Source organism: Mustela erminea, chromosome 13 (assembly GCF_009829155.1).
Source record: "Mustela erminea isolate mMusErm1 chromosome 13, mMusErm1.Pri, whole genome shotgun sequence".
Classification (NCBI taxonomy): Eukaryota; Metazoa; Chordata; class Mammalia; order Carnivora; family Mustelidae; genus Mustela; species Mustela erminea.
The window spans coordinates 79,716,509-79,788,597 of NC_045626.1; positions in this window are offsets into that span (position 1 = coordinate 79,716,509).

Genomic DNA, 72,089 nt, shown 5'->3' on the forward strand with positions numbered 1-72,089 from the left:
TCTGGGGCAAATACCTAAAAGCAGCTGTTTTGTATGATAGGTATATATTTACTTTCTAAGAAACTGCCAGGCCTTTTCCCAAAGTAGATGCACCATGTTTTCCTTCCCACCAACAGTAGTAAGTGTTCTAGTGGCCCCACACTCTGGCCAGCACTTCGTGGTGTCAGTCTTTTCATTTACTTACTAATTTTTAAAAATTTTATTTATTTGACAGAGAGAGAAAGAGCACAAGTGGGGGGAGGGGCAGAGAGAGGGGGAGACAAGCAGACTCCCCACTGAGCAGGGAGCCCAGTGCGGGGCTGGATCCCAGGACCCTGAGATCATGACCTGAGCCAGAATCAGGAGTTGAATGCTTAACTGACTGAGCCACCCAGGAGCCCCAGGTTGCTTTCTGAGTAAGTTGTAAGGGTTCTTTATAGATTCTGGCTACAAGTCCTTTGTCAAATATATGTATTTTCTTTTAGTTTGTTGCTCCCTACACCCCATTTTCTTAACTATATCTTTCATGGAGCAAAACTTTAATTTTGATAGATTCTGATTTATCAAATTTTTATGATCTGTGTTTCTTGTGTCTTATCTTAGAAATCTTTGCCTACTCTAAGTTCATATTTTCTTCTATATTTTACTCACTATGTTGTGCTTTTAGCTTTTACATTTATGTCTATGATCCTTTTTTGGTTAAATTTTGTGTATGTTGTGTAGTAAGGTTTGATGTTTATTTTTGCCATGTAGGAATTTGTCCCATCACCATTTGTTGCAAAATTTTTTTGTCCTTACCACAAATGACCTTTGTATCTTTATCAAAGATCCATCAGCCATATACCTGTGGGTGTATCTCTGAACTCTCTGTGCTGTTCCATTGATTTGTGTCTAGTTTTTCAATCAATGTCCCACGATCAGGTAAGTCTTCTAACTGTTCTTCTCTTTTAAAAAAATCCCTTTGTTCTAGGGCATTTGCATTTCCATGTACATTCTAGAATGAGCTTGTTTCTCCCTCGATACTCTGTTGGAATTACAGTTGGGGTCATGTGGAATCTATTGACCAACCTGGGGAGAATCAACAATTTAACGATTTGATTCTTCCCATCCATGAACATGGTACATTGTCCCATTTCTTTTAGTCTTTTAAAAATTTCTTTCAGCAGTGTTTTGTAGTTTACATTATTTAGTTTCTCTCTCTCTCTTTTTTTTTTTAAGATTTTAAAATTCATTTTAAGATTTTAAGATTCATTTGACAGACAAGGATCGCAAGTAGGCAGAGGGGCAGGCAGAGAGAGGGGGAAGCAGGCTCGAGCCTGACTTGGAGCTTGATCCCAGGACCCTGAGACCATGACCTGAGCTGAAGGCAGAGGCCTAACCCACTGAGCTACCCAGATGCCCTCATTATTTAGTTTTTATACACACTTTGAAAAACCGATTTCATGTGTTTTTAGTATCATAAATGTTATTGTATTTGATATCTTCTCAACATTGAATCTTTCTGTACTTACCACCACATTGATTGAAGTAATTACCCAATTGATTGTTCAAAATGAAGGGACTTTACATTACTTTTACATTAACTCTTTTATGCCTATATTCATTTCCTAGGGCTGCTCTAATAAGGTACCACAAACTGGGTAGACTCAACAACAGAAGTTTACTTCCTCACAGTTCTGGAGACTAATGATCTAAAATCACAGTATTAACAGGGGCCGTGTTCCCTCCACCTCCTGTAGGGAGACTCCTTCCTGGCTCATCCCACTCTGGTGGTTCTTAGCAATTCTTGGCATTTCTTGACTTATAACCTCATACCTCAATTTCTCCTTACATCCTCACATGGCATTCACATGGTGTGTGTCTGTGTTTCTTCTCTTCTTGTCAAGACACCAGTCATACTGGATTAAGGGCCCACATACTCCAGTATGACCTCATCTAAACTAACTACAGCTGCAGTGACCCTATTTCTAACTAAGGTCACATTCTCCAGTATTGGAGATTAGGACTTCAACATATCTTTGTGGGGGGACACAGTTCAAAACATAACAATGTCTTAGCTCTTTCTTTATCTTTAATATTCTTCCTCATTTTTTTTTTTCTCTTAAAAGAGTTACCTGCAGGACCCAATTCAAGATTCACCTTCTCAGTTATTTTTCCTGAATATCCCAGAAGAAGCGCATTTCTTCTTTTCCTGTCTTGATAGCATGTTTGCATTTCTTTTAGGCAGGCTGTCACACTGTGTGCAAGCTGAGAGCAGAAGTCACCTTATTCATCTGGAAATAGAGCTGAGGTCCCAGAATCCCATATAGACTTCCTCTATGATGTAACCATTCCCACCATGGGTGTTTCAGGCACATAGTCAAACAATCTCTAATCTGTAGATTTGTAGATTAATGAAAAAGATGAGAAATCTTTTGGGGATTCTGTGTTATTTAATTTTCTGTTTTAAGAATTTTATCATGAGGTAGTACGCTGGATAACATTTGGGGGTCCTATCTAAATGTCTTCTTATGTAAAATTACTTTTTCTGGTTGACTACCTTATGTTCAAAATATGAGATAAAAATATTCTTTTCACGTAAATATGGTATCACGAGCCCTGGCACTCTTGATATTGTGGGCTAGATTATTCTTTGTTGTAGGGGGCTGTCCTGTGTCTTGCAGGATGTCGAGCAGTGTCCCGACTTCTGTCTAATAGATGCCAGTAGCAATTGTGCCAAGCAAAAGTGTTGCATTGCCAAACATCCCCTGGGGGACAGTCACCCCCACAATCACAGTTGAGAGCCACCATAGACTCTCCTAAGGCAACTGAAAAATCTTAATGTAAAAGTTGTAGAAATCATCCAAATGTCTCTTTAGTTCGCTTTCTTGTTAACACTCTCCTTGGCTGAGGCCACTGTGCGCCGAGACCACTGGCTTGGTGACTAGATTGCACGGCTTGGCTTTTCCTCACTCCTGCCTCAATGCATCTGGAGCCTGTGGGTGGCCTCATTCACTCAGAGGGAAAAATGAAAATGAATGCCCCTGCTTATCACGAAGCCTCAAGGACTCAATGAGAGAGAAACCAAACCAGTGCTCAGGCACGCAGAGCCGTGTTCTCTTCATTCTCGACGCCCCAGAATCTTCCAAAGCCCTTGCTGAGTTCTTCCCGGAGTCATTGAACGAGAAGGAATAAGATTGTGGTTTTAGAAGAAAGACCAAAAAACCAGGGGTGGAAATCATCCGGAGGAAATTTAAAAACAGTACGTGGAAGGGAGGGCTGGGGAGGGCTGGGGAGGGCTGAGGCCGTGGCCAGGAGCTCTCCAGACCGGAGCGACTTCCTGCCATGGCTTCCAAATGTGGTCAGAGGGGAAGCAGCCCTCTCAGGGCTGGCCGACCAGGCGGGGACACTTGTCAGTGTGAGTTCAGGCCTGCGGCTGGAGGAAGGGGGCAGGCCAGGGTGAGTCTGCCTACTTTCCACACAAAGGCTTCTCTTAGAGTTTCAGTTTGAAAGCTGCAGTGCGTTGGGTGGGGCACAGTTCAAAGGTCCCCTCTTTTGATTGACTGGCAGCGGCCCCCATGGAATTGGGAGCAAATCACATCAGAGTGGAGACCCTGCCTTGGGCTTTGGGGTCTGCTCTGTGATGTAAAACCTTCCAGCTGTCGGACTGATAATATGCTGAACCAGGAGGCTGTTCCTCCCATCCTTTTTAGAAAATGAGGTAATGGTCACATAACATAAAATTAACCATTTTAGAGTATATAATGCGCTTGTATTTACTATACTTAGACGGTGTTCTGCAATGCCACCTAATCAATCTTAGAACATTTTCACCACCCCCAGAAGAACCCTGTACCCACTGTGTGGTCACTCCCCCTCTCTCCTCCCCCAGCCCCTGGCGACCAGAGTCTCCTTTCTGTCTCTGTGGATTTGCTTATTTTGGCCATTTCTTATAAACGGAGCGGTGCTGTCTGTGACTTGCTGTGCCTGGCTGTTTTACACTTAGTGTATGTTACGGAGGTTCATCCACGTTGGTAGCCGGTATCCCTACCTCGTTTCTTTTTACGGCCGAATAATAGTCCATTGTAGAGAGACCACATTTTGTTACTCACTCATCTGTTGATGGGCATTTGGGTCACTCCTGCCTCTGGCGATCGTGAAGAATGCTTCTGACAACATTTGTTTTTCTCATACTGAAAAAAAGTTTGTAAAGCATGCATATGTAAAAATATGCTGTCTTAACCATGTAAAATTGTACAATTCAGTGACACTAATCCCACTCGCGATGTTGTGCGACCATCACTACAGTATGCCTCCACATCTTTTCCATCACCCCCAAAGGAAATCCCATACCCGCTAAGCAACAATCCCTAAGCCCCCGGCCCTAGCCCCGTCACCTCTCACGTACTCCCTGACCATGAATTTACCTACGTGGGGGAATTCACGCAAGCGCAGCTGTACCGTCTGTGTTCCTGGGTCTTGCTGCTTTCCCTGAGCAGCACATCTTCAGGACCCATCCAGGGTATAGCGGGTGTCAGTCCTTCATTCCTTTTTATGTTTGGATACTATCCCGTTGTCAGGAGGCATCCTGTTTTGTTTGTGCATTTATCTGTCAACGAACACTGGGCTGCTTCCACCTTTGGGCTGTCACACCCAGAGCTGCTGTGAACGTTGGTGTCTCATGTGGGCAGTTGATCAGTGTCTGTAGTCCTCAGCATAATGTCCTAACTCCTCAGCGTGACGCTCCTCATGAGGGCTTCTGTCCACACCCCCGCCACCGCCCCGTCCATGGGGCATGACTACCTGGTGGCCTGGCCACGCAGAATGCCTTATACCTTCTGGTATTAGACTCCCCATCTTTCCACCCCGGTATCTTTGCCCAGGTGCCCCTCAGCTTGGAACACTGTCTTCTGTCCCTTCTTTGCCTGCCTACCTCTTTCGTGTCCTTCATGACTAGGATGAAGTGTCACCTTTGCCAGGCAGACTTCCCTAGCATGGCAGATCGCGTTTTTCCACCCAGCCCCAGGTTGGCTTAGGCAGCGTAGCAAGGTAGGGGGCGCAGGTAGATAAGGAAGGCGCCCTTGAGCCCAGGCGCTGGTGAGCTCCGGATGCATTCCACGGCTTCCTGTTGTGTTCCTGAAGCTCTTTCTGCTTCTCTCTGTCACAGCCCTTATCATATTACGGCATCACGGTCCATTAATCCGGCCATCTCCTCCAGCTGGCACAGAGCTCCTAGAGAGGAAGACCCTTGGAGGACCGTCTTCGTATCCCCAGCACCCAGCCAGTAAGATGAACCCCAGGGAGCAAGGAGGCGGGATTAAATTTCTAGGAGGTTTGAAATGAAACACAGTTCTTATTAATATCACTCATTAAATCACTAGGGTTCATTTACATTAAAATACATATATAGCCTTCTGGATTACCAAGAAAAGAAAATGCCTGCAGACCAGGTACACTTTTTAAGGAAACCAGGCCTAGTCCTATTTACTGAGTCTATTAGACTGTTAAAAAAAAAAATCTTTAGGGGTGCCTGGGTGGCTCAGTGGGTGAAAGCCTCTGCCTTCGGCTTGGGTCATGATCCCAGGGTCCTGGGATCGAGTCCCGCATCGGGCTCTCTGCTCAGCAGGGAGCCTGCTTCCTCCTCTCTCTCTGCCTGCCCTTCTGCCTACTTGTGATCTCCGTCTGTCAAATAAATAAATAAAATCTTTAAAATAAATCTTTATTCAGATATAACTTACCCATAAAAAGTATGCAGATTGGTGACGTTTAGAATACTCACGAAGTTGTGCCACCATCACCCGAAGAGCTGAATATCAATTACCAGTCACTTCCTGTTCTTGTCCCCGACCTGGTCCTGCCCTTGACCGCTGCTAGTCTGCTTTCTTAGTCTTCAATACTCGGAGCATTAGACACCCTCTCTCCCCTCCGCATGTCAGGTTTGAACATCTGTGTTAGTGAGCAGTTTGTTCCAGGCGGAGAAGGAGAGAAAGGAAAGGATGTCAGAGGAAGGAAGGAAGAGGGAGAGAGCGATGGACCCTTTGGGGCGAAGAGACAGCAGTTAAATATGAAATTGGGACCACCTGGCACAGAAGATTCTTAGAAGAAAAGAAAGTAGGAGATACAGAGAAGCAGAGAGTGGGCCCGAACGTATTCCTTTGGGGAAGTTTGCCGGGTTCTCTTCTATCAAAAGAAACCCTGATGTCATAGAAATGAGATGGCTGGGAACACTGTGGGGTGGGGGGAATGTTCCCGTTGGTTACCTGAGCTGCTGACAAGCAGCAGCAGGAATGTTGCTGGGTGATGGGTCTCCAGTCATCCCCTGACGTTTTAAAGGGAAGTCAGGAAGGCCGTCCCTTCGGCCAGCCCCCGTTGCTGTGTGTGGGAGGCGAGTGGTCTGCCTGTCAGATTCCAAGTGCCTTAATATTTTTAAAAAAATATTTTGTTTATTTATTTGACAGACAGAGATCACAAGTAGGCAGCGAGGAGGCAGAGAGAGAGGAAGGTAGGCAGGCTCCCTGCTGAGCAGAGAACCCAACCCAGGACCCTGAGATCATGACCTGAGCCGAAGGCAGAGGCTTAACCCACTGAGCCACCCAGGCGCCTCCCAAGTGCCTTAATTTAACAGGCTCTTCAGTGTGTACAGGTGACTGCTACGTTAAAAATATTGTATTTAAATGCAGAATTCTGTCTTTTTTGATTATGTTCAATTAAAGAAGTGGGGGGGTAGGTCCATTTGGAGGACTATTTCCCCTCTGATGGATGAAGCAGAGTAGTGAGATTTGTGCAGGAGGCAGAGTCATGATGCCCCAAAATGTCACAGCCTAATCCATGGAACCTGTGAATATGCTGACGGGGGGATTCACCAGGGGGGTTCAGGCTCGGTGTCACCACAAAGGTCTTCATAAGAGGGAGGCAGGAGGATCAGAGAAGGTAGGACCATAGAATTGAGGCTGGAATGATAGAAGACCAAGAGCCAAGGCACAGGGAGGTGGGGCGGGGGCGGGGGGTTGCTTCTAGAAGCTGGATAAGACAAGAAAGCGATTCTGCCCTGGAGCCTCCAGCAGCCCCGCCGAGACCCACGCCCCCACCCATAGGCTTTTGACTTCCACAACTGTGAGATAATAAACTTGGGTTGTTTTAAGCCATCCCGTTTGTGGTCATCGGCTAGTGTAGCCCTAGGAAACTCATCCAGATTTCTCCCTGAAGTCTGAGTTTTACTCTGAGACGTGGCTTTTCACCAGTGTAAAAATAGCTCGCAGTGACTGGGCGGTGACGGTGTGCCAGGACCTCTACCAGACCTGGGGCAGACGTCACCTCATGTAATTCTCTTGGCGGCTGAGTCAAGAGACACCATCACCACCCTCTGTGTGTGTGTGTGTGTGTCTGTGGTACGTTTGCGTGCCTGTGTGTACGTATGTGTGGGTCCTCTCTCTCCACATTGCTTTCTCTCCTCTCTGTGTTGGGTATCAGATCTCCCTGTGCCTTCCTCTTCTCCAGACACGTGATTGTATTCAGGGCCTGCTTGGATAATCCACGATGATCTTCCCATCTCAAGATCTTTAACATAATCACATCTTCTGCCAATGGTAAGGTAATAGGCAGAGATTGCAGGAATGAGGAAGTAGATACGTCTCTTCAGAGACGTACCCCCTTCTTACGAGGGGGGTAGGCACCCTACCCACCTTTCTCTCCCAGGTCGAGCCTGAGAGCCAGCTCTCACATCTGCACTGTCATAGGTGAGGAAGCAGGGGCTCAGAAAAGTTGACTACCTTGCTTGTATTTCTCACACTGCTGCTAGGTGGGACGGGCTCTTTCTGCTATCCACCCCCCCAAGAATGCTCGTGGAGAAATATGGGGCGTGCTCTACCACTCTACATGATTCCAGGGAGCTCTCTTAGTTTCTTGGATACTTCAGTGTTTTCATCTGCAAAACGGAATTGTAATACACCCTCCCTGATCTAGGTCAGAAGAAATTAGACAATTTTTGTGAACATTCTTTGAAAAATACTATGTTATATAGATGCGAAGAGTGATTATTTTCTGGAGCAGCTTCATAAAAAAGTCTTCATGTATGAGAAGAGATGAGTTGGCTGAGCATCGTGAAGGAAATGCCAAAATATTTATAGAAATCATCACCCTGGCTTGGAGTGCTGAGTCTTCACTTAAGAAAGTGAATCAAGTTCTGATGTAGAGACATTTAAAAATCTTCCCTGTTTGAAGAATTATACCTGGAAGCCACTTCCCAAAGGAAGGCAGCAGGAGAGGCTGAATTATCTCACGTTGAGAGGGGTTAGAAGGAAGGTGAGCTTGATGATGCTTACCCTACTTTCCAAGCATCTGGGTGTGCATAACTGGGATGTTAGAATTTGATTGCAATCACACCACGTGCTGTTTTTGTCTGTTACGTTTCTGCGGTCTCTGTCACCAGGGTAATAGAAAAAGGATGGTGGGAGAAGAGAATGGGTGTGTGGGGGTGGGGGAGGTTGCATAGGTAAGCACTAAAATGACACCAGGAAGAAAAAAGTCAGGCACGATGAAGAACATTTAGTAAGAACATCTTTTAGTAGATGTCTTTATCAAAAGTGATTTTTGACCTTTCAGGAAGACCTCTACTCTGCATTCCCGCTGTATTCATAATTCTAGATCCCATGGGGAAATCATGTCCATTCAGAAGAGACCACGTCCGGCACGGTGGCAGACATTGCTAATCGATCATAGAAACCCAGAACTCTAGATAGCCCCTCCCCACCCATGAACCCTATCTAACACCTCTGCTCTCGATGATAAGCCTAGGGCACAACTTTTACTGCTTTCATTAACTTAATTCAGAAGACTTCCTGACCAAGCTCAAAACTAATCATTTGCCATGTTAGTAATTTCTGGTTTATTGGCAACCCAATAATACCAGCTACGATCGCTGACTGTGTGCCAAGTACTCCACATTTAATCCTCACCAGTGTTAGTTTTCTAAGTAACTGAAGTTCATTTGAATAAGACAACCATCAGAGGAACGGTTCTGTGGCTTGCAAAGTGTTGGAAGATACTGCTCTGGAGACCAGCAAGACATTGCACCAGTATATAAATTGTTAGATGATTGGGGAATGCAGAAGAAGTTATTTGCCCTCAAACAATTTATACTTGTGGTGTGGTAGGACAAACACGCATGATTTAGTGAAGGGGAAAAACCAAACCATGTGTGTGCATTTGAACTTTGTTTTACAAAAAAGCTGGGGAGTGGAATAAAACACAGTGAATGGATGTATTTGGGGACAAAATTTATGAGTTCTTTGTCACTCCTGTTTTATTTTTAAAACTTTTTATTGAAACATCACTCACATGACATAAAATACACCCTTTTAAAGTGTACATTTCATTGGTTTTTAGGATTTCTGCTATGTTTTGCAAACATTTACCACCATCTAATTCCAGAACACTTCCATCACCCCAAAAGTAGCCCCATATTTATTAGCAATTAGTCTCTATTTCCCCCTTTCCCAGCCCCTGGTAACCACGAATCCATTTTCTGCCTCCACAGATTTGCTTGTTCTGGGCATTTCATATAAATTGATTTATTTATATGAATGAATTATATAGCTTTTGGCATCTGACTTCTTTCACTTGGGAAAGTGTTTGCAAGGTTCATCCACATTGTAGCATGTGTCAGGACTTCTCACCTTGAATAACATTCCATTGTTTGGGTTTGTCACTTTTTATTTACTCACCCACTGATGGATGTTTGGGTTGTTTCTATTTTGCTCTTAAGAATAATGCTGCTAAGAGATTCATGTCCAAGCTTCCGTGTGGACATATGTTCTAAATTCTCTTGGATATATATGTAGGAATAAGATTGCTGGGTCATATGGTAACTCTGTCTAACCTTTCAAGGACCCAACAGACTTCTTCCAAAGTGGCCGCACCATTTTACATTCCGACCAGCCATGTATAAGGATCCCAATTTCCCTACATCCTCACCCACCCTTGTTACTGTCCTTTACCTTGAATGCCATCCTGATGGGTATGAGGTGAAATCTCATTGTGATTTTTGACTCACATTTCTGCCCTTCTGTTTTTCATCTTCATTCTGATGGCCAACTGTGGACCAAGATGCTGGACCTAGAGAAGCATGACTTACTAGTTCACGATTCTTTAGGTTGGAGGACCTGCCCAGTGGAGCTGGGTTCTCTGCTCTGGTATCAGCAGGCTGAAACTGAAGTATCTTCTGAGTTGTCATCTAGATGCTCTGGGGGAAATTCTTGGTGGTGGTAGAATTCAGTGTCTTCAAGTGGCTATTAGAACCAAGGGGCGCACTCTCAGCTCCAAGAGGCTGCCCACATTCCAGGCCCCATGGCCTCCCTCCATCTTCAAGCCAGCAATACCATATTGAACCTCATTCTTCAAATTGCTGACTTTTCTGTCTCTGATGTGCAGCCTAAGCTTCACAGGGCTCATATGATTAGGTGAGGCCCACCCAGATAACCTCTGTCTCTTCAGGTCAACTGATTTGGGACCTTAATTCCTTCTGCAGAATCTTTTCTTAGCAGCACCTTGATTAGTGTTTGATTGTATACCTGGGAAAGGTGTGTGGATGGCAGAAGCTGGGAATCTCAGGTGGGTGGGGGTCATCTTAGAATTCTGCTTCTCGTAAGGCTTTTGACACAAACAGTAGAATAAGTCTTTTGCTGAGATGGATTAAAAATGTTTTAATGCACCAGCCATGCACAAAGTTCCAGCTTTATGGCTAATGTTGGCCAACAACTGTTGAAAGTATGACAGTATTCTACAAATTCACTGACATTGTACATACTGACTTTTGTCGCTGATGATTGAATCAATGGCTCCTGTTGGTTTCAGCTCTTAGCCTGTGGACCAGGACCTTGCTGAACCTTGACAAAGTGATAAATTGTACTTTGATGTCCTCGTTTGATTCTATGGCTCTTTTGAAAGGAATACCCTTCTGATGTGCCCAATAAAATCCTCTTTGATGTGCCAAATATGGAGAATTGAACTTTTAAGGAATTGAAGCACAGAAAGTGAGTGTCTGCCCAGATTGACGCAAGCACAATCTTTTGTTTGTTCCTTATGGTGGACATTAGGTTTCGGAAATGCTCCTTATTCTTGGCAATGTCCTTTTCCTCCTCCGCACAATCGTCTGGCTCTCATGTTCTGAAACAGGAATAAATTGCCCCTGGTTATATTAAGTAGAATAAACTAAAGTGAGGACACGTGAAAGCAGAAATGACTTCGAAAGAGAAAGCCAGTGGGAGCTAGTTCCCATTACAAAGGTCAAGTCAGAAGCAACTAGAAATTTCTATCTCTTTCTTTTAATATTGTTGAAATGTAGCAGGTTTCAACTGATCTAAAAACTGGTATTTCCAGTGTGTGTTATTGAGACACTAGTTTCACGAGAGGAACCGTAAGTGTTAAGCAGAAATAGGTTCTGTGGTCCATCAAATAAGTTTGCCATTAAGTGTATGAAAGTATCCTGGGAAAAAATGCAGCATGTTGTGATTTCCAAACCTGCAGGTTGAATTGAATGCTCTTTTGGTTTAGGAAATATTTGTGAGATTTGAACTTATGAAGCACACTTTGGGAAGATCTGTGTGGAACAAATTCTTTGACTTGGGAAAGTAGACATATGTCTCGTGGCATATATATATATATATCTTATTTTATATATGATATATAAAAATATATATATTTATATATATCTTATTTTATATATGATATATATAAATAAATATATATCTATATATATCTTTATTTATCTGAGAGAGCGAGTGAGCAAGGGGAGGGACACAGGCAGAAGGAGAGAAATCCTCAGACTCCCCGCTGAGTGTGGAGTCCAAAGTCAGGCTTGATCTCACGGCCCTGAGATCATGACCTGAACTGCAATCCTTAGTTAACAGACTGAGCCACCCTGGCACCCCTTTGGTGACACATTTGTTGCACAAATCCAGAAATGGACACATCTCCATTTGGGTCACAAGTACGTGCATGTTGGTCAGAGATGTACCTATTTTGGTCATAGAGGGGGATAGTAATTTTTCTGCCGCCAGTATATTTCCTGGTGGGATTATCTCCTAATCCCTTCATAGTCTATTAATACCATTCCCAATTTAGCCTTAGAAGTATCCTCAGACACTTCAGTAACAATTTCATGTCTAGTGACTGGAGAAGAGAAGGAAATTAATGCTTATTGATTATCCCCAACGGGGATGGATGCCCCGTGTGTTTTATCCTATTTAAACTTCATTGTAACCTTGCTGAAGCAAGTTTCAGTTATCCTTCAGTTCATAAATGAGGACACTGAAACTCAGAGAAGTTAAGCAGTTTGCCTAGGGTCACATAGCTCATTGATAGCAAAGGGCATTTGGATCCAGGACTCCAAAGCCCCTCCTCTTCTCAATACACCCCCTGCTTCTCTGCCCTTGTTGCTGATCTATTTTAATTTATGCTATAAATGAGTAGTTTACAAAAAGTTGGGTGTAGATCAGATATATGCAGTTGGGCTAGGCGCTCTCTCTGATCAACTTTGTGATTTCGGCCACACTTCATCTTCAGCCGACAGTGGTTTCAGACACTTGAGTTCTCGGTTTCCCTGTCCCTTCCCTACTCTCTCTCAAGCGATGAACGATCTGGAAAACAAGCTTTTACCATGCACCAGGGAAAATGAACTCTGATTTCTGATTTTATTTTCCATCTTTCTATGCTTCGTAAAGAGAAACGTATCATTTCATTCATTTGAACAGATGTGGGGAGCATTAGAGCCACACTGAATTGGGCTGAAATCATTGGACCTTTGGCAACTGACTTCATTTGGAGCCTGCTTCCTCAGTCTGTAAGATAGGAATGAGAATTCCCTCTCATAGGGTAGTTGAGGATGAAATCAGGTCAAGAAATTGGGCATGAATTCAAAGCACTTACATAGGAGTGCGTAGTGATTGTGAACTTTTTTTTCCTTCTTAATAATTGGAACTTGACATCAGTAATAAAGATAAAAAACAGGAAGAAGAAACACTGGGACACTTTTTAGGGGCTCTCAAAATAGATTTGAAGAAACGAGCACCTGTTCTCCCCTTCACTTACTGGTCTAACTACTACTCCTTCGTTTATGGCCAGTCAGTACCAATTCAGAGTATACTTGAAAATTTGAGTAAACATGAACATACATTAATATTAACCAAAGAACAAATATTTGCGCAACTCGCTTTGCCGTCTTGTTTACTTTCGCTCTAAGAAACATAGTTAGCAGAAGTGACATCAAAAAAACAAACAAAAAACCCTATTCCCGTCACCCAGGGCAAGTTATGTCCCCACTTGCCACCCTGGGCCTTTAGCTACTCCCTGTCCTAAATGGGGAAAGACAGTTGATGTTTAAAAAAGAGGTATTCTTTCTTAAACATACGTCATTTGAAAATGCTCTTGGGGCACCTGGGTGGCTCAGTGGGTTAAGCCGGGGCCTTCGGCTCAGGTCATGATCTCAGGGTCCTGGGATTGAGTCCTGCATTGGGCTCTCTGCTCAGTGGGGAGCCTGCTTTCCTCTCTCTGCCTGCTTCTCTGCCTTACTGTGATCTCTCTCTCTCTGTGTCAAATAAATAAATAAAATCTTAAAAAAAAAAGAAAAAGAAAAAGAAAAAGAAAATACACTTATCTTGCTATCCGCAGAGCTATCTAGCACAGTGCCTTGCCCGTGGTAGGATCATTTTGTTGAATTAATGAGTATTTACGGAAACATGCTAAACTCTCGTCTCCCCACATTTAACTCCCATGGAGATGAACAGGTTTTGTTTTGTGTCTGGAAATAGTTCGGCTCCTGGAAAATATTTTTCCAAGGAGCATGGTGGAAGATGAAATAGCCTGGATTTTGCTCAAAATAAAAGCTATGCCAATATTTGTTACCCAGACTCACCAGCTCTGACCTTCAGCTGTTTGAGACAGACTTTCTTGGCTTGGCAGATACAGCAGTGGGGAGTCTGACTTCTGCCTGAAATCTTAAGTTGACTCTAGACCCTTCCATGCACGTGCACACGCTCTCACACACGCGCACACACACACACACACACACACACACACACACACACAGGTGTCCCGTTCAGAACCATCAGCTGTCCAGTTCACTCGTAGCTCCTTCTATAGGATAAATAAAGAGGGCTGAGGCAATCTGGAAAGCTTGCTGCCTCTCCACCCTCTTAATTGATCCCACTGTGTACACACTTCATGACCCATTACACTCTGCCCCTCAAGGTTGCTCCGGAGTGTCTGCTAATCACTGGCCAGGGCCGGCTTCGGCGGGGGCATGCTGGAGCGGCAGGGCTTTCCAATCTTGCACTCTGTTGCTTTTACGAGCCCTTCGGTATTCATCTTCTGGATTGTAGAGTTTAACCCCATTTACAGCAAATTCCACCCAGAGCCCTGGCGAAGCCGGCCTGGCCACCGAACAGCACAGGCTCAGAGGGAGCACTTTACATAAAGCGCACTGAGAAGGTGGCAGGCGGGCCTCCCTCTAATAACTCACAGGGGCAGATCGGAACGAAGTGTGCTCAGGTTTTCATGTTTGGAGGAGGCCGTGGGTTGGGCTGGGCGGAGAGGGGAGGTTGCTGTCCATACGTAGTCTCCCTTTCTGCTAACCGGGGATTTAAAAATAGTGTCTTTTTTTTTTTTTTAAGATTTTCTTTATTTATTTGACAGAGAGAGACACAGCGAGAGAGGGAACACAAACAGGGGGAGGTGGGAGAGGGAGGAAGCCCGATGCGGGGCTCAATCCCAGGACCCTGGGATCAGGACCTGAGCCGAAGGCAGACACTTCACGACTGAGCCACCCGAGCGCCCCTAAAAATAGTGTCTTAAGAAAGAGACCACAGGGACCCTACACAGAACCACGCAAGGAGAACGTTGCTATTTCTTTTAGCTGCTTGGGTTAGGACGATGAGCGATTTTTTAAAAATGGGGCGGGAGGTCGGGGGGAGAGTGGTAGGATTTGAGGAATAGAGAACGCTATCCGAGGCTTTCGCGGGGAGGCGGGGCCTCTCGAGCCTGCGACAGGCGCAGCTGTGGGCACGTGTCCTCCTCCCTCCCGGCTGGACACGAATCCAAAAACCCAACCCCAGGACTTCTGCCGTGTCCCTGGCAGTTCCCTGTTGAACACAGTTCTAGTTCCTGTTTCACTGTTTTGGAGTCACTTCTATTATTCTTACTGACAGTAAACACGCATACATGAAATTTACCATTCTAACCTGTTTAAGCACACAGGTCAGGGGCATTAAGTACGTTCATATCGTGATGACACCATCACCACTGTCCACCACCAGAATGCTTTCCATCTTGCAAAACTGAAACCCCTCACCCATTAAATACCAGCCCCTCCTCCACCCCGCACGTCCCACCTGCTCCTGGTCACTAACCTCCATTCTACGTTCCGTCTCTATGGTTTTTGGCCACTCTGCATACTGCCCGCGAGTGGAATCCTGTAGTCTTTGCCCTTTTGTGTTCGGTTTGTTTCACTCAACATGTCTTCAAGGTTTATCCATGTTGTAGCAGGGGTCAGAATTCCCTTCCTTTTAACAGCCAAATAATATTCCTCCGTATGTACATACTTCCCTTTATTATCCATCCACCTGTCGATGGACACTTTGGTTGCTTCTACCTTTTGGTGATTGTCAGTAATGCTGCTGTGAACATGAGTTAGTCTGGATTTTTAATTAAAATTCTAGTGCTCGTCTATTTTCTTTAGCTCCCCTGGTGAACTCTTCCTCAAAGAATGATCTGATGAACCCAAATCAGGTGCGCCAAGCTGGAGACTTGAAGCTTGGATGTGCAGCTGGAAAGTATTTGTCAGACGGTAGACACAAAACAAGTGGTTCCTTCCCTTTATAAGAAGAGGCTAATGTTACGGTGACCATATGCCCCTATTTGACCAGGACAGTCTTGGTTTACACCTGCCATCCTAGGGTAATTATTAATGCCACACCCTTTCACTTTTGGTTTGCACAAGAAATTATGTGGGCACCTTGTTTCTGGAGAAAGTTCTAAATGGGTGTCATCTGAGGAGAGGACGAAACTGCAGGAGTGGATACATCCTGGAGAAACTTTTGGAGGATGACGTTAGGATCCAAATGTGTAGCTTTGGGGTCTGAGGAGAGCCAGAGGATAAGTAGCAGAGTCAGGTGTGAGTGTCCCCAGTATGCTGAATAGCAGCTTTCCGTGTTGCCGGTCCTTCTAAGACAGGGGTTCCCAGCTGGTGGAGCTTTTGCCTATCAGGGGGCATATGGCAATGTCTGGGAATGGGTTTGTTTGTCACAGCTCAGTCCGGGGGGGGGGGGGGTGTGCTCCTCGCATCTAGTGGGTAGAGGTGAGGGACACCGCTGAAAGTCCTGCCCGCACAGGGCAGCCCTCCTATGACAAGGAATTACCTGTGCTAAACGTCAATAGTGCTGTGATTGAGAAACCTGGTTTAAGGGGCGCAAGGAAGAAGAGAGGGAGGAAAGGCGAAGGGAGGAGTGAGGGCAGAGAGAAAAAGACCACAGGAGGGCGCCTGGTGGCTCAGTGGGTCAAAGCCGCTGCCTTCAGCTCAGGTCATGATCACAGGGTCCTGGGATCGAGCCCCACATCGGGCTCTCTGCTTAGCCAGGAGCCTGCTTCCTCCTCTCTCTGTCTCTGCCTGCCTCTCTGCCTATCATATAAATAAATAAAATCTTAAAAAAAAAAAAAAAAGACCACGTAGCCCCACGCCACAGGCAGCCGAAGGCAGAACTTCAGCCTCGAAGTCAGGCAATGACCTTGACCTTTCCTCTCTCCAGTAAGCCTGCCCCCTTCCCAAACCACGTAGTCCTTTTCACCCTCTGCCCAGTGCGGCAAGCACCAGACTCCTGTGCCAGACACACGGGCTCGGAGAGACTTCCTGAAGTGCTTGTAGAAGTTGGACTGGGACATGGGTCCTACCCTTCCCAGCCTGGCTGAAGGGTGGGAGGTAAGAGGGCAGGGAGGAAGCATGACCACGCCTCCAGGGCGGTTTCCAGGTGCATTCTTGCCCAGGACCAGCATCTCTTGCACAACACGTACTCCCGAGAAAGCCACTGTGTTTCAGATCATCGGCTGATATTCCCATAACACCGAGACGACACATGGCTTTTTCAAATCCTGTTTTCTGCATTTTAAGGCATTCTGGGTTGGTGACAGAATGCACAGGAGAGCTGGTCCCTGTCCCCTTGGGTCCTGTTTGTAATTTGATCTATTCTGTGTGGACATCGTAACACCGGATGACGTCATTGTCTTGCTTGCAAGTGATCACCTGTCTGGTCTGAGCTCAATCTGCAAATGCTCCCAACCAGCTCCCATAAATATTCATTCATGATGAGGTCAGACGATGAATGCAGCAAAGGATCATTAACACAAACCACAGCCTTTTCCCCTCCTGAAGGGATCGTGGGCCTCCCGACAGGAGGGAGGAAGGTGCAGGATCACCTTTCAAGAGTTTAAGAAGTCAGACTGAATTTCAGTGAAATCAGGAAGGGAGAAGGTGTGCGGGATGTTAATTACAGAGGAAAATACCTGCCAGGTAAGGAATGTGCTTGTTCCTTGAGGGCCTGGCTACTCTCATGTACTCTGTCATGGTAATTTCCCTAAGTGCAGGGGGACTAATGAAAAATCTTTATGCCAATAAAAATATTTGCAAGCCACTATTTTTTTTTTTTTAAATTTGGTAAGCCCACCTAGAAGGCTGGCTTACACGCTGATGAACTGTAAAATCAAAAGTGACTGCTAAACTCACCTTCCAGCAGGGGAAGGGTGCTGCGTCAACACTGAGACTTATTTTCGTTCATGCCCGGGTCACACTCAGTCTCTGCTGCTGGGGTCCGCCGGCCCTGGCACGGGTCTTCGGGTTCTGGGGAAGGGGCTGGGTGGGCTGCCTCAGTTGCAGACAAAATAGATGACGAGCCTGGTGCCAATGAACTTCCCTTTAATTGATAATTAATTTTAAGACCTATTTGCTCTCCCTGGAGCAGCTGAGACTTTAAAGAGCCCACTATGAAAACAAATGGAGAATCAGGTCCCTCTCAGGAAGTGAAGGGAACCTCTCGGGTACTGGGAGAGACCAGGCCCCTTGGAGAGCCATTTTACTAAAGTGTTCTGAAGGTCCACCAACGCCACAGGTCAAAGTCCTAGGGTGGCTACGGCTGTCTCTTAGGTTTGCTGTCTCTTTACGTCCCCGGTGGAGTAACCAGCTGTCCCCTCGTGCCCTGGACCAAGGGTTTCCCAGGACATGGGATTTTCAGAGCTACAGAGAGAAGGGCCTCAAGCCCCACCTGGGCCCCGAACCCCACCTAGGTTCATTCTTAGCTTTCCCTGGGTCCTTTGTTTTGCAGGCGTCTGCCGAGCCACACAACCCTGTTCAGCAATGCTCTGAGTGTTCCCATGCCACCTTTCAGCTTCAAGGCTCTGTAGAGCTCACGGAATGGTAAGATTGCCTCATCGATGGATGCCCAGTTGAGTTATTAAACCCTTTCCTTTGGTTACTTGTTCAAAAACAGGTTTATTATTATTATTTTTAAAAATGATTTTATTTATTTATTTGACAGAGAGAGAAAGCACAAGTAGGCAGAGCAGTAGGCAGAGGGAGAGGGAGAAGCAGGCTCTCCACTGAGCAGAGAGCCCGATGCGGGGCTCGATCCCAGGACCCTGAGATCATGACCTGAGCCGAAGGCAGAGGCTTTAACCCACTGAGCCACCCAGGCACCCCAAAAACAGGTTTATTATTATTTTTTTCTGACTATAAAAGCAACCAGAAACCTGCTCCCCAACAAAGAATACCAACAAACTTAGAAAATACAGAAAAATATAAAGGGGATATAAATATCCAGAGAGCTCATAAATACAAAGAGCAAAGCAGAGATGGCTTTGAGTCGCAGCTCTAATGGAAACCACCATCCATAACGCTGTCTCAGTCTTCAAAACCGTGAAGCTTCGAGTGTTTTGGCCTGTGTCCTATTCCATTCGTTTCCTTGTCAGTGGCCTGGAGAGAGCGTAACTGTGGTCTCCACCGTATCGCCACATGATGGTTCTAGAATCTCAGAAAAGACCCAGACATATGGCGAGTCTACTCTTCAGAATGTAATCTGATGAGGTATTGGCTACCATGGCTAATGAGAAATGCCATTGGGCTCGTTCAGTGTTCAGTCCAAAAAGTGTTTGGGCGGGGGTGAGGGGGCTGAGTGGGGGGCGGCGCTTAGAGACTCCTTAGCTGAATGCCCCCCTTTGACCATGTTCAGGGTGTGACGCCAGGCGCCTCCGAGGGCTGTCCGCAGCCAAAGTCTAGACCTCTTGACCAGCCCAGTCCCTCCTGCAGGGTTTAAATTGGTGAGCTCCAGCTTCCTTCCCCCTGGGGAGCTCCGAGTTCCACAGGAGGGGCTGTGAATCAGCACACAGTAAAAGATCTGTGACTCAGAGTTTGAAACCCCAATTCCCTGGTGAAGACATGGATGTACTAATATTTACCAGTACCTGCCAGGGGGATTGGTAAAATCCCCAAGTGCTCCGTGAGTGCAAATTCTCATGTGCAGCAGCCCCAGCCAGCTTCTGCCCGACTAAATAACAGAGTCCTAGGACTCAGAGGGATCTCTGGAGATCACCCTGCTTCTGGAAATTGCTGGACCTACATAGTACTTCTCACTCACTGCCTGCCTGCTTCCCTCCGTTCGCTTCCTGCCTGCTTCCCTCTCTCCCCACCACCCCTCCCTTCTCTTGCTTTGAGGCAGCTCTACTTGAAACCATGGATTCTCAAGCCAGACTCTCCGGCTACAGCTCCGCTCTCTCATTGATTAGCTGTGCGCCCTTGGGCAGATTATTTCACCTTTATGTGCCCAGTTTTCTCATCTGGAAAATAGGGAGGCTAGGGCAAGATAGCACTTAAAACAGCTCCAGCACACACTGGCCCAGTAAATACCGACTCTCATTATAATCCATTCATTCAGCTACGCTCTGTTGAATCATTGCCGTGGGTCGGGCCTTGTGCTAGATCTGGGGAAACAGGGAATTGTGATCTATGCCCTCAGAGAGACTAGGATCTAGTGAAGGAGATGGTCAATGAGGAGAACCCAAGGAAGCAGGTGAGATGAGCCCAGGCTGGGCTACGTCTGCTGGAGGAGATGCACGGTGTGGTGCCATGGAGCATGACGAGGGGCCATGCTTCGGGCTGCAGCGTGCTTCCCACAAGCCTTCCCACAGAGGTGACACCGAAGCTGCGATCTAGGGGTCGGGCGTGTGTAGGGCTGAAGGGAAAGGTGCCGGGCGGGAGGAGCAGCGGGACACCCTCCGGAGGTGGGGAGGAACGTGTGTTAGAGCCGAGCGTGGACAGCTGAGCAGGGTCCGCACTGCACAGGGCCTAGTACAGGAGGCAAGTGGTGCCGTGTGACTTCAGTTTTTAAGGGACCCTTTGGGCTGCAGACGGGAGAACAGATTGAAGAGGCTGTATTCGTCAGTTCTTGGGGTAAACAACGGAATCTGCTATGGCTAGTTTAGGCAGACGCGGGCTTTATTTATTCAAGGATAGAAAGTCACTTGCAAAGTTATTAGAGAGAAGCAGAGCTGGAATTTCACTTCCAAAACAGTGCCTGCAAAGGTGCCTGGTGCCCCAACTCCGAGGGCTGCTGAACAGAGGCCGGAAGCACAGCTGCCCAGCACTGCTCCTGCCCCAGCGCCCGTGTCCCATCCTGGCTTGGCAGCCCGTGGGCCACCGCCACTGCTCTGCGGTCACGGGCAGTCGGAAGGCTCCGCTGCCACCTGCCCCAGCGAAAGCAGCAGACCTAGACTCCGCATGTGGGGAATGGCTGACACATGGAGTCCTGGGCCCACACAGAACCTGGGAATTCGCATCCAGACCTCTAAAAACATCGAGGAGGTAGGCTCGGATGTTGGAAATTTTTCATTGCAAGAAGGCAGCCAAGAATGTCGTGTTCCAGAACTAGGATAGCAGGGGGCACCCCCCGCGGAACCAGTAGGGAAGCCGATCTGATCCCGGGGCAAGAGCGGATGGAGTTAGGACCAGCGGTGCTGTGGAAACGCTGAGGGAGCCCCAGGTAGGCTTGAGGTGTGATCTGGAGGTAGACCCTGTGGCCAGGACTTCCCAATGTCTTGGATATGGGGGGAGCAGGAGAAGAGAATCAGGATGGCCCCTGAGTTGTTGCCTTCTGGTCTATAGATATTGTTTTTTCCTAAGAAAAGAAAGGAGATATTTCATGGAGCAGCAGGATGGAATTTTTGAAATTAAACAATTCCTGGGAAACGGAGGCTATGTAGAATCTACAGACCCATTGCCTGGCTTATTAGTTATCCAGAAATTCCTGTGTCGGCTTTGCATAGAGATTCTAATTATTCCCAGGTACGCAGGGCAGGATGAAAGGGAGCCATTTCATTTCCCTGTCTCCCACCACCCCTCTGTCCTTCCCTCTAAACAGGCTATTTTGAGTTTCCACTCCTCTCTGACAGAAGTGCTAACAGGCTGTGAAATGGCCGAGGCAGAGGCTGAGGGAGGTCGCAGGAGAGGCCCCATCCTTCCTGGGCGCCTGCAGGAAGCAGGACTCCCGCGCTGCACCCGGCTGGCCGTGCACCAAGCTCTTCATGGGCATGGTGGTGCATTTAGTGAAGGGGACGCAGAACCATCAACCCAGGGGCTTCTGGGTCTGCCTTCGGCTCATATAGAAACACTGTCCAAAAAATAACTCGGTTCTGTGGACCATGAGCCATCAAAGTCTGCTTCACTGCCTTGGAAGTTGGAGTCAGGCAAGGACGGAAAATCAAGTTAGATGCAGAGAAAGGGCCAGAAACCCCCATTCTCTGAGGTTTATATCTGGATGACTTCTCCCAGGGTGTCCACATTCTTTAGAAAGACCAAAGGACCAGGCAGTGTTTTTCCAGAGTAGTGGGGCCCCACATTTCTTCTAGAAATATCTTTCTTGGGGCGCCTGGTTGGCTCAGTCCATTGAGCCTCTGTCTTCGGCTCAGGTTATGGTCCTGGGGTCCTGGGATGGAGCCCATCATTGGGCTCTCTGCTCAGCGGAGAGTCTGCTTCTCCCTCTCTCTGTTCACGTGCTCTCTCTCTCTCTCTCTCAAATAAATAAATAAAATATTAAAAAAAAACAAAACCAGAAACGTCTTTCTTATCACTCCTGAATTCACACCATGGAGGTCAGGGCCACCACCACCACCACTGCCACTGGGGTTGGCCTTGCTCTGGTGTTGGTTTCTCACCATTCCCACAGGTATACCGTGATTTCATCACCTGTCACCTCGGCTGAGAGTTCCCTCCCCTGTATGTTTCTGATGCAAGTGGCCACCAGAGAGGCCCCTGGGAGGCCTGAAGCATGGAAGTGGTGCAGTTAGCCCTTTTACGGCTCACACTCGTCCGCTGCCTTGTCTTGTGGGCTTGAGGCAAGGACCAGGCCTTGAAACTGCCCTATCCCCTCCTGGTCCCCCTCCAGTGACATCACCTCCTGGGTCAGGTGTATGTCTTCAGCTCTGTGATGAAGGGCCCTGCTCCTGCAGGATACCCATACTGCTAATACCAGAGGCGACAAGCGCGGTCCTGGGTCTCAGACCATCCTCGTGCTGTTCCAGCCTGTTTCCGACTTCCCCCACTCTACCTCTGTGTTTACCTTTGGTTCCTAGGGCTGAGATTGAAATGCTTGGACTTTCCCATGTAACAGAGATGTCTGTTATTTCACGTGCTGCTGCTTGGGTCACACCTGAGTTTATGATCAGCGATGAGATGACTCAGGGTGGGACCATCTGACCAGGGTTGGCGGGGGGATGGGGGGGGAGCTGGTCAACTAGAAAGACCAACTACAGGGTGTTGGATATCTGAGCCAGCCTGACCTCTGGGGAGGTTGTGGGGCTGAGCCTGAGCTGAATTACATGGCTGATGATTCAGTTGACCACGCTTATGCGATGAAATCCCAATTAGAACTCCGTGCACTGGGGGCACCTGGGTGGCTCAGTGGGTTAGAGCCTCTGCCTTCAGCTCAGGTCATGATCTTAGGGTCCTGGGATCGAGCCCCACATCGGGCTCTCTGATCAGCAGGGAGCCTGCTTCCTCCTCTCTCTCCGCCTGCCTCTCTGCCTACTTGTGATCTCTCTCTCTCTCTCTTTCTCTGCAAATGAATAAGAACTCTGTGCACCGAAGTCCAGTGGATGTTCCTAGCTGGAGAACACGTTGATGTGCTGGGATTCACACTGAGGGCATTGACGATGCCCTGATCCCATGAGGAGAGAGCATCAAGTTCCATGGTCGGGACTGTACATGTCTTTCCCTTTGTTCCCGATCCGTGTCCTTTGCAGTAAACTGTGGTCATATATATAACACTTTCCTGAGCTAGGTAAGTTCTGAACCTAAATGTGTCGTGGGAACCCCCGCAGTTATGTACCATTTGGTCAGACACACAGGTGGCCTGAGGACCCCACTTGTGGCTGACGTATGAAGTGGGTGGGGGCAATCTTACTGGGGACTGTGGGGTCAGACACTAACTCCAGGTGGTCGGTGTCAGAACTGAGTCACAGTACAGCAGTCGATACCAGATTAACATCCTTCTTAGCTTTCCGAACGCCTGCCCCGAGGATTTCAGGCTCCAGCATCAGAGATGGCGGCTACTAACCGGCTCCCACAAACGCGTAAGGTCAGATTTCCGTGCAGGAGCGGATGGATGGTGGCCCAGCCTCTCGGACGGAGCTCTGACTGATCCACATGTCACATCCGCTGGCACCCCCCCGCCTTCTGTCCCCGGGGCTCTCTTCACTCTCCACCCAAGCCCTCCGATCGTTTATTACCCGCCGGCCATTTCCCAGTTACCTGGGTGCTGGGTGTCACGGAGGGAAGGGCGCCGTCCGGTCGCACAAATGCTGGACAGATGAATACTCCAGTGGTGCTGCCGGGCAAGGACAGAGCCCAGGCAAATCTGGGCCAGCTTGAAGGAATCCAGCATTCCTCTGGCTTTGGAAGCACGAGAGACTGCTATGGGCTAGAAGTTGGGTGAGGTCTTAGCGGGAGCCTTTCTTTCCTCAGAGTTTTTCTGGTGCTCGCTGTCCCACGTAACCAGCCCTGGGCTTGTGTGTGCTTTTCCTCCTGGCTTGACTTCCTCTTGCCTTTCAGGATCTTTCTCGGCTACGCTGCTGTACGGAAAATGGCAGTTGCTGGATGTTCAGGGGGCAGCTCTGTGCCAGGGCGTTGCCAGGCATTATCTCTAATGCTTGCAGACCACACGTTGGTATTATTGTTATTATTATTATTTTTTTTTTTAGTAAGATAAGTGTCTTTTAATCCCCATCACCTATGTCACCCATCTCCCGATCCACCTCCCCTGGTAACCATCTGTTTGTTCTCTGTAGTTTAGAGTCAGGTTTTTGGTTTGTCTCCACACGTTGGCATTAGCCCCACTTTACAGATGGGAAAACTGAGGTTTCTAAAGCCACACACCCTCTAGGCACAGAACCATACAGAGGAGTGCCAGTGGCAGAGCAAGGATCCGAACTCAGACATCTCTGGCTCGGAGGCCCATCCTGTGCCCTCACCTCTCATGGAAGCTCCTTCGACACAGGAGAGACACCTCCGAGTCCGCGTCGCACGGCGCCGCTGTCTCTCTCGCATTTGCAGAATTCACCTCCTGCGCCACCATCCCCGCCTCCTTATCTGGCCCCTTTTCTCTCAGGGGACAGAGATGCAGAGGGGAGAAAGGTTTCCCTTGCTTGCCCAGGTATTTTTAGCAGCCCGGGAGGACTCGGAGTAAAACGGGCTCAGGTTTTGAACTTGCCTTGTCAGCCCTGCCTCCTGAGTCCCCCCGGCTAAAGGTTTACGGTCGCCTCCGAGCAGCTTTGCTGATGCAGCCGGTAATGTTTATAACCACAATCAAGCACTCCGAGAGCCGCAGCACTGATTTCTCGCCCATCTCTACCCTGTAGCAGAAGATTTTTCAATTGAGTAGGTTCGTCTCATGCACAACATTAGTTTTAAAATAGCTCTAGCCCGGCTCTGAGGATTGCACAGGGATTTGTACTTGAAGTCATGGAAATACATTTATTTTACCTTCCTCTCACTCCCTCTTTGAGGGATTTTAATACATCATGCAGGAGTATTTCTCACATGTCAGGAAAAAGACCGGCTCTGTGGTGAAGACAAAGAACTGTGTGTATTTCATTTGTTGACAGAGAAGAGCTCCGTTTGGGCTCACCCTGTGGGCCCCCCCAGGGTCCCTAATTAGGGAGTTCCCTAGTGCTTGACACACACACCCCCCCCCTTGGGTTGGGGGATCAGCGGGGAGTCTGCAGCAGTGGTGGTGATCTGCCTGTAATTTAAATGCTGGATGCGGGGTGGGCCAGGGGCAGGTGCATGGGAGAGGAGCCTCCCGGCCAGTCTCCATGTAGCAGGAAAGACAAGGTGTGACTTGGTCTGACCTGCAGACAGTGTCGCCTGAGCCTCTCCATCGGCAGGCCCGGCCACCTGCAGATACCCCTGGATAGTGTTTCTGCATCCTGAAGTCCTGGGAAAGCCGCTGCTGGCCAGAGGGTGTATTCGTTTCCTCTGGCTGCTTAGCCACTAGCTTAACGGCAACGCAACCGTGTCCTCTCACCGTTCTGGAGGGCAGAAATCCAAGATCCATTTCACTGGGCTAAAATCAAGGCGGTGGCAGGTCAGGTTCCTTCTGCAAGCTCTGGAGGAACCTGTTTCCTTGCCTTTTTGTCACCTTCCAGTGGCCACTTATAGTCCTTGGCCTGCAGCCCCCCGCTCCACTTTCAAAGGCTGTGGCTCTGGTGTCTGCTCTGTCCGCACGTCGTCTCCTCGGTCTGATGTCCCGCCTCCCTCTTGTAAGGACCCCGTGATGACCTCCGAGCCACCTTGATAACCTACAAGATCTTCTTCACGTCAGGATTCTTTTTTTTTTTTTTTTTTAAGATTTTATTTATTTATCTGGCAGACAGAGATCACAAGAAGGCAGAAGGGCAGGCAGAGAGAGAGAGGAGGAAGCAGGCTCCCCCACTGAGCAGAGAGCCCGATACGGGGCTTGATCCCAGGACCCTGAGATCATGACCTGAGCCAAAGGCAGAGGCCCAACCCACTGAGCCACCCAGGCGCCTCTCATGTCAGGATTCTTAGCTTAAATGCATTTGCCGTCCTTTTTGCCACATAAGGTAACATTGTGACGTGCCAAGGATGAGGTAGGATGCGGACCCCAGTGCTGACCCTGCCTCATGGCTTAATTGTCCTCCACAGGGTTCATACCAGTTTACCTCACCACCAGCAGTATAAGGGCATGCCTGTTCCTGTGCCTTACCAATACAACTTTGTCAAAATGATCTTGGCAAATTTGAGGATATGAAAAATCGCACTCAGTGTAGTTTGAATTCATGTAATTCTTTTTTTTTTTTTTTAAAGATTTTATTTATTTATTTGACACAGAGAGAGAGATCACAAGTAGGCAGAGAGGCAGGCAGAGAGAGAGGGGGAAGCAGGGCTCCCTGCTGAGCAGAGAGCCGGATATGGGGCTCAATCCCAGGATCCTGAGATTATGACCTGAGCCAAAGGCAGGGGCTTAACCCACTGAGCCACCCAGGCACTCCTGAATTCATGTGCTTCTTATGAGTGAGGTAGAGAATATATTTATATGTTCCAGAGCCATCTGTATTTCATTTTTGGTGTACTGTATTGTCATATACTTTGCCTGCTTTTTGGGGGGAGGTTTTTTTTATGGGGAGGGGTTGGCCTTTTCAGCTCTTTGGGTTGAATTACAAAGAGACGGAAGCCCAGCCACCTTAAATAGCTTGCTCATGGCTACGGGCAGGTGGACAGCGGGGCCAGGACTGAAACCATCCCTGATTGTCAACTTCATCTGTGTCTCATCAGCCGGCAGCTAGGGGTAGATAGCTCTCTGTCGAATCACACATTAGGAGTAACAAGCAAACCATTTATATTGGACTGTACTTTAGCCGTTTTCAGGAACTTTTTTTTAAAAAGGATTTTATTTATTTACTTAACAGAGAGAGAGAGAGAGATCACAAGTAGGCAGAGAAGCAGGCAGAGAGAGAGAGAGAAGCAGGCTCCCTGCTGAACAGAGAGCCTGATGCAGGGCTCGGACCCAGGACCCTGAGATCATGACCCGAGCCAAAGACAGAGGCTTAACCCACTGAGCCACCCAGGCGCCGTAGGAACTTTTGTGTTTGTTATTTCATTTTTACCTTCCTAGGTATTCTTATCCCATTTTACACATGGGGAAACTGAGGCTCAGAGAGACTTAAGAGCCTGGGCTGCAGTCACATGACCGATGAATGCAAACCTTCATCCCTGTGCCGTCAGCCGTCTGTGGGTTAAGTCTTTCAGACACCATCTTAAATTTGTTTGTACCCTATATGTGCACCACTATACAATTATTTATTTACTAAATTTTAAAATTGACTCCCTCTAAGAACTTCACCCATTCTAACCAGCCACAGTCATAAAATCGCAAGTCTGATGTGCCTCCTGTATTTATTCCCGATTCCACAAACTGAAAATTTTCTGTGTGCGCACTAAAATTCTCTCCTTTAAGTAGTATAAGTAACTGCATATTTTGGATACATTGCATTAAGTTTGTAAGACCTGATGGGAAATGACAGGCCCTCATGATAGCTGCCCTTTATTAAGCACCTGTTAAATGCCAGATGCTTCATTTAGTCCTTATAGCAACCTCAAGAGACTAGGTTTTCTCATCTGTGGAACAGGAAATGGAGGCTCAGAAACATTGGTTGACTTACCCAAGGTCACACAGCCATCCAGTGTCAGAGCTGGGATTTGAGCTCAGGTCTTTCTGACTCAGAAGCTCATGCATTGACTCCAGACCTGCATTGCCACAGTCCCCCCGAGCCTGGGCCCTCATCTGCTATTGGCAGAAGCAGGCACGAGTGGGTGATTGCTGGTTAGGAGGCGGGCGCTCCATGAGATGGACACAATGAACCCATTTATGAGCCAGGAAAGGGGAGAAGTTACACGATTCCCTAAAGTCACCCAGTAAGTAAGCCAGCTGCATTGCCAAGAATAATAAAATAATATTATTTCAGGAGACTCAAACTCAGTGAACCTAAGAGCTTCCCAGGGCCCCATGGTACTCTGGCCGTCAGAAGGTGTTTCCCAGGCTGTGACCCTACAGAAGCAATGCTTCCCACCACGGGAGAGGTCTGGGTGCACCACTTGGACAGTGTGGGAGTCAGTCAGACTGCCAGTGTGAGCTCAGACCACCTCGAGCATTTTCTCTTCATGATTCTATTCAGATCATAGCTTGATTACTTTTTTCCATCAAGGGTATGGCACTACATATTTTGTCTTCGTAAAAATAATACAGATTTTGCCTAATGGAACGCTTCCAGGGTTACTGGGAAGAGGAATGGATTAGCATTCAAAAAAGCACTTTTGAATCCCTGACAGGCTGAAGTGGAGGGCAAGTCTATTGTTATTCACCTGACAATAGTAATTGATTGGAGGTGGCGAGTTCCTTGATAACCTTTGGGTTTTGCTATGAAAAACCGTGGAACAAAAGGTTGCTATTTCCCCTAGGCATAAAGACAATGCTTTCTCTCTGACCTCCACTTCAGCCGGTTCCCTGGTATTTTCCACTCCGGGATTCCGGCCGCCAATGTGACCTCCACGACCGGAGTAGATTCCTCCAGCCTTCCCTATAGACTGTGGACTGTTGGAATGACGCTGTCGGACGGAAACACAGCTGGTTCAGTTTGAAACTTGGAGAGCTAAAAACTCGTGTCCACACAAGAGCCTGCTCATGGATGTTTATAGCAGCTTTATTCATTATTGTCAAAGCTTGGAAGCAACCGAGAGGCCCCTTCAGAAGGGGGATGGGTAAAGAAACCATGGTCCAGGGGTGCCTGGGTGGCTCAGTGGGTTAAGCCTCTGCCTTTGGCTCAGGTCACGATCCCAGAGTTCTGGGATCGAGCCCCGCATCGGGCTCTCTGCTCAGCAGGAAGCCTGCTTCCCCCCCTCTCTCTCTGCTTGTCTCTCTGCCAACTTGTGATCTCTGTCTATCAAATAAATAAATAAAATCTTAAAAAAAAAAAAAGAAAAGAAAAGAAACCACAGTCCATCCACACGATGGAATAGGACTCAGCGCTCAAAGGGAATGAGCTATCAAGCCATGAAACAGACATGGAAAAAGCCTAAATGCCTATGACTAAGTGAAAGAGAAGTCTGAAAAGTCTGAAAAGTCTGAAAAGGCTCTGTGCTGTAGGATTCCAGCTATGGGACCTTCTGGAAAAAACAAAACTGTGCAGAGAGTAAACAGCAGATCAGGGGTGGCCGGGAGTGGGGGTGGGGTGGGGGGGGGTGAACAGGAGAGCACAGAGGATTCCAAGAGTAAGGGCAGCGAACCTATTCCACAAGAGACCATTATGATGGCGTGTGTCATTGTGGATTTGTCCAGACCCGTAGGATGTATGCCAACCACCAAGAATGATCCCAATGGTAACGATGGCCTCTGGGTGATAACGATGTGTCAGTGGCGGCTCATGGTTGTAACAAAGATACCATCTGGTGAGGGGTGTTGGTGACGAGGCTCTGTGTGTAGGAGAGAAGGGAGTATTACCTGGGAACTCCTCATACCTTCTGCTCAACAATGCTGTGAACCCAAGTCTCCTCTAAATACTAAAGTCCAGGGGTGCCTGGGTGGCACAGTCGGTCGGGCATCTGCCTTTGGCTCTGGTCCTGGTCCTGAGCCCGGCCCCGGGCGCCCTGCTCCGCACGGAGTCTGCTTCTCCCTCTCCCTCTGCCTCCCTCCAGCCCTTCTTCTCTTACTCCCTCCCTCTCTCTCTCATATAAATAAATCAAATCTTAAAAACAAGAAACAAAAAACTTGGAGGGTAGGCTCCTGGAAATGCCTATCAGGGAAACTGAGGGCAGACTTGGACGTGCAGTTGGGATCTGACCCCTGGTCTCCTGACCATGAAGTCTTTGTTCTTTCTGCTGTGCCTGACCTGCCAAGGAAAAATGTCAGTATCAACCCATCCCTGACCTGGTCACTGACACCCAGAGCGGAAGCCCACCGACTCTGACGTCCGCAGCCCTTCCTGCCGCCCCCTCCTCGGAGACTCCTCCTCATGCACTCTTGTTGTTAAAGCAGGTTGGCGGCCGTCATCTGTTCATCGCGGCAGTGCCTGTAAGCTTGAATAATAGTTGGAATCTTGTGGGTTCGTTGGCTGGACTTTAGGGGATGTTTATGTTGTGCCACGAGCAAAGGAAGGCTTCATTCACACCAGCATCTGGTCCAGAGAGGTCTGAGGAGCTCAATTATTCAGCAGAGTGTGATGGAAAAATAGAACCTGAGTGGATGTGTTTAAGGTCATCCTTTGGCTTAGTTGAATGTGGGGAGCCAGGAGTCCTGTCTCACTCACTGGCCTTAGCTGTTGCTGGAGAGACTCTCCAGTCTGAACCTTACTTCCAACAAAACACATGTCTATGTAACTAACTTTATCTTAGTGAAAAGCTTTATACCAAGAAAACAGTTTGCCTCTTGTATCTTTGAATTCATGTAATTTCAGTTCGTACAGTTGGATGAAAACAGAGGAACCAACTTCTGATTCGCGCGGGGTGTTTACTCTCTTCCTAGAAGCCCCCGGAGGAGTTCTGGCCCCTTCGCTGTTTCCTCTGACCAGCAGCTGATTCCTTTGATATCCCGTCTTGTGTCCTGTCCAAAATAAATGATGGCAGTGATGCAGGCTCCAGTAGCATGGCGAGACCGTCTGCTGGTGCCATCTGATCCCTCAGCAGGCAGAGGTGCGCAATCCTGGGAGGCAGCGGCCACCAAGGCTGATTTGGGGGCTGCCCGTGGGGGCTGCCCTTCATACAGGAAAACAGCCTACAAAGGGGGAGCACTTTGTGCAGTCTCGGGTTCCAGTTCCTAGAACTCATGCCTAGAAATTACCTTTGATCCTACAGGAAGCTGCCTATGTGATGGATTGCCACCAACTTGCTGTGTGACCTTGGGCAAGGCAATTCCCCTCTCTGAGCCTTAATCTCCTCACATGTAAATGGAGAGAGTATCGTAATGACTAATGAGTATATCTTAGACATTCTCTTAGTACCTCCCGAAGGGACCTCAGTGGTTGGCATTATCCTTTTTTTTTTTTTTTTTTTGCAGATGAGGAGTAATAACTGAGAGAGGGAAGTCATTTGCCCACAGTTACTAGAGACCTAGTGACTGACACAGTCAGAATTTGGGCCCAACCCATCTGACTCTGGAGCCTAAGCTATTAACATCCCACCATATAATGGCAAACACCGTCTGCACGTTCTCTCTGAATCTCAGAGCAACCGTATAAGGTTGGTCTATCATTGCCCACATTTTATAGATGAGCAAAGGTCTCATAACATCTTTTCCACCTGTGAAAAATCTATTATTTTTAAGTTCAGAAGAACGGTGACAGAAACATCAGAGTCGGAGGGTCAGGGCTCAGACTTCCTGTTGGCTGAGGGAAAGAGACTGAGCACATGCAGGGTAGGCAGGAAGAGAGAAAGTGATGCTGCAGAATTCAAACTCCTGAGCCAGGTCTGCAGAGCGCTTTCTCGGGGACCTCTGCAGCCTCTCCCGCGTCGTGCTGGCCTTTCCTTGCTAGAACCCTGGGAGGCAGGTGCTGTTAACCATCCACTTTTATGAAGGAGGACCCAGGGGACCAAACAGGGTGCCCCAAGTCACAGATCTCTTAGGAGGAGCCCGTGGGACTTGAACCGAGGCCCGTCTGGTTCCAAAGAGCTAACTGAGCCTTTCATCATCCCTCTGCCTCCTGGCACTGACCCAACCACTTTCACAAATGCCCCATGCGCATTTCTGACATCCTCTCCTGTGCAGGCTCCTCTGCCCAGATCGCCTGGTCTCCCCTTGTCTCTTGGTCACATTCCTTCAGAGTCATCCGATCAGGGCCAGCTCAGGAGTCACATCCTCAGGAAAGCCTTTCCCGACACCCCACGTGGACGTCACACCCGTCCATCTGTGTCCCCGGAGCTCGGTCATGGACGTGTGTCAGATGACAGTGACGGTGAGAACGAGAAGCGTTGCTGTGATGGTCCTTACATGTGCCAGGCACACTGCCCAGCATTGACACAGGCCTCACGGGACCCGCTCCCATCACCCCGTCTTTCTGATGAGGAAGCAGGCTCGGAGAGGCGGAGGACCTCAGCTGACATGTGCCTGCCCCTGTGCCGTTGTCATGGCAGGAGGTTTGATGAGAGAAACAAGAGGTCCGAGTGATTCTGGGAAGGGGCCACAGGCCGAGGCATGAGGGCAGCCTCTAGAAGTGGAAAAAGTCAAAGAGATCGATACGTGCCTCCCCTTGAAGTCTCCAGAAGGAACCGGCCCTGCCGACCTCATGATTGTAGACCTCTGGCCTCCAGAACAGTAACGCAATAGATTTGTGTTGTTTGAAGTGCACTTTTGGGGGCAAGAAGAAACTTAGACCTGATACCGTGTGGTCAGAACCTCAGCCAGAGCCTGGCCCCCAGAAGGGCCCAGTACACATCTGTTCAATGAAGATGGGCAGGTTTGGTGTCACTGATGCACAGGGCCATCGAAGACGCCAGCCCCGAACTTCTGGAAATGCTGGCTTTCGGTCCCGGATCTCCGACATCCCAGCCTGGCCTCTCTGTCCAGCTCTCCAGGAGAACAGGCACGTCACTCCCTCTCCCCCTACGCGTCCTGCTCAGATGAATGGTTCTTTTCTGTCTCTACAAGAGATGATTGTTCCCAGTGATGTGTGCATCTCTATGGAAACATTCCTTAAAAATACTATACATCAACTTGAATTTTCCACCAGCCACATTTTGGGAACATCTGTCTGGGACCATGGACTCCGTTCACAGTGAGGGAGGAGGCACTTCCCTTCCGTCCACTCATCAGTGATAGATAAGGTCATGGAAAAGCAGCCTCTGGGTGGCAGGAAGCCTGAACTCTGGCCCAGGCCTGCCCTTAATTTTTTCTGGGACCTTGGACAAGTCACTTCACCCCACATCCGTGTACTTGATCTTCACTTCCTCACTTGTGAAGTGAGTGCATGCAGCCGAGTAGTCACAAATACTCCTGTTTGCCTGAAAGGTAACACTTCTCCATGCGTCTCTCAGTCAGAAATGATACTGTTCTCCCTACCAACCGGGCTTGTTGTTGACTATCATCCTTTGCACTGTGTCCAAGGATTACAGAGCTATCTAAGTTTTTCTGAATACAGAGTAATGATGATAATAATGTAGCAGTATCTTCTTCCCGCTTTGATGCTCCTCTGCTAAGCGCTTTACATGCATTATCTCATTTAATCATTGCTGCTTTGGGGTGAGTATTTTTATTCCTGTTTTATAAATGTGTACCCATAGGCTCAGAGAAGTCAAGCAACTTTCCCGGGGTCACACAGCTTGTGAGTGGCAGAGCGGGCATTTAAGTGAGTTGTCTGTTTTCAGAGCCATTGGGACCCTTAGCCACTAGACCCTATACCATCAGAAAACATGGAAAGGACCCTGGTGGCCTTTGGAGAATGTTTGAATGAACGAATCTGAAAATCCTCCCCAAGAGTAAAATAGTTACCACACTTCCCTGTCGGGGGCTAATGGTGCCTCTTCGAGCAGCCAGCCCCTAACTGAGAACACATGTGGGAGCTTCCTGGATGGGGTATGGCATGTCCTGCCTTGGGGTCATAGCCGTGGAAGAACTACAAGTTCTGTAGCACCGGTTTGGATTGTGCAGTCGAAGCCAGAAATCCCAGGCGGAAGGTGTCCCAGATGAATGCATTTTGTGGCTTCGGGCTCAACTATCACCATCTGTAGCCTGTATTTCCCATTCATAAGCTCCTTCTGAACTTGTGTCCTTAACCCCAGTCTTGGGATGGTTGTATATACGGAGATAACCTCACGTCAGCCGCACTTACTCAGGAGCAGACCGGGAAAGAGTTTTAGGCTAGCCAGCAGCTTCCCGCCTCTTGGCCAGCTGCTCCTCTCAGCAGCCTGTCCCTGGTTTCAGAGTAAGAACTCCAGGTAGGCATTCTCGGATGCTGCAATGAAAAATGACCGTTTCCCCTTCCATGGCAAGGAAGCAAAGAGAAGACCTGAGATTTCCCCCCAGTACATCCCAGAAAGTCTGAAGGTGTAATTCTGTTTAGCAGAACGCCAGTCCCTTCTAGAGCTGCCATGGTTTGTGGTCTGGGTTGTTTCCAGAAGGACACAGAGAAAGGCATCTTTAGAGGCTCTGGTGGCCTTTGGGAGTAGAGTCATCCAGCCCGTTTCAGGAGCTCGCTGTGCACATGCTAAACCTTACAGTGGGCGTTCTCAGTGGGGGTGGTTTTGCACCCAGGGAATGTTGGCCATGTCTGGAGATATTTTTCGTTGTCACAGTTGGGTGGGTGAAGGCGTGTACCCCTCTGATCTGGTGGGAGAGCCCGGAGATGCTGCTCGCATCCTACAAGGTTCAGGACAGCCCCCCACCACAAAGAGTCATTCTGCCCCAAATGTCACTAGTGCCGAGGCTGAGGACCCCTGGCCCAGAGAAGGCAGAGGCGTGCTCTTCGAGGTGGGGTCAGGGCAGCCCTCTGGAGAGGGACATCTGAGTAGAGACTGGGGGAGCGAAGGATGTCTGTGGGCAGAGGGGACAGGTGCAGAGGTGGGGGAGGCATATGTATGTGGGGCACAGCGCCAGGGAGAAGGAGCATTTCCACCTAAGTGCCGTGGAGCCAGGGCTTCCCGGTGGGACCGGGAGGTCTCTCACTGACCCTTCCCCTGGCCCCCTCTGGCCACTGGGTGGAGAACGGTCTGTGTGGGGACAACGGGAACAGGGCGCTGGGGGTGGGGGAGGCTGCAGGCGTGTCTAGACCAGATGCAGAAAGAGAAGCCCGAGTTAGTGCACTACACGGAGTGTACCCACTACACACCTGGAACCCTGCCATGGCTCATGTGTTGCTTGGAGTCGGAGGGGCTTAGTAGGAAACACATGGTTTGAGTTTTTAGGGACTTGCAGTACCATCAGAAGATGAGCACAGGGCAAGTTATGTGTAAGAGTTTGATGACTGGTGTTGGTGGTAAATACTGTAGCTGCCCACAGCCATTTCTGTATGGTTTTGGGGGCTCCGCTCAGTCAAAGAGCACTTCTCAGCCTTCTATCCAATAAACACTGTGGCACCTAGGATGTACCAAGTCCAAGGAGTCCCACAGATCACCTCCTGACACTTACTAGCTGTGTGACCTTGAATCGTATGTTTCTTCACCTCCCTGAATGGCGGGTATATCATCTGAATATTGGAGAGAGCTAATAATGGAATTGACCTCACGGCATTGCTAGGAGTGGGGTAAGTCACTTGGCACCATGCCTGGTAACCAGCAAAGTCCCGGTGAATGGTGCCGGTGATGAGATGCTGTTCTGTGGCCCAGGAGCCCACAACCAGAGCAGAGGGCACCAGAGAGCACTGTTTAATGTCACCATGTTATTATTAAATTGCATCTTAGCTCATCCCTACCGGAATGGATGTCAAAGACATACTGTTAAACGCCAAGGCCCCCTGCAAGTGTGCAGACAAAGCATAGCCCCATTTCTGCAAAGGAGGAAGTTTTACTTATTACGTATTAGCATGTAGTAGAGTAGGTGAGGAGCAAAGTACATAAATATGCATGTATTAGAGGACTGTCTGGAACAGTACCAGCCGAGCAGTTAGCAGGAGTGCAGTGCCTTTGCAGAGGGGGACCGAGCATGGAGGTAGCTTGTGTTGTGCAGCAAAAACAGTCACGCTCGCTTCGATTTCCTCATCTCCATGTGGGTTACACTGGGGCTGAGGACTGGTCTGGCCATGGAATGATCATGCCTGTGTCCCTTCTGGGAAGAGGTTATTATTTTTTTTTAAAGACTCTATTTATTTGACAGACAGAGATCACAAGTAGGCAGAGAGGCAGGCAGAGAGAGAGAGAGGAAGGGAAGTAGGCTCCCAGCTGAGCAGAGAGCCCAATGTGGGGCTCGATCCCAAGACCCTGGGGACCATGACCTGAGCTGAAGGCAGAGGCTTAACCCACTGAGCCACCCAGGTGCCCCTGGGCAGAGGTTATTTAAAAGCAGGTAGGAGTCTTCTCTTCTGCCTCCCCGTGCTACAGTGACTCTGGGGTGGCGGGGAGTCGCCGTCGTCTTACAGGAGACTTTGTGTAAGCGAGAGGCGAACTTGTCATGGCTCAGATGTCGAGTCTTGCTTGTTACCCCCAGAGGAGCGTAGCTACTTGGACTAGTTCACCCTGGAAGCGGCGTATGGTTCTGAGCAGCTGACTTTTGTTTATTTACTTATTTATTTATTTTAACGCAAGAGCGGGGGAAGGGGTGGGGGAGAGAGAATCTCAAGCAGACGTCCCGCTGAGCGTGGAGCCCGATGCTGGGCTTGATCCCAGGACCCTGACACGACCTGAGCCGACACCAAGAGTGGGGCACTCAGCCGACTGCGCCACCCAGGAGCCCCTATCTATTTTTTTAAGATAGAAAGTTTACTACAAATTAAACTGTTCTCTGAAGAGACTACATACTGTTTAACCCCAATTGTAGGACTTTCTGGGAAAGGAAAAACTGCAGAGGCAGTAGAAAGACGAGTGGTGGCCAGCAGCTGGGTGGGGGCAGGGATGAACAGGTGAAACACAGAGGATTTTTAGGTCAGCAGAACTGTTCTGTATGATATTGGTGGGTCATAGTAGGTACACTTCAGTGTACATTTGTCCCAGTCCTTAGAATGTGCAACATCAAGAATTCACCCGAATGGAGGGAGACAAACCATAAGAGACTCTTAATCTCACAAAACAAACGAGGGGTTGCTGGAGGGTAGGGGGGTAGGGAGAGGGGGGTGGGGTTACCAACATGGGGGAGGGTATGTGCTATGGTGAGTGCTGTGAAGTGTGTAAACCTGGCGATTCACAGACCTGTACCCCTGGGGCTAATAATACATTATATGTTAATAAAAATAATTAAAAATTAAAAAAAAAAAAAGAATTCACCTGAATGTAAGCTACGGACTTTGGGTGACCGTGACACGTCAGGTTCGTCGAACACGCGGGTTCGTCGATTGTAACGAATGCCGCACTCCAGTGGGTGATGTGGACCGTGGAGGAGGCTCTGTGTGGGGAGGGGCGGGAGGCATATGGGAACTCTGTACTTTCCACTCAGTTTTGCGGTGAACCTAAAACTGCTCTTAAAAAAAAAAAAGAAAAAGAAAAAAAAAAGCCTATTTTCTTTTTTAAATTAAACCTTTGCTGTGGAATGGACCATGCATTTCTAAGACTTCAGAAGCATAAAAATCCCTGAAAACACAGATTATTATACTCGGGAATTAACCAATTGTGGAAAGTCTGGGTATTCAGTGCCAGTATCCACGGACTTGAGTGTCAGGCCAGCTGGGGGCCTCCCAGTAGTCTGGGGGCTCTGGAATTCCTTGGCTTTTGAAAGGAAAAGGGGAGTAAACCCCCTCCAGAGGATAGCACCAAAAATCAGAAGTCTGTGAAATCAAAGGCAAGTTTATTTTTGGGAAGCTGGGCCTGTACGAGCTGTGAGCTGCCTCTTTTCCTTTTAGTGTCTTTATTCAGAAGGAGCCGGTATCTATAAATAAGCAGCCCATGATGATCTGTCCCTCCTGGTTGCAGTTGTCCCAACAAAGGACCGTGGCCCGTTCCCGGATCAGAACCGCACCCCCCTGCACCCTGACCACGCCGAAGCCCTGGCAACATTCGAGTCTCCAAGCAGAGGTTTTGGTGGTTGCTGTGTGAGAAGTCTCAAAGGCGTTTTCAGCCCCAGTCCCCGGCCACAATTTACGGAGAGACTCGGCCAACCGTCTGTGAGGTGAAGTGTGTGTGTGGGGGAGGCCTTTCTTAGTGCCCAGAGGACCCAGATGAGAAGCAGTCTTGAAGTGGCTCGACTTTTTGAAAAATCACTTCCACACTAACACGCACGGGCCTTCTGATCGTGGCAGTGGGAGAAGGTCTCGAGTTGAGAGGCCCCGGGCTGCTCAGCTGTTTCCTCGCTTCCATGAAGTCCACGGCCTGGCCCTGCCCGGCTTATGTGTCCTGTGCTCCCGTGACAGTGGCCTCCAAGGCAAACAGCAGTGTCCTAATCTGCGGATATGGGGACCCCTGCAGCCTCACGTTCCTGACCCCACGCTCCTAACCCTCCCTTCCCGAGACTTCCGCCCGCTCCGTGGCTCGAACTGTGTCCTCCTCCTAGTCTCCTACCTGCTGGCCACCCCCCATCCCCGCCCTTGTGAGTTTCTTCCGCTGCTTGCGGGGAGTGTGGCCCTCAGCGCAGGTGTCCCCAACTCTCTGTGCCTTCATAGGAATGGCCTCAGCAGGGCCAGCTTCACAGGCCCGGGACCCTCAGTAGGGCCCCCTGCTTGGTTTCATGTTTGGCTGTCTCCGTCGTGATATTCTTAATACATTTTGACCAAGGGAGCTCTGACTTTTCATTTCACAGGGAGCCCTGCAGATCCGTAGCCGGTCCTGCCTGCAGGAACCTTGGACCTTAGCACTTCCACAAAAAGTACACGGCCAAGGGACTTAATTTCTCCGTCACTTTCCTGAGATTCTTAGGTGGATCCAGGACATGGTGCTGGGAAAGCCGTCAGTCCAGTGCCTGGCTGGCTTGGAGCCGGCACTCAACACACGCCCCGTGAGGGTTATTAGGGCTTCTCGCCTCTCTCCTCCCGTGAGCTGGTTCCCTCTGGCTGCTCTCGGTCACAGGGATTACCAGTCATTCAGAAGTCTCATCTGCTAACTGTTGGGTCCTCCCGTCTCCACGCCCGCATCCATCAGCTCCTTCTTATTCTGTGTCTGAAATGTCTATCAAACCTCTCTTCTCTCTCTCTCTCCGCCGCCACTGTGCAGATTCCGCTTACACAGGTTGTTGTAAGAGTTTCCTAATTCATCTCCTCGCCACTGGATCCAGCCGAGGAGAGTAAGTCAAGCTGGCCCAACAGGGATGTATGCAAATATCGGTCTGTCCTTGAGGACAGAGCAGCATCTCGGAAGGAGAGCCGGAAAGGAAAAACCTCCATCAGCACCTGCTTCTGGGCCCGGCTCTGGGCGCACGGTCTTGCACATTATTATCCCAAAGGCCCTAATGGGTAGATGTGGTGACCACCCATTTTACAGAGGAGAAGCTAGGGCTCCGAGAGACTGTGGTGTGGATGGACCGATGCCAAGGCAGAGCCGGGATCCCTCCCCAGATCTGTGTGGTGGGGAAAGTACTTGCTTTCCAGCAAAAGGACATCAGGGGAAAAACTAGGGAGATCGGAAGGGGACCCGAGTTTTAGTTCCTAGTCACGTACCAATGTTGGCTTCCTGGTTTTGATCACCGTACAACCGTTACGTAAGCTGCTGGCGTTCGAGAAATCTGGGGGAAGGCTGCGCAGGAGATCTCTGTACTGTTCTTGCCCCTTTCCCATAAGCGAAAATTATCTCAAGATGAAAAGCATTTCAAAAAAAGAAACTGCCCTTCTGGCTCTAGGCTCTGTACCTATTCCTGAACTTTTTGATCTTGTTGTCCACTTCTCACTGCCGTCCCCAACCCCAGACATGCACGTGCACACGCATACACGCACAACCACACAAATTCCCCACGATGTCTTCGCACAGGGAATATCGCCCCGATGGCTGCCCCCATCAGCTCGTTGAGCTCTGCCTGTGACCTGCCCCAGAGGGCCAGCAGGAATCGTCCAAGGAGACGGGAACAGCATGCCTGGGAATTGCACTGGAGCTGTGTTCGTCTACCCACCCCTCCTTCTTGGCGACAAAAATGCAGCGGTGTTGCTTGCAACTTACACATTGCAGAACGCCTCGCCTACCCCTCCCCACCCCCTGCACCGCCTCCTCCCCTCTCTCTGTGAGTTGGCGTGTAACCTTGATGATCCAGCCAAATGAGTTATTTGAGATGGAAACGTTAATTTATTTGAGCAGATGGGTGTCAACGCTGCTCTGTAAAAAGGTGGCGGTATGCCGTATTGGCCCAGAGTACTACAGATGAAGTCCTGGCTGCCTCCCTGAATCACCGAGTGTGAACGGAATCATATGTTAGCAGCACTAAGGGAAATGCCTATTTAAGCCGAGCCCTTCCAGAAAACAAATCATTACCCCCCAATCTTTGTTTTAAATCTGGATTTTCACGTCTCTTCATGTGCCGAGGGTCTTGAAAAACCTGAAACTCATTATTTCTCAAAGTGTGGTCCAGTGACCGCCCACATCAGAGTCACCCAGGGGCTTTATTAAAAATGCAGATCCGGGGGCCCCCCTCTTCCCAGACCTACAGACTCCCACTGTCAGGGGTGCCGGCTCAGAGCTCCCACAGTTTTAACAATCTCCCTGGGTGACTGACTGTCATACATCCAGAATCCAGAATCTGGACCCCCATTGCTGAAATGGTGCCATCAAACTGCCCAGGAAAATCCTCAAAACAAAACAAAACAAGAAACCTGGGGCTTTGAGGTGTTATGTGTGTGTGTGTGTGTGTGTGTGTGTGTGTGTGTGTGTGTGTTGTTTTGTCCTGTTTCTTTCTCTTATTTTTCTCTACCCTTTGAGATTTTTATGCCAAAAAAAAAAAAAAAGTATTACTTTTGTGGTCGGAAAGAAATAAAGGGAATACATAGCACAAAGAGATTATTTGTGCACTAGAAGCAAAAGACGGTTTGGAAATTTCAGGAATTTCCAAGACAAGGGACCTCCCTGTCCTTGGCACTGAACTTTAAGCCTGGCTTCTCCTAGGACGCCCTTCCTCCTGCGTGCCTCCCCCCACCCTGGCCACAGCCTTCTCTAAGTGTTACATCCAATTTTCTCTTGAATACATGTAGTGAGGAAACTCAATGACTTCCCAGGGGACCCTACTTATGGGGAGGCAGCACAACGAGAAGATTTATGGAACGTCTGTAAAATATGTGTGTAGAAACTCGAGACATTTTGATCGCTACCAAGGAGAAAAATGGACAGTTTCTTACCACTCGGTTTCAGGAGCATTTTTTATGGGTTTTTAAAATTAATTAATTTTTCCCCCTTTGTTAGGAATTCTTGGCACAGACACAAGCCCCGGAGAAGGGAAACATTGCCCACGGGCTGTATGTCCAAACTGTCAGGTTCTCAATCCCAAATCTCTGGGGGCAAGGCCAGACTTCGCGCTTCCCATGGAGTGGGGAAAGGCCTGTCAATGTCGGCAAGAAGGGGGGTCTTATTAGCAGACTTGCTCCCACTGCTCTAACAGGCTTCACGCACAGCCTCTTCCCTGGGCTGGCTCCACACCCAGAGCCATTTTGGGGACGGGAAAGAGCCTGGAACGTTCATCATGCCACACCAGGGCCTCTCCACCACGAGCACCCTTGCCATGTCGGCGGGGCTAACCCTTAGGCATCTGGTTTTTCTCAGCCTCACAGGTTCCATTCCTGCCCCCTGGGGACTCTGTAGCCCAAGACAATGAACCCAACGGAATTTCCTGGCTGGCGGAGGAAGAGCGGGTGGGGGGGGTGCGGATTTCGCACACCCCCCCCCCAGCATCCTGCTTCTGTCACCAACTTGTCCTGGGTTCTCTCTTAGCCACACCCTCCTCCCTCGTGAAAGAAAAATTCAGAGAGTGCTTTTGTGGAGTGTGATGAAGATGAGAGAGAATATGTAAACAAATGCTCCTGCCCCCACCCCTACACACTATGGAGATAGCTCAGTTGTCACACGGGGTGGGTGGCAGGGGGTGGGGTGGGGGAGGGGGTGGTTTGCTGCTTGCTGCTTGCTGCTAGCGTCAAGGTCAGGGATGCTGCTCGACACCCTCCCATACCCAGGACAGCTCTCCACCGTCAAGAACTGTCTGGCCCAAATGTCAGTGGTGCCGAGGTCGAGAAACCCTCATGAATATAAAGGGCTAGGCAAACAGTTGGTGATTAAAATGGTAATAATGGAAAAGGGTGCAGAGAAAGGAGTACAGTTAAGTGTATTCAATAAACCTTACTATTATTAGTAGATCCAAGATAATTGGTAGCTGCTTCCTGGCATGCCTCGAAGGATTCTCAGGCTACAAACAAGCCCAGCTAGACAGTGTCATGATTGATTAGTGATGTCTGCCGTGGGCATGGCAGGGGGAAGTGGCAGCGGGAGTGCAGTGTATTTTCTGACCCTGGACACTGTGATGTCGAGCATCTGTTTCTGCTCTGACATCCTGTGATTCTATTGCCATGATTCTGTGAGTCTCTCTATAAACTTCTGTAGTCAGCATTATTTACAGAATATTTGAGCAGCCCAGGCTCCTGCAGGCTTGCTTGGCAGGGCAGGCTGGTGAGCTGAGAGCCAGGAAGACAGAACCGGCTCTGTGCAAGGCAAAACAGATCGTTGCTGACAGCATGTGATGTGGGTGACGTGGCAACTCCCCACTTACCCCCTAAAATAGCCCCCATTTCTCTCGGGCTAAAAATTTTTACTATCAGCCACTGCATTGGATTAAAATACTGTCTCCAGGAGGGCTTTGTCTCAATGCACGGATAGGGCAGCAAAGGGATAAGCGCGCGATCCATGTTGAGTGTTAACTTGCCAGACTCATCCTTGCTCAGCGGAATAGAACAGAGAGGTCATGGAGCAGGAGAGAGATTATTTTTGAGAGTGGGTGAGGAGCTTCGGGAAAATAGAACTTAGAGTGCAGGATTCAAAACCACTGTCCTGCACGGCCCCAGGAGGTGCTGTGCACTCTGAATTAGGGTGACCAGCTCATCTGGGGACTTTCTTAGCATTAAAATAAAGATCGTATGTTCCAGGGACTCCCTGTGTCTCGGGCACACCAGGGCGGTTGGTCACTTAACTCTAGGCCACGTGGCGTGGGGGGGAACTGTGTAGCCTCCCACATGGCATTTATACCTCTTGTGGCTGCCCGAATTCTCTTTCTGGACATGTTCCTTCCTTGCTTATGAGCGCTTTGTGGCTCTCTAGGGCCCACCGAATAAAGGTCTCCTTATGGTGTTCAAGCTTGCTTGCTTGAACCTGGCTTCCTGATGTCACTCCACTGTCCCGCCAGGTGTCCCATTAACTCGTTGCCTTCCTGGAGACCTACTGAGCGTTATTCTCTCTCCCTGGGCTAGAGAAGGAGCTTTCCTATAAGGAGACCCATTTCTTGGAGTGTGTTCAACTTGAGTCAGTAGCAGAAGAGCTCGTGAGCCCAGCCTTTTTATCGTAAAGCTCACCTGAGTCCCCTCGTGAGTTGGGGTTTGGTGTAAGGCCACCACTTTGTGTCAGGAGGGACCCCACTTGTCCCAGAGAGCCCCAAGAGCCTTTGGAGGAAAATGGCAAAGCCACTGGATGCAGGAAACCACCCCAAATGAAAATAAAGACTCCTTCCTTCCTGTTGGACGTACATTATTTGGCAGATCCCCTGCTCTCTGATCAATAGGTCAGACAGGAGTCATGCCCATCTGACAGGTGGAAAAACTGAGGTCTGAGGCAGAGGGCCCCAGACACAAAAAGAAAAGGTTTCTGGACAAGGAGAGGGCAGCCGCGATGTCTCACAGCACATCGGGGACTAGACAGTAACTAATCGAAGAGTCCTGACCTGTGTTCTCTGGTGGTCTCATTCATTGATTCCTCAGGTATTTATTAAAAGCTTATTATGTGTCAGGCAGAGTGTTCCTCTCTTAATAATGACTGTATTATGGCTAGACCGTGGGGGACTTGACTAGCTCCAATCCCTCTACTAAATGCTGTATGTGCCCTCATTTTAGTGCTCCTGGCAACCCACGGGGGCATGGTTACTATTACTGTCTCCAGGGACAGGTGAGTAACAGAGACAGAGGAGGGAGAAGCAGCCCTCTCAAGGTCGCTTAGCTCATCAGCAGGGGCTTTGCTGAGGTTTTTCCCTGGGTGCTTTTTCCTGGGTGCGGGTGTGGCCTTGATGGGGCTCTCACTTTCAGAAGGAGAGAAACGGGCCATTTTTCCGAGGTCCGCCCTTTGCCTCCAAGATTCGCCAGGCTGCCCCTGCCCAGTGAGCGACATTCCCATGAGGAGAGAAAGGAAGACAATGTTGCCGAAGCATCTTCTGTGGGCCGGGTGCTTCATTTGTTTTCCATACCACCTGGCGAAGGAGCTGTAGTTGGGCCAGAAGAAACTGAGGCTTGTGGGGCTGGCACAGCTAGAGCTTCACAGCTGGTTTTTGGGGAGTGGAGACCCAGCCTCGGGCGGTGATGTCGCACGCCTTGCTTTTTCCACCAGGCAGCCATGGCTGTCCCAGGGCAGGGCGATGGGGAGAGAGTTTGCCGGGAGTCTTCAGGCCACACGAAAACCGCAGGAGCGGTTCTCTTACGGCTTGATCCGTGATCTTAAGCACAGACTCTTGGGACAGGAGCCAGAAAGCCCCTCTCCCACTCATTCATTGTAAGTTCAGGAACGTGGGGAGAGGACCCTGGACTGGTCCCAGCGGAGTCCCGCTGCCCACGATGGGCAGCAGGTGGCGCTGTGGCCCCGGTTTAGCAAGGGCAGCGGGAAGGTGGAAAGGAGGGGGGAACCCAGAAAGAAAAACTAGTGGAAAACAAGGATTTAAAAGAAGAACAATTTGTTCCAAAACATTTGCCTTGTAACGGGGTCATCTATAAATTCTGGGATTTCCTGTTTGCTGCTGGGCAGGCTGGCCGGCAGGCAGACCGTTCTCCTCTCCACAGTCTGGAAGAATCATTTCAGCCCCACTCACGAGCTGCTCCGGCCTCCCCTGGCCCAGATTGGCTCTGAAATTTCCCGGCTTTTGTGCCCGTAAGCAGGATCCTGTGACAGCAGGTCTCCTTGAGCTGTGCTCCAGTTTCCGCTGGGTGGGAGGAGGAGTGAGATCGTGGTCTTTTTCAAAGAAGAGACTATATTTGCAATCTCCCTGTACTAGCTGTGCTACCGGGCTTGTTTGGAGTCAGAAGTGAGAGAGAAGAATTTTAAAATGAACGAGACAGAGGCGGACCTGTTATTTTTATTTTCCATAGTTACGATTTTCTGCATGTGTGGTAAGAAGACTGAAGTTCTACGCTCTTAGTATCAAGCATACAACATAATATTGTTAGCTGCGGTCACCGTGCTGTCTGTTAGATGCCCAGAACTTGCTCAGCTCCTTGTTGGGAGTTTGGGTTCTTTGACCAACACATCCCCATTTCTCCGGTGCTCCCCGCTGCTGGCAACCACCGTCCTCCCCTCCGCTTCTGCGAGACCGACTTTTTAAAATTCCACATATAAGTGATACTCTGCAGTATTTGTGTTTCTGTGTCTGGCTTATGTCACTTTAGCATAATGGTCTCCAGGTTCATGTTATTGCAAATGGCAGGATTTCCTTCTTTTTTTTTTTTTATGGTTGAATAACATTCCATTGTGTGTATATACCACATCTTCTTTGTCCATTCATCTGTCAGTGGACACTTAAGTTGTTTCCAGGTCTTGGCTATTGTGAATACTGCTTCAGTGATCATGGAGGTGCAGGTACCGCTTCGACATAGTGATTTCATTTCCTTTGGATATACACCCAGAAGTGGGATTGCTACATTGTATGGTGGTTGCATTTTTTAAGTTTTCTGAGGAAGGAGGTGTCTCCTTGAAAGAGAAGAGAACTGTTCTAGTTAATATGGGGATGGAAACGTCATTGGAAGAGACAAAACCTTTTTTATCAGCCCACAGAACTTGAACCAAGTACAAAGCCCAAAACATTGATGAATAAATGGCTACAAAAAAGTATCCATCCATCCGTCCATCCATACCCCATCCATCTATCCATCCACCCATCCATCCATCCATCCATCCATCCGTCCGTCCATCCATCCATCCATCCATCCGTCCATCTGTCCATCTGTCCATCCATCCATCCATCCATCCATCCATCCATCCATCTACCCACCCATCCATCTATCCATCCATCTACCCACTCATCCATCCATCCATCTGTCCATCCGTCCATCCATCCATCTGTCCATCCGTCCATCCATCCATCCATTCATCTGTCCACCCATCCATCCATCTGCCCATCTGTCCATCCACCCATCCATCCATCCATCATCCATCCACCCATGCATTTATCCAATTATTCATTCATTCATTCAGCAGACAGTTATGGAGAACCTACAATATGCTTGTACCTTGTCTTATTTTAGTCTGAGGCTAAGCCTAGACCAGCTCTGTAGTCTCCTCCTGCGGCCAGTGGCATGTGGAGGGCATGTGAGTACCATCTGGAGATGGATCCAGAAGGTGGGCTCAGGATTCCTGGACAACAGCTGTTGGGACCTTTAACGAGGATTGCAACATATTTGGCCAGGGTGAGGGGTACAGTTTGTGGCTGCAACCAGAGTTTTTCTCTGAATAAGTCAAACGAGCCTGTCTGGGATCAACTCCACGAGGGCTGGACAATCTGGTCCCAGCAAATTAAAACAACATGGGCACCAGCCAGCTACATTTTTGAAAACAGTATTTTTGTTGTTTTAATCAAGGACGCCACCCCTGTCCCCTGCCCTCGACAAGCTCTGAATGGAAATGGGGCAGAGTTTATAAGAAAATAAAAACAATTCTTGGTTATTCCAGCCCACGCTCTTTTTCCTTCTCATGAGTCTCACAACTGAAGCGCCTTTCTGTCCCTCATTTTACCCTCCTGTCCACAGGCTTGGCGGGATTGATGAGCCTGTGGCAAAACAGTGTCTTCAGTGACGCAGAGCAAAGAAGCTCTTTCCACGTGTGTAGCTGAAGCCAAACTGCTGTGTTCTCTTTCCAGGTGGGGAGTCCCTCCTAGCCAGGGTCTTGGTCCCTGTGGGGACTGTGGACAGCAGGGTGAGGAGGCGGGCAGCATGAGCCCCCATGCTGAGTCTGCATATTAACTGTGCCTTTATTTTCTGTATTCTGATACCTTGATGTCTTGAGACCCGGCCACTCTGTAGGGACTGCCCTGGCCAGAGTTAGCAGGTCCTAGAGATAGTGAACACCTTGCCGGGAAGTGTGGCTTTCAAATCCAGACCAGCCAATCCAAAGCTGAGATCTCCAACCATCGCCTTTGTGGGGCTCTCACACCCCAGGCCACTCACCACCTGTCCCAACCACCCCAGGGCACACAAGGAGGGGCAGCCCCTATGCCCAAGATCTCACTGAAATTATTCAAATGATCCCATCCTGAGCCTGCTTACCCTCCCTCGCCCCTTCCTGTAAAAACCGCAATAAAGTTTCTTACCCATGTTCCTCCCCTGCTGCCTGTGCCTTCTGACTGACCCTAGCGCTTCCTTGTGCAACCCTGCAAGGTGGGCATTGCCCCTGTTTCTAGAGGCCCATGGGGATAATAAACTTCTTCCTGTGTGACTGTCACTTCCCCATCCGAATGTCTTACCATACCCGATTAAGACAAATCTAGGTCCCTTGAGACGGGCTTAGCGACTAAAGCAGGTCACTGTGCTGGCTTACCTGCAGCCTCCTTTTCCATAGAATGGAGGTAACAATGACAGCCCATGATGGTGGGCATTGGGTAGGTGACAGAGTGATTTCCCAGCCTCAAATAGCACCTCTTCCCAGTCCCTCCTTAGGTCACGATCATGTTCTCTTTTCTTTATAACACTTAATTTGCATGGGAAGTGACTCATTTCTGTCTTTGCCTGCCTCCCCCTACTAGAACGAAAGCGTTTGTTCACTATGGAACACCCAGTGCCTAGAACAGTGCCTGGCACGTAGTAGGTGCTCGTGGAGTGGTATGGAATGAAAGCGGAAGTGCCCCAAACTTAGATAGGCACAAGTTCTTCTTGTTGCTTTCCTCCCTCCGTCTTTTGGGATGCTCTTGTATGAGCTGGTGTGTGGATGTGGGCCACTTTACAGGTTGGAAGCCACTCAGTGAGATTCTTGTCCCTTGTGCTGGCCCATAAAGCTTTGTACTCACTTGACGGCTCTCACCCAAGACACTCAGAGCATTTGATAAACGTGAGTGATGTAAATGGAGCACTCTGTTTGCAGCAGGTGGGACACGATTCTCTGAAGCAAGATGGTTCCCAGGGAAGCCAAACCTGTTCTGGAAGAGAGTGAGAAGTTTAAGCACAGAGACTTCAGGGGCCACTGGACCACTTGCCCAGTGACGTCCGGCCAGTGGCTCAGATCAGCAGAAAGATTCCTGGAAGGTGGCCCCTCCTAAAATCCCCTCCCTCCCCTGGCAACCCGATGCCCCAGAGCGGGTATTGTTTTGTTCCTTTGGCAGAACTTCCTCAATCAAGTTAGGAGGATCCTCCAGGAGCCAGAAGGCTCTTTGCTTGGATTCACTGAGTCCCTACTTAGCAGAGGCGCTGCAGCTGGGAGTCAGATGCTGCTCGTACCCGTGCATTCATCAGATCCCTTTGGACACCCAGTCTGGTTCAAGCGCCTAGGATACAAGGATGAGGAGACCAAGGAGGGGAGACTGACTCATGAAGGAAGCACTTGTCTGAGCACATGGAGCACAGGGTCTTTGGGAGCCCAGAGAAGAGGTTTGGGTTCAGATAGGCTTCTTGGAGGAGTACCGCTTCTGGTGATACTCAGAACTCTTTCCATTGTGGCTTACAAAACCCCAACTAGAACAGGCTTAAGCCATAAAGAGAATACATTGGCTAATGGGATGCACAAATGTAGGAGTCACTGGCTTCAGGCACAGTTGGATCAGGGTGCTTAATTAAGTACTCCCGCCTCCTGGTGCTATTTCTCTTTCTGTGTTGACCTCATTTCCTCCAAATAGGGCCAGAATTTCTCCCACTTGGTGGTGAAGAATAAGAATTGGAAGCTTTCAGTTTACATTCTTCTATTTGTATGTTTACTGAGCGACTGTTTACCGAGTGGTACACAAGACAGTGTCCCACAGATTTATCCTACAGACAGACTTCTGTGCCAAAGGCACATGTACAAGAATCTTCATTTCGACACTGTTTACACTGACCAAAGCCTGGAAACAACTTAAGTGGCCACCGACAAGGGACTGGTTCAGTGAGTTACGCAATGGAAGACCAGACAACCCTTCAGAAGAATGAACTAGATCTCTATCCGTAGTCCTCACTCAGGGCCACTCCATGCCCCCGAGGAGATCTGGCAGTGTCTGGAGACATTTTCAGGGGTCACAGGTGACGGCGAGGGTCGGGGGTGGGGCGGCTCAGCACTAACAGCATCTCATGGCTAAAGGCCAGGGGCGCTGCTGCACCCTCTGGTGCCCAGCACAGCACCCCTCCCAACAAAGAATTATGCAGCCCGAAATGTCAATAGTGCTAAGATTGAGGAACCCCTATCTGTATCTGCTGATACAGAGATCTTTAAGATACGTGAAGTTGAAAAAAAAAAACAAAAGCATTGTGGAAGACAATAAATACAGCAGACAGCCATTGGTACAAAGCAAGGAGCAAATCTGTCTCTGTGCTTATACGTGCACAGCATTCTCTCTCGGGGAATAAATAAGAGAGTGGGGGCACTGTATCTTGTGAAGGCCTAGGGGAGAGGTGTGGAACAGATTTATTTTCACTGTACAGCTTTTGTACTGTTTGAATAATTTGAGACCACGTATGGGTATTCTTTGAAATACATATAATATACGTGGTCTGAAAGTTGGACCAGACCCAACCACGTTCCCTGCCTTCCAGGTCTTCTCCCTCTGGAGTGAGTAGGTGAACCACATCCCGAGTCCCAGCTGGGACAGCTCTTAGAGATGTTCAAGTCTTAGGAGGCATCAGAGATGCTTTGGAGGTGCTGGGTGGGAGGCATCCGGATGGGTCTTTGTGGGAAGACCACCTAGAGACTAACGCAAGCGTGCGCCGGGTAGATATCACAGGGAATACGTTAAACAGAACTAGCAGGTGTCCTTGACTTCTTTATTCATTTCCCAGGGCCGCCATAACAAAGGACCACAAATCAGGTTGTGTCGAGCAACTGAGATCTGTTCTCTCGCCCAGCTCTGGAGGCTACAGGTCCAGAATCAGTGTGTCCCATTCGGCAGGATCTCACTCCCTCTGAAGGCTCTAGGGAAGAATCCTTCCTTGCCCCTTCCGGCTTCTGGAAGTCTTTAGCCATCTTAGGCATTCCTTGGCTTGCAGCCGCATCCCTCCCATCTTTACCTGCAGCCCCACGCGACCGCGTCCCTGTCTGTCTTTGCGTGCCACGTTCTTCTCACAAGGACACCAGCCGTGCTGGATGAAAGGCCCGCTCTGCTCCAGCATGACCTCATCCTAACTGAGCTCACCAAGATTGTTCTATTTCCAAATCAGGAAACGTTCTGAGGTTTGGGGAAGACTTCAGCATATCTTTTTGGGAGAGGACACCATACAACTCACAACAACTCCTAAGCACACACACATATGTGAATAGTTTTCTCAATTTCAGTTTAAAAAAAAACAACCAGGGGCGCCTGGGTGGCTCAGTGGGTTAAGCTGCTGCCTTCAGCTCAGGTCATGATCTCAGGGTCCTGGGATCGAGCCCCGCATCGGGCTCTCTGCTCAGCGGAGAGCCTGCTTCCCCCTCTCTCTCTGCCTGCCTCTCCGTCTACTTGTGATCTCTCTTTCTCTGTCAAATAAATAAATAAATAAAATCTTTAAAAAAGAAAAAAAAAAAAAGAAAGAAATATGCATCTCAGGGTGCCTGGGTAGCTCAGTTGGTTAAGCATCTGCCTTTAGATCAGTTCCATGATCCCAGGGTCCTGGGATGGAGCCCCACATCATGCTCCCTGCTCAGTGAGGAGCCTGCTTCTCCCTCTCCCTCTGCCTGTTGCTCCTCCTGCTTGTGTTCTATCTCTTTCTGTCAAGTAAATAAATAAAATCTTTCAAGAAAAAGAAAAAGAAAGAAAGAAATGTGGATCTGATATAATTTCTTCACTTTACAGTGGAAGTATCTGAGGCCCAGAGAGGGACAGTCATTAACCCAAGATCACGTAGCAGATTAGAGGCAAGGCGGAAACCAAGCTCTAGGTCAGCTCTCTCCTGGACTCTAGGGTCAGAGTCCCTAAGTCATGTCTGTCCTTGATAGGAGCTGCTGTGCGCGAGGCCATGGCTGACTTGCTGGTGGTCCACAGGGCGCCCATCAGCTCATCCATCCATCAGCTCCCGCCCGTTACCTCCCAGCACGCAGGCTCAGCTGCCCGGCAGAGAAGTCCTCTTCCTACAGGCCCATGGCATCTTATTTCTGAATGTTCCCACGTGTGTTCTTGGGGACTCCAGGCTGTATGTGACTGAAACCACGGCAGACCGATTGAAGTCAAAAGAGGGATCTGCCAGCTCGTGTATCAGGGGAGACACAGCTGGACCAGGAGGTCAAATGATGCCCTACTCCATCTCTCCCCCTGCTCTCCGTGCTGCTTCCCTGTGTATTGGCATCATCCTGAAATGCACTCGAGGTGAGGTGGGAAGCATGAGGCCTGGCCACTCCAGGCTCATCGGTGTTCGAAGGAGAACCTGCCCTTTTGCCCAGGCTCCGGCCAATGTTCCAAAGATGGCTTGCTGGCCACATCCCAGAACCCATGCCTCGAGCCAGGAGGAATTAGATCTGGGCTTGACCAGGCCTGGAACAGTGGGAGTGGTCTGCTCCACCAGCCCATGACATCCGAAAATAGGAGAGCACTGTTCCCCCCAAAAGGTACTGGTCCAGTGCAGTGCATGAGTCCACTGTGGTGAGCTAGCTCTGTTCCCCCTTCGTGGACTGCCCACTCACTCTGCGGTTACATACAGCGGTGAGGGGGCAAGGACACTGAGGGGTTCTGGGCAGCCCCTCCCCACTGCAGGGGGCCATTTTGGACCATGGACTGTTGGGCATCTTCTGGGTTTCCGTAGTCCATCCTTCACACCCCCACCCACGACCAGACTGCATACTCCCTCTGGGACCCTGGCTTATTCGCCTTTGCAAGCCAGCATCTAGCCCAGCAGGCAAAGAGGAGGCTCTTAGTAAATGTTTGTTGAATTGGGAATCTCTCCTAAGGTCAAGGATGTGGGGGGTGCTCCGTAGAACTTTGCTGAGTGAACGAGTGAGTCATTGGATGAATGGGTGCACACACGCTCGCACACATGCGTTTTGTACGTGTAGATGAATGGATGGATAGATGCGTGGGAAGGTGGGTGGGTAGGTGCGTGAATGGGCGGGTAGAGGAGCAGATGGAACGGTAGATTGATGAGTTGATGGATGGGCGGACACATGGTGGATGGATGGATGGGTGGATGAATTGATGGATGGAGGCACGGGTGGCGGGGTGAGTTGACAGATGCTGTCCTGATCCCCGCTCAGTCCCGGTCTCCTATGCAAAGAACCATTTCTATCAAGGGCAAACGTAGCTCACTGATTCTTTCATTGTCTGGCTATCTGATTTCTGTCACACGGCCTACTCGCTTGCTTTTGCAATACAGAGGAGTTAATGCTCACTTGCCTGGTGCCTTCCATTCTGATTCTACTGTTTATCATTGGAGACAGTGACAGACCATGCTTCGGAGGATAAGGGGGCAGGTGTCTGTTCAGAAAGAGAAGGAAACGGTTAAGAACAGCAGTTGTGTGCCCCTCTCTCTCTTCCTGCAGACAGACTCTATCCACATGGTGGTGAAGACGGCTGGGGTAACCCTCAAGTCACATCCTTCCGGCTCTGTGGATAGAGGCGGCTTTCTGACCCTGACTTTCACAAGTCAGTAGAACCCAAGAGACCTGGAGACGATGCTCTGGAGGCAGCCATGTAATGACTTTCCTAAATGGGCTGCTCTTGAAGACTCAAGCTCTTAGCTTGCCTCCAATTCAGATGGGAGTTGGTCCCACCAGGGAGAGCATTGCGTTCCACCCCTAAGGAGCTCTGGCTTCCTTATTCCCTTTGCTGTTGTGTCCTCATGCCTCCTGGGAAAGGGGCCAACTCAGCAGTCAGCGTCAGAGGGAATCAGCTCCTGGGAAATAGTCCCGAGGGCCCTCCTGGGCTGGCAGTGCTTACTGATAGCTGGGGGGCCCTCTGGGAGTCCAGCGTGCTGGACAGAGCGCTCATGCCATGCCCTACAGACTCATCATCTCCCTTAGGCTTCTGCTCTTACGAGGTTCACTTAAATAGTTGGGTGGATGCTGGGCAGAAAGGCTCATTCCCACTGCCTCTGCCATGCTCTCCATGGGGTGCCGTACACTAACAGCCACGAGCGTGCATTCAGCTCCCGCTACATGCCAGGCTCCCTCCTACTCTTATGAGACAGCTATTAATATCCCCACTTCACTCAGATGGCTCAGATGGTGAGGTCGGTGGACTCACTCACGCTCATGCAGCCTGTGTATGGCTGGGCCAAGATTCAAACCTGGGGCTCCCTGCGAATTCACAGCTGCCTCTGTGCACTGGCGTGGCCAGGACTTCACTGCTGTTCGCTGCTGATCCATTTTGGAGTTTAATCAATGGAAGACCTCACTTAGCGTTTTATTTTCTCTATCAGCAATTCGTGAACTGTAATAGCCTATGAGGGAGGAAAAATAGCCTATGGAAACAAAGATTGATGCTAAAAACTGGAAATGAGTCAGTGTTAGCACTCGTGTGCCCTTTCTGTTTTGGCTGCTGGAATTGAGTAAAAAGCACAGGACCCCAGGAGACGTGATTTAAGGATCCCTGAATGTTCCTATCACCTAACAGCTACTCTGTTTCCCAAGATTTCACCTGGAGACTTTCATTTCTTTGGGTCTGAAATCCTTTTTGATTTTGGGAAGACTTTAATTAAAATGACAATACCTCTGAGAGTGGCCATAATAATCTTTGAGCCTGTGCATCAGCTAAAAGCTTAAGCAAAGGAGTAGAGAGTGAGGACTGAGGAAAGGGGCACGTGCTGCACAAAGTTGGCCAGGAAGCATGTCTGGGCCCACTTGGCCTCCATCACAATTCCACCCAAGGCCAGCTGGAAAGGGAGAAAATCGGGTCTTCTATTTATTGGTGCATTGTAAATTACTCTGACACTTAGAAACCTAATGTGACCATAAGCATTTATTCCCTCACACAGTTCCTGTGGGTCAGGAACTGAGCATGGCAGAACTAGATGGTTCTGACCGATCTCTCAGGAGGGTGCAATTGAGATGTTGGCTGGGCTGCAGTCTTATCTGAAGGCTTGGCCGGGGCTGGAAGATCGGCTCCGAGGTGACTCACTCACATGGCTATTGGCAAGATGATGTTGGCCACTGGCGGGAGGCGTCTGTCCGTCACCACATGGACCTCCCCACAGGGCTGCTCAAGGATCCTCACAACACAGTGGCTGACTCTCCTTAGAGCTAATGAACCCGAGAGGGAGCGAGTGTGCACAGAGGGGCTGCGATATCTTTTATGACCTTGACCTCGCAGGTCATACTTCTCCATTTCTGCAGCATTCTCCAGGGCACCATTCCGTGAGAGAGAGTCCTCCACAAAGGTGTGAACGCCAGATGGTGAGACTCTCAGAGGCCATCTCGGACACGGACTTGGGACGACCATGATCATTATCTTTATTTTACAAGTGATAAAACGGAAGCATGAAGAACTCACCTGAATGTATGCCTGGATTTTTCACAAGCCAGGGATCGTGTCTGATTGTTCGCTACAGTGTTCCTGGAAGCACCCGAGACAGTGCCAGCATTTAGTGGGTGTTCAGGAAATGCTTGCTGAATGAGAAAAGCGAATGGATAGATACTTGCTTCAGAAAAAAAAAAAAAGTGACGTTTGAAACTCAGTGCATGTTACTTACTGCTCTGTTAGATGTCTGTAGGGGGCAGGGATCAAGGAATGAGATTTTGCATCGCTAGACTTCTCCTATCATTGACTTTTTGTGCGCATGTATGTCATTTTGGCTTACTGTTCAGTAAGTCCTCTGTTACTTTAAGACCCGAATCATCTGGTATGTTGTCGAGGGAGGAGGTGTGCAGAAACTGAACAGGGAGGAGCCCTCCCCTTCTTTGGATGATAAAAGGGTCACTTTAATTGAAATAGAGTTATAACTGGTTGCCAGATTTATAACTGGTTATCAGATTTAAGCATAAGGTCAAAACCTCCAGAGCAGCGAGATTATATATACAGGCAGCATGTATATAAATGTATGTATAATTTATGCAATATTTTTCTTATTCGCGCTCTCTACTTAAGTTATCCATTAAAGCCCATCACATTAATTTAATTGAAAAATTCTGGGGGAATTGTATTAGCTTTTTTCCCATTAAATTAACATTACAGCCTTTAAATAGATGTCCTGGATGCCCATTGTTGCTAACAAAATTATTATGCAAATTGAAATCTGCCCTTTCTGGATTCGGCCACCAGTGTCCCACCCTCCTCTTTTTTCTGTGACCTCTTTAATTTAATTGTCCTTTCCCTGAGCTCCCAGGCCACAGATGTGGGACAGAACCCCCTGACCCAAGCCAGAGACTCTGTGCGGGGCTGTGAGGCCTGGTCCACTGTCCTTGTGAAAGCGCTCTTATCTCCAGAGGGAAAAGAGTGGGCGGTCTCCCCCGCAGGCCTCTTGGTGGAAAGAACACGCTTCGGTCAAAAAGCATAGGTGTGTGGATCAGATGGGCTGGGTTTGAAATGGGATTCTGCCCCTCAGTGACCCTGAGATCTGTGAGCAAATTTCCCTACCTCTGTAAGACCTAGAGAACCGCTCCTCTCTTGGCAGGGGCTGAAGAGGCACCTGAAACAATGGATAGCGCCCACGCCCAGTGGATATTCATCAAGATCGCTTTGGCCGCGATTCACTAACTGCCATCCATTCATTGAAGACGTAATTCAGAGCCCCGCTCTGTACCAACCCCTGAGCTAGGTGAAGGGGAGATGCCAGGAACCAGATGACCCAGGTCTGCAATTGCCTGTAGCTTGTCGGGGGAGCAGGGGTGCGGAATAAACAGGTAGACAGGTAAATAACATGTGGATAGAGGTAGGTAGGTGTTACTGCCATTATTAGCCTATTAAGCGAGTGTTTAACAAGGAAAGGGCAGTCCTGTTAGTGAACCAGCCACTGTAATTTGCCTGCTTTGTTGCTGAAGCTTCTAGAAAGCAGAGTGAGTCCTCGGGCTGGATCAGAGAGGCTGCTTAGACCTGGGGCTCAGTTAAGGAGGCTTTTCTCTGACCTGAGCTGCTAGACAGCCAGAGCCCGCAGCTGAGTGACAGGGACTGCAGAGCGAGATCTCGTTGTGGAATCAGCCTCATTTTCTCCTGTGGATGGGCTAAGTGTTCCCCCAGGCCCACTCTGTGTCTTTTCTTTCTAACCAAGGCTCGAGAAGTAATCCCCCAGTTGATCCCTGGATGAACACCAAGACTTCACCACTTCTCACGAGTTGCCAAGGGGGACTTGTTCTTCTACTGTTCCCATCTGTTTAATCTCCAAGAGCCTTCCCTTTTTTAGGAATGTGCTCTTCCATTTACACAGACACTGAGTAGATTAAAATGAGCCTCGAAAATAGAAGGCCAAAGCCTTCGAGGGTTGAAGACGCACACCTAAAAAGAAGCGTGGGGTTGGAAAGAAAACTACCCCAGTCCGCAGGTTATCGTCCTTCCGGTGAGACTAGTGCTGAATGAGAGCTTGGAAAGACGGGCGGCTTCCTTCCTTCCTGCTGTTCCATTACCCACTGAACAGCAAGTGAGCCCTAACCATGGTGGCTTAAAGCAACAGGTGCTAATTCTCCTTCATGGCTTCTATAAGCCAGGGATTCAGAAGCAACTTGGCTGAGCCGTTCTCGTTCAGGTGTCTCCTGTGGCTCGGGCGGAGGTCATCTATCTGGAAGGCTACTTATGTTCATCGGGATTGGGAAGCCACGGACCGCTGAGGGCTGGAGCAGCTGGTCTTCTTGGGTGCACATTCTATCGCAGCATGGTCTCTGCACAAAGTCTCTCCAACAGAGTGGCTTTGGCGCAGTGGGACTTCTTACACGGTGGTCAAGGCACCAGAGTAAGTGTCCTGAGACAGAGAGCAAGCCAGATGGAGGCCACATCCCTTTCCATGACCTGTCCCTGGGGGTCATGCTGTCACTTCTATCACATTCTGTTGCTTAGAGCAGTCATGGGGTCCAGCCCAAGTTGAAAGGAAGGGGAAGTAGACTCCATGTCTTGATGGCCAACGGCAAGGTTCTAGAAGACCATGAGCGACTGAAAACATTGCACTGGGTGATGTCTACTTCTTAACATTCCTGGTTGAGGTTATTACAGTGGTTACAGACACTAAACGTATGAAGGAAAGCAATAAAGCTTCTAGAAGATAGCATAGAATATCTTCATGACTTTAGGACAGGTGACTGTGACATGATAAGATATATATACTCATCTCTGCCTCTGGTTCCTGACAGAAAGCTCTTAAATCCCTTATGATTTCCTGAGAGATGGGTGTGATAGGTTCATCTTACACAGAGCTCTTAAATCCCTTGGAATTTCCTGGGTGATAGAAGCATCTTTTGTTCTAAGGAGGCCAACTCTTGGTGGGTCCCCAAGTAATTTCAGGGTGGGGGGTGATCACCAGAAAGATTAAGCCAGGATTAGAGGTTTAGAACTTTCAGCCCCAACCGCCTACCCTCTGGGGAGAAGAGTGAGGCTAGCAATTGATTTAAAAGTCAATCATGCCTATTTGATAAAGCCTTCGTAAACATCCCCAGACTGTGGGCTTGGAGAACGTCTTGGGTGGTGAACAAGTCAGTGTTCTGGAGAGTGGCTCCATGGGGACCGGATCTCCTGTGCTTGAGACCTTTCCAGATCTTGTCCGGTGTACGTCCTCATCTGATTGTTCATCTATATACTTTTTTTTTTTAAAAGATTTTTATTTATTTATTTGACAGAGAGAGAGAGATCACAAGTAGGCAGAGAGGCAGGCAGAGAGAGAGAAAGGGAAGCAGGCTCCCCGCTGAGAGAGAGCCCGATGCGGGGCTCGATCCCAAGACCCTGAGATCATGACCTGAGCTGAAGGCAGAGGCTTTAACCCACTGAGCCACCCAGGCACCCCGTTCATCTATATTTTTTATACGAAGTAATGATAAATCATTATTTCCCTGAATTTTTTCAGCTGTTCTAGCAAATGATCAAACCAGAGGTTGGGGAGGTGGTGTTCTTGTGGTAACTCCAGATTTTGTAGCCACGTCAGACAGCAGAGAGTGTACCCTAGGCACCCATTACTGTGACAAGCATCCAAGGGGATACTGTCTTGTGGGACGGAGCCCTTAACTCAGATCTGAGGCTAACTGTGTGTCGTTAGTGTCAGAAAAGAGTTCTAGGACACCCAGTTCGTGTCCCAAAAGTTGGAGAATTGATTGGAATGCGGGAAAAAACCCCACGCAATTGATGTCAGAAGTGTTGTAGGTAGAGAAAGATTTTCTTTAGCAAATATTTCTGTAACAGGACACACACACACACACACACACCATAAAGGAAGTAATTGACCAATTAGACTTCACTGGAACTTCTTCTGTTCATCGAAAGATTCTACTAAGACAATGAAAATGCAAACCACAGAGTGGGAGAAGATAGTTGGAGTAAAGATGCCAACAGACGACTCACGTATTCAGAATATTGAAAGAACTCCAGTAAATCAATAAGGAAAAGACAAACAACCCCAATTTTTTATTAATGGGCAAAATGCATGAATAAGCTTTTCACAAAAGAGAAATCCAAGTGGCCAAAAGAGCATCAGCAACATTAGTGATTAAGGGAATGCAGTACGAACCACAATGGGAATTTTTACACATGTAAAAACTTTTGGGTGGACACCTAAGATTTTTGAATTTACTGTATATGAGTTATACACAGACACATACAACAATGGCTAAAGTTACAAAAAGGGGGCGCCTGGGTGGCTCAGTGGTTTAAAGCCTCTGCTTTAGGCTCAGGTCATGATCTCAGGATCCTGGTGTCGAGCCCCGCATCCGGCTCTCTGCTCAGCGGAGACCCTGCTTCCTCCTCTCTCTCTGCCTGCCTCTCTGCTTACTTGTGATCTCTGTCTGTCAAGTAAATAAATAAAATCTTAAAAGAAAAATAAAGTTACAAAAAAAGAAACCTGTGGAAACCAAGGTGTCGGCAATGCTTAGAGCAGCTGGAACGCTCATATCCTGAAGATAGGAGTGTCCATGACTACAGACACTTCGGAAAATTACTTAGCAGTATTTGCTAAAGCTGAATATAGGATGTATGCTCTATGAGTATGCTCGTTAGCAGTGTGTAAATGTGTGCACCACGGACACGGCCGAGAATGTTCGTAGCAGTATTATTTGTGATAGCAGAAGACCACAGACTGATTGGCTGATAAAAACAGGAATTTGGGGCACCTGGGTGGCTCAGTGGGTTAAAACCTCTGCCTTCGGCTCAGGTCATGATCTCAGGATCCTGGGATCGAGCCCCGCATCGGGCTCTCTGCTCAGTGGGGAGCCTGCTTCTCCCTCTCTCTCTGCCTGCCTTTCTGCCTCCTTGTGATCTCTCTCTCTGTGTCAAATAAATAAATAAAATCTTAAAAAAAAAAAAAAAACCAAAAACAAAAAAAGGAATTTATTTCTTCTGGTTCCAGAGGCTGGGAAGTCCAAGATCAGGATGCTGTTAGATTTGGTGTCTGGTGAGGACCCCCTTCCTGGTTCATAGATGACCATCTTCTTGCTGTGTTCTCCCCGGTGGAAGGGACAGGGATCTCTCTAGGGATTATTTATAAGGGCACTAATCCCATTCCTAAGGACTCCACCCTCATGACCTCATCACCTCCCAAGGACACCACCTCCTAATACCATCACACTGATTACGTTTGTTTAAACATGAGTTTCAGAGGGACACAAACCTTCAGTCTATAGCAGGCCCCACACTGGAAACAGCCCAAATATTACCAATAGTAGAACAGATACAGAAAGTGTGGCATATTCTTATGGTGTGTAATTGCAACACTATATATGGGATATGACTTTGGACAAACCCACGCAATCGTGTGGGGGGGAAATCTCACTCATATGTCTTTGAATGAAAGATAGAGCTACATGGATTCCATTTACATTAAATTTACAGCCAAACAAAACAAATTGTGAGGATGAAAGCAAAATTCGTGGCTATCTTTGGTTATGGGGGATGGGGATAACAGGGAGGGGCACGAGGAACACTTTTGTGGAATTGGTAAATTTCCACATCTTCACCAGGGTGGTCATTATGAGCTTGTGTTCGCTCTGTAAAAATTCACTGGACTTGTATACTTTTATAATACACATATTCATACTTCCATGAAAACGGTTCCTTTTATTTATTTATTTATTTATTTATTTATTTAGTTTTAAGGATTTTATCTATTTTATTTGAGAGAGAGTGCAACAGAGGAAGGAGAAGCAGGCTTCCCACTGAGCGGGGAGCCCAATGTGGGGCTCCATCCCAGGACCCTGGGATCGTGACCTGAGCTGAAGGCAGACGCTTAGCCGTCTGAGCCACCCAGGCACCCCAAGTTTCCTTTTAAAATATAATCATGCCCACACTCTATAGCAGAGGTCAGCAAACTATAGCCCCTAGGTCGAATCCAGGCACCACCTGTTTTATAAATAAAGTTTTATTGGGACACTACCACATTCACATACATTCATATACATATTGTCTATGGTTACTGATATGCTACAACGACAGGGCTGAGTCGCATGACAGAGAGAGGATGGCCCACAAACCCTAACATAGGCACTATTTTTCTTTTACAGAAAAAAATTGCTGACCCCTGTTCTCTAACATAGTTGGGACCTCGTTTAATCCTTCCGTGTTTATTAGAGAAGAGTCAGGACTGTTTTTCAAGAAAGATGTTGGCCCTACTAAAAGGCTCGCCTTCAGCCCACCCTCATGCATAGTTGGGGTGCCTTATAGTAGCCAGACACCCCCTTTGGGTCTAGTGCTTTAAGATTCCATCCACACCAGAGGCCAGCCCCACCCTTTCTTCCGGTGATTCTCAAAGTAATTTGATTTGCTTTGAATTTTCTTTCCTAATTCTGTTTTTTAAAATTCCAATCATTTGAATTATGAAAGTAATATATATCTTTTATAACCATTCAAACAACAGAGAAGCGTCTAAAATAAAATTAACAGTCTCCCTGCCCCTCTCCAATCCAGCTCCCTTGATGCCACTGCTGTTAACAATTTGGTATAAATGTTTCCCCACTGTTTCCGTTATTTATAAAAACAGAAAAACCTACTTAGAGGCTGTGACTTTTTTTTGGGTCTTTTTTTTTTTTTTAATAAAAATAAGATCACACTTGCTTTTTATTCTATCTAGCACAGTATTGCCGGCATATCTCTGTCAATTTATATAATTTTCTTTTATAATTTTTAATAACTATACTGCATTCCTTAATGTAAATAGATCCTGATTTCCTCAACCTTTGTCCTATTAATGTGCATTCAGCTTGTTTCCAGGTTTTTTTTTTTTTTTTAACTATTACAAACGATGCTGCAATAAACTTCTTCATATATTTATGTCTTTATGTACTGACATTTTCATTTCTGGTGGATATATTCCCAGAAGTGAGAGTGCTGGGCCACAGTTTAAATTTTAAAAAATACCAACAGTTGATTTTCCACGACGCTATAATAATTTACAGCCTCTCCCCCCGATGGTGTTCGAGAGAACTGGATTCCTCACACCCTTGCCAGCTCTGGATGCTACACATATTTTCCATTTTTGCCAATCTGATGGGTAAAAAATAGTATCTCATTGTTCTCATTTGCATTTCCCTGACAAGTGAGCCTGAGCATCTTTTCATATGTTTATTGGCCATTTGCATTTCTGCTACTGTGAATTCTGAAGCCTTGGCCCATGCTTCTCTTGGGTGATTGGTCTTTTTCTTATTAATTTGTAGGGTCATTTTATAAATTAAGAATATTAACTCTTTGTTAATTATAGGGCTGCAAAGATTTTCTTTGTTTATTGTATGTTTTTCCACGGCACTGCTTTTGATTAAAAAAAAAAATTAAATCTCTGTCCCCCAGGTTCTTGCTAAGAATATAACTAAAACTGTTTGATTTTTAATTCTTATCAGAATCTGTTGTGAGAAGTAATATATGTGGTGCTTTGTTTAAAGCAGTGCTTCTCAAACATTTTCTAATTTTAAGTAACAGACACTCTCTCCGCCACAACCTCCAGCCTTTTCCCCCGCCAAACACATGATTAGAGAGAGAAAAGAGAAACTGCCATGATGAACTTAGGTTTGGGGGCTCAGCAGTCAGCATGCAGAGGGCCTGTCCTGTCTCTCTCTCTCTCTCTCTCTCTCTCTCTCTCTCGCCGCCCCTGCGACGCTGTGAGAACCACTAGTGCTCCCTGGAATCTAGTTTGAGAATCATTGATCTGAAGTCTCTGCAACCCCTCCATCTATTTAATCAATTCTGTACAGTGTGTTCCATGGAATATTAAGTAGGATATTAACAAGTGCTTTGTGAAGAAAAGACTCTGGGATTGTTCTACGGCCTGCCAAAATGAGGCGCGCTTTCCCTTTCTGAACTAGATCACACTTTGATTCTTTTGAGATGGAAATGCTAGCGTACCAAGAGACAGGAACTGGACAAAGGGTGACACACACCCTTTATTTCTCTTCATACGCAACGCCAAAACAAATAGACAGTTATTGCCCTCGCTGCTCCCAGCCATCTGCTGAAGGTGCAACTCTGGTTTCTGACTGGTCTGAGCGAGGACTGCTCACTTAGCCAGCAGGGTTATGGAGAACCAAAGGGACCAGTAAGGGACAGGTGGGTGCTGACCCCTTTTTATTTTTCCAGGGGTAGAAGTCGTGGACTCTGGGTGACAGTTAGCCACACCTGTCTTCTGCCTTATTTGAAATTTGGAAGGACAAATTTCTCCCTAATCTACTTTTTTTTTTGAGTCATATCTATAACAAAGAACAAGTCAAAAGGACTTTAAATGAAGGTGCTTTAAGCAGAAAAGTTGCAGATACTACCTTTTTTCCTTCCTGGATCCTTTCAAGAAAAGACAAAGGGAAAGGATGTTGGCATAGCTTGTTTAAGAAGAGCAATCTGGTAGTCCCATATGCTCTTAAGAGAAAGAAAAACTACATAGCAGGAGCAGTGAACCTAGGTCCCTAAGTAGAAGACTGTGCCTAGGGTCTTGCACGACAGTGATGGAAGAAACTTGGGAAATGCTGGGTTTCTTTACTGCGGGACTTCTCAGAACCTTTAAAAAGCCTGTGTTCATTGTGAAGTTCCAAGAGGAAGACATGGGTGATTTTCCTACCTTTTCTTGACCACAGAACCCCTTGTGGGTAGAAACGCTCCACGAATGGTATTCCGTTGTCCACCCGCTAGAAAAAGCCTGGACCAGACAGTCTTATATTTTGGCTTAGGAAGAACCAGACTCTCAGGGAACCACACCCTTGTCTTTGGTCACCTGCAGATTTGCTTGTGTTGAACTTCCCTTTACCTGCATTGAGGGACATTATATGGAATTTGTTGCATAAACTTGCTCTAATTTTTACTGCAAGGAGGTTGTAATTTTATGTAGCCTATTCTAGAAGAAGCTGAGCAACTCCTGAGCAATCGTTGTGTTTATATCTAACACATGAATTGAGTAACTGTTTATAGTTTGTTCTTTCTTCTTACCACCAGGATGCTCAAGACGTATCTTCCTACCTTTTATTTTGACTTAGCCCCCATTTCCTTGCTCTGAAATTTTTATTTTGTTATATTGACATATGTAAATAAGCTAAATTTAATCCTGTTTTTGAAATGTGGTGGGGTGTAATACTAAAAAAGTACACACCGACATATGTATTCTAACTAGCATATAAATATATATTTTTAAGTTTCTATTTTATTTTATTTTTTAAAAAATATTTTATTTATTTATTTGACAGAGAGAGAGAGAGATCACAAGTAGGCAGAGAGGCAGGCAGAGAGAGAGGAGGAAGCAGGCTCCCCGCTGAGCAGAGAGCCAGATGCGGGACTCCATCCCAGGACCCTGGGATCATGACCTGAGCAAAAGGCAGAGGCTTAACCCACTGAGCCACCCAGGCGTGCCTTAAGTTTTTATTTTAATCACCTGGGTCTCAACCAGCAAGCGCCCTCCTTAATCCCATCGCCCATTTAACCCATCCTCGCACTCACCTCCCCTCTGGGAAGATGTTCTCTATAGTTCAGAGTTTGTTTCTTGTTTTTTTTCTCTCTCTCTCTCTCTTTTAAAAATTTTTTTAAAAAAATAAACATATGATGTATTATTAGCCCCAGGGGTAGAGGTCTGTGAATCGCCAGGTTTACACACTTCACAGCACTCACCATAGCACATACCCTCCCCAATGTCTGTAACCCCACCCCCTCTCCCTACCCACCTCCCCCCAGTCACCCTCAGTTTGTTTTGTGAGATTAAGAGTCTCTAATGGTTTGTCTCCCTCCCAATCCCATCTTGTTTCATTTATTCTTTTCATACCCCCCAAACCCCCCACATTGCATCTCCACTTCCTCATATCAGGGAGATTATATGATAGTTGTCTTTTTCTGATTGACTTATTTCACTAAGCATAATACCCTCTAGTTCCATCCACATTGTCACAAATGGCAAGATTTCATTTCTTTTGATGGCTGCATAGTATTCCATGTATATATATACCACATCTTCTTTATCCATTCATCTGTTGATGGTCATCTAGGTTCTTTCCATAGTTTGGCTACTGTGGACATTGCTGCTATAAACATTCGGGTGCACGTGCCCCTTTGGATAACTATGTTTGTATCTTTAGGGTAAATACCTAGTAGTGCTGGGTCGTAAAGTAGCTCTATTTCCGACTTTTTGAGGAACCTCCATGCTGTTTTCCAGAGTGGTTGCACCAGCTTGCATTCCCACTAGCAGTGTAAGAGGGTTCCCCTTTCTCCACATCCTCGCCAGCATCTGTCATTTCCCTCTCTCTTTTTTAACTCTTTGCTGGTTTGTTGCGTTTCTTAAATTCCACATATGAGTGAAATCATGGTATTTGTCTTTCTCTACTAATTTTGCTTAGCATTATACTCTCCAGATCACCTGCATCAGTGCAAATGACAGATTTCACTCTTTTTTTTTTTTTATATAGCTGAGCAATATCCCATTGTGTGTATGTACTACATCTTTATCCATTCATCAGTTGGTGGACACTTGGGCTCCTTCCATTTGCTTGGTTATTGTAGATAAACATAGGGATGCATGTATCCCTTTGAATTAGTATTTTCGTATTCTTTTGGTAAACACCAAGTAGTGTAATTGCTGGGTCATAGAGTAGCTCTATTTTTAACTTTTTGAGAAACCTCCATATTGTTGTCCAGAGTGGCTGCACCAGTTTGCATTCCCCCCAGTACTGCGCCAGGGTTCCCCTTCTTCCACATCCTTGCCAACACCTGTTGTTTCTAGTGTTGATTTTAGCCATTCTGAGAGGTATGAGGTGGTATCTCATTGTAGCTTTGATTTGCATTTCCCTGATGATGAGTGATGTTGAGCATCTTTTCATGTGTCTGTTGGCCAGCTGGGTGACTTCTTTGGAGAGATGTCTGTTCATGTCTTCTACCCATTTTTAATTGGATTATTTGTTTTTGAGGGTGTTGAGTTTGATTCCAACTTGCATATGTTAAACACCTACTATGTGCAAGGTCCTGCTAGGCCCATGGGGAAATAGACATGAATCAAGCTGTGGTCCTTGTCCCTGAAGGACTAGTGTTGCTCTAAAACAGATGTAATTACCACACTCCATGGGCACACATAAGCACCACAGTGTTGTGTGTTAAGTAATAATGGACTATGTTCAAAATGTGTGCCAGGGAGACTGATAGATCAGTTTAGACAGGCAGAGCTTCCCAAGGACTCCCCAGCTTTGGGGGTCAGCTTCCAACTGCCCAGGTCTTTCCAGCATCCACCTCCAGCCAGGTGAGTGAGCGAGTTTTCTGATGATTCCCAGGAACTCTGAGTAGAGCAGAGCAGACTGCCCCAAGCCCTGCCCAAATGACAGATGTGTGACCAAACTAACTATGGTAGTTTTTTTTTTTTTAAAGATTTTATTTATTTATTTATTTGACAGAGAGATCACAAGCAGGCAGAGAGGCAGGCAGAGAGAGAGAGAGAGAAGGAAGCAGGCTCCCCGCTGAACAGAGAGCCCGAAGCGGGGCTCGATCCCAGGACCCTGGGACCATGACCTGAGCCGAAAGCAGAGGCTTTAACCCACTGAGCCACCGGTGCCCCACTATGGTAGTTTTGAACTAAAATTAAAAAGTGCTGTGGGAACCCAGTAGAGCCAATGACCTCTTTGGGAAGAGGAAGAGAGAAGAGCAAGAAAGGGATCATCAGGCTGAAGCTATGGGTGAGGACCCAGGCATTTGCTCTCCATTTGAAGAGATGTGCACGGCTGTGCGTAGGAGTCTATCTGTGCCTTTTCTAAGAAGAGTGTTGGTTGCTCTCATCAGATTCTCGGAAGAGCTCATGGCCTGCAAAATCTTAAGATCCATCGCCTTGTAGAGTAGAGTGATGCCAGGACAGCCAAGGGTGGAAAAATGCTCGGGGGCATGGAGGCCCTAGAGTGTGTAGGGTAGAAGTGACTGGGGATTCACATCCACTCACTTCATCATTCTTTCCTTCAGCAGATAATTTCATGAACACCCAGTATGGCTCAGGCATTGTGAACACGATCATCTGTCCCTTTACAGACCTCACAGGCTCTGGCCACTTCTGCAGAAGATTGTCCTCATCCCTGCATCTCTCCCGTTGGCCTGGAAGACGGGCCCCAAAGTCTACCCTTCTTCCTCCAAGCATTTTGAGTTTTATCTTCTTCTCCCCCTACAGCCCTTATAGTAGGAGCTATCAATAAGACACAAGTCCCCAAGACCCCTCCAGGAAGTAGTTTTACTACCTTGTCTCAGCCTTCTCAATCAGGATGGAAGTACCATGATTGATTGATTGATTGACTGATTGATTTTTATAAGATTTTTAAAAATTATTTGTCAGAGAGACAGGGAGAGAGAGCACAAGCAGAGGGAGCGGTGGGCTGAGCAAGGAGCCCGATGCAGGACTCAATCCCAGGACCCTGGGATCATGACCAGAGCCAAAGGCAGATGCTTAACCAACTGAGCCACCCAAGTGGCCCCCATGATTTCTTTCTTGAGAACAAAAAAGCCCCATAAGGAATGAAAAGACTTCTTTCTAAGTTGAATGAGAAAAGGGCCATGGCTAAAACACAAAGCTGGAGAAAGAGCCTCGCCGTGTGATGGGAGGGTATTCACTGCTCTGTGGTTTCAGTTCGTCTTGATTGTGTACAAATGGCACCTCCCAGCACCCGAGTCTCCAAAAACCCAGGTGTCTTTGAAGACTTGTTTTCCTTTTTCTCTTTCTCCCCTCCCCCGCGGTCTTCTCTCCCCCTCACGGCAACCAGGAGGGCTTTACTGTGTAGCCACCAACGTGATTCTTGGCTTTAACACTGACTCACAGTTCCACGTACTGTACCTCAGGCTTCCCATCTCTGAAATGGGTATGGTTATACAGGAAAGTAATGTTGGTGGAAACTTGAAGGACCTCAGGTGGTGAGTTTTGTAGAAGTTGCGCGCGCGCGCACACACACACACACACACACGGTATCTGATTAGCCTCCAGGCAGAGTGGGGATGGCAGAATTTCCTCAGAACAATCTAAGCAGAGAACATCTGGTTCCCTTACCTGTTGATACATTTGTCTCTGTGTTCAGTTGGATGAAGCTGTTGATGAACTAGCCTGCAGCCACCCCGTACTCACTCTTGAAACTCCAAACATCTTCTTGCAAGCAAGGAGCTGCCAACTCCGGGTGGTTATAAGTACGGGAAGCCGAATAGACATGTTTCCTTTCTTGCTCTATTCCCAGGACACAGGTTGATGCTTGCCTTTCACCCGCAAGTGAGTTTATTCACTGGAAGTCTTCCTTGAACACTGGCAGGCTCAGAGAAGAATCTCTTCCCAGGGATCCCTAAACCAGTTCCTGGCCTCATGCAAAATTCGTATTGTCTACATGTTGTCCGTGAAGTGGAATTGGCATGCGGAAAGTGTTTCTGTGTTGTAGGGAAAGGCAAAGATGTCAGGGGAAGGAGGACAGCTCTGCAGTTTAGTGGTTAAATAGCAAAAAAGAAAAAAAAAAAAAAACCCCCGCAAGGCTCTGAACTTAAAAGCCAATCCTACTTAAAAGATTTTGTTCTTTACTGAATGTTGTGTAATGTGCCTGTTGTTTTTGCCTGCCTAGCGGCCATTCTCCTTACTTCTGGAAAGAACAACGCAGTTTTGTTTGGGTGATCTATGCTCCCTCATTGGATATCATCTTGGTAGTATCCTTAAACAGAGTGTTTTGCCCTCCTCTGGCCAAGAGGTAAGCTCGTGATCATGGCTATGCCAAATATATTCTCCCAGAAATTTGAATCTTGAAAATCTCCACAGGGTTGGAGCTCATTCATGCAGGTGTCTGTGCCCTAAGGAGACTGTTTCTTAGTTCCCATGGGTCTCCAGAACTTCTCTGGGCTCTGTCCTTTCTGAGAACTATTTGGCTATTACTTGTACTCTGTGAATCCCCCAAGCCCTTCTGAAACACACCCTCCCTTCCTTCCATCCTCCCCCCCCCCCCACTCCCTTCCTCCCCACCCCCTTTTTGCTTAAGTTAGTTAGAGTCGATTCCTGCTCCCAGCCATAATGAAATAACTAGTACCAGACTTGTTTTCCATCTGTACACAACTAGAAAGCTGAAAAAAAATATATGAAACAACAGTTTTCAGACATTGAGCAACAGGCAATGCAGAACTGTGAGCCCTGAAAAAAGCAAGACAATGAAGTGAGCCCTATGATCACCTTGGCTTTCTGCCTAGAAGTATGTTTTAGACTGCAGCACAGGGAGGGGAATTCCAAGCAGAGCATGGACGTTTCTCTGAATTGAGGACATATAGATTATCATGTGTGGAGACTGAAGAGGCTAAACTTTGTGAGGCCAAGTCCTAGAGAAGAAGGTGCTGCACAGATTAACGGCACCAGAAATCTGTATTGGGAGGCTCTTGGGTGATTGGTTGGATATGTCGTTGCCCAGGCATTGAGTGGAATGCTATAGGAATGACAAAGAACAACTACTGGAGGAATAAACAGAATAATTCCCAGAGCTCTCTTAGGACTGGTGGACAATCAAGTTTTAGCAAACCAGAATGGGAGTAAGTTGTTGAACATCCAAGGTATTCTTTAGAAACAGTAGTGTGGTTGCACCATAGTAGTAGGGTTAAATTTGCCTTAGAAGAAAGGCTCCATGGGATGCCTGGGTGGCTCAGTAGGTTGAGTGTCTGACTTTTGATTTTGGCTCAAGTCATGATCTAAGGGTCCTGAGACTGAATGCTGCATTGGGCTCTGTGGTCAGCAGGGAGTCTGCTTGGGATTCTCTCTCTCTCTCTCTCTGCTTCTGCCCCCCACCCTAAAATAAAACAAATAAATCTTAAAAAGAGAGAGAGAGAGAAAGAAGAAAGGCTCCACTAGGTCCTCTTCAGCAAAGCTTTTTAAGAAACCTCAAAAAAAGTAAAACTGACAGTAAGTAACTTACATTTTGCCAAATGAATTCCAAAGGAAAATGAGAAAAATCTAGATTCAACCAGATAACATTAATAATGTCTAGCATCCAACATAAAATTACTAGACACCTAAAGAAGCAGGAAAATGTGACCCATTACCAGGAGAACTACCAGTTAGTGTAAACTGACCCAGAATGACAAAGATGATGTAATTAACAGACACGGACTTTGAAATAGCTATTACGAATATGATCAAAGATTTAAAGGAAAGCATGAACATAAGGAGAAGTGGAAGTTTTTTTTAAAGAACTAAATGCAACTTTTGGGGAGGAAAAACACAATCTCTAAAACGAAAACTTCACTGGATAGGTTTATTAACATATTGAAGATTACAGAAGAAAAAAAAATAATGGGTATGATGACATAGTAACACAAGCTTATGCAGCACAAGGAGAAAAAAGACTGAGGGGGGGCCAGAAAGGACAACAGCATCAGGGACCTCTGCAACAATATTAGATGGTCAACCCTACATGTAGTCAGAGTCTCCGTAGGAAAGGAAGGTAAAACAAAATACTTTAAATGATAATGGCTGAAGATGTTCCAAAAACTGATAAAAATTATAAAGCTATCGATCCAAGAAGCTCAACAAATTGTAGGCAGGGTAAACACAAAGAAAAGAACATCAAAGCGATCATAATCACCTTACTTAAAATTAGCAATGAAAAGAAAATCTTGAAAACAGCCAAGATGAAAAGAAATCCTACATTCAATAAACAAAGATAAGGGATATCACTGATTCCCCTCTTAAAAACAATGCAAGTGATAAAATAAAGACAATGGAATGATATCCTTAATATGTTGAATTAAGCAATAATAACAAAAAACAAACAAAAACCCATCAATGAAGAGTCTATATTCAGTGAAAATTATCCTTAGAAATAAATGAAGGTGAAATAAAAGTGCTTTTTTTCAGACAAATGAAAGGTGGTAGAATTTGTCACCAGCAGACTTGCATCATAAGAAATATTACAAGTTCTTTGTCAGGCTAAAGAAAAATGATTCCAGGTGGAAACTCAGATCTACACAAGGAATGACGAATACTGGAAATTTTAAATATGTGAGCAAAGATAAGAGAATTTGTAATTTTGTTTTTTATTTTAAGTTGCCTAAACTCAGTCTGCCTTTCAGAATCTAGAATCAATATCTAACGATTTGCGTGAATTTCCAGAAATTATCTTGCCTCTGTAGCAAGTATGCAAAACACTAACATCTGTTAGTTATGGACAAAAAACATGTGGTTAATTATCATAGTAATCTTTATGTATATAAATATATATTTAATATTTATTTATATATTTAGTTAAATATATAGATGTCTATTGCATCTCATCTATTAAATATGCCAACTCATCTATTTTGTAGATGAGCCACACAAGGAGGGCCTTGAGATTTTTTGTGGCTTTCTCAAGGCGTGACACAAAAGCCTCAGTGTACCAACTACAACATCTTTTGCCTTCCCATGACTAACGGGACCACATCACAGCCCTGCCACTCACTAGCAGTGGGATTTGAACAAGGGAGTAAATGTCTCCAGTCCTCAGTTTCTTCTCATAAGATGGACATAATAAAATGCCTTCCTCCTTGTGTTGCTGAGATTATCACGTATGATACCGTGGGAGTCAGGATGCCTTTGTTCGTAAGAAGCCAACTCAAATTACACATGGAGAATATTTATTGTCTCATGGAACTGGGAAGTTTGGATGGTTTCAGGTACTGCTGGATCCAGGTTCTCAATGTCATCAGGAATCTGTCTCTCATCTCAGCTTTTCTTGGTTCTCAAGTCATCCTCAGGTACACCATCTCTCAAGGTGGTGGCACTGATAACCTCCAGTAGTTCCAGGCTCATATCCCACTTACATAGCAGAGCCAAGGGAAAGCAGAGTTTTCTTTCCCAGGAGTCTTAGCAACTGTTCACTCCCATGCCTACCTGTGACCTAATCTGTGACTCTAATTGGTTGGTTCTGGGTTGTATATCCTCCTCTGGAATAAAGCTATGGAATAGGGGTCGTTTCCTAAAGGTAAACTGGGATGTTGTCATCAAAAGTTGGTGTTGCAGATGCTGAGCTGCCCAAACCAACAGACATTTATGACACTTCTGTAAAGCCCTGGACTGTAAGAGCTATCAGGTACAGCCTTACCCAAGTATGGCTTTGCATGTACTACCTCGAACCTTACAGCCATAGCAGGGGGAAGGCTCCTATAAGCCCCAACCTCATGGAGGACCCAGTTTCCCAGTCCTGGCCCCTAGCCTTGCATGACCCAGATGGGGTCTCCTGTCCCCAAGCTCCTCCTGGAGATCTGGCACCATACCGTCAGCTCTGGGCTTTCTCTCCTTCTTTGATTTTGGCCTCCGCCAATTGTCCCCCAATTTCCCTAAAGTCTCTGTTATGCACTAACAACAATTATTCTTTAAAAAAAAAAAAAGACGGATTTATTTACTTTAGAGAGAGAGAGCATGAGGAGAGGGAGGGAGAGAGAGCGAAATCCCAAGTGGACTCCCTGCCGAGCTTGGAGCCCGATGTGGGGCTCGATCTCACCACCTTGAGATCATGACCTGAGCCTGAATCAAGAGTCAGGCACTCAGCTCACTGAGCCCAGGCACCCAATACTTATTCTTTTCAACATCTCTGTTTCACAGCAGGGTGGTTTTCAGAGCATCTCCCCATTGTACAGAGGAGAAACTGAGGCCCAGAG